Source organism: Brassica napus, chromosome A7 (genome assembly GCF_020379485.1).
Source record: "Brassica napus cultivar Da-Ae chromosome A7, Da-Ae, whole genome shotgun sequence".
Lineage (NCBI taxonomy): Eukaryota > Viridiplantae > Streptophyta > Magnoliopsida > Brassicales > Brassicaceae > Brassica > Brassica napus.
Genome location: NC_063440.1, coordinates 150,839 through 204,020, shown reverse-complemented (window position 1 = coordinate 204,020; position 53,182 = coordinate 150,839). Strand labels below are relative to the sequence as shown.

General features: G+C 38.0%; 13 protein-coding genes across 24 annotated transcripts in view; 5 read left to right on the top strand and 8 right to left on the bottom strand.

Moving 5' to 3' along the window:
* Positions 1-6,371: 6,371 nt before the first annotated feature.
* LOC106356097 (CRIB domain-containing protein RIC6) lies at positions 6,372-8,775 on the bottom strand. Its single transcript, XM_013795931.3, has 3 exons — positions 7,947-8,775; positions 7,647-7,756; positions 6,372-7,547 (listed from the first exon to the last, which is right to left on the bottom strand). Exons 1-3 carry the CDS (start codon positions 8,017-8,019, stop codon positions 7,113-7,115), a joined length of 618 nt encoding a protein of 205 aa, XP_013651385.1. The 5' UTR covers positions 8,020-8,775; the 3' UTR covers positions 6,372-7,112.
* A 4,345-nt stretch (positions 8,776-13,120) lies between these two features.
* Positions 13,121-15,954, bottom strand: LOC106357562 (rab GTPase-activating protein 22). Of its 3 annotated transcripts, none has more exons than XM_013797244.3 (12): positions 15,766-15,954; positions 15,373-15,511; positions 15,206-15,301; positions 15,010-15,113; positions 14,747-14,946; positions 14,545-14,667; positions 14,362-14,450; positions 14,166-14,271; positions 13,996-14,093; positions 13,652-13,906; positions 13,492-13,575; positions 13,121-13,403 (listed from the first exon to the last, which is right to left on the bottom strand). In XM_013797244.3, the coding sequence occupies exons 2-12, from the start codon at positions 15,484-15,486 to the stop codon at positions 13,389-13,391; spliced, it is 1,284 nt and encodes a 427-aa protein (XP_013652698.1). In that variant the 5' UTR covers positions 15,487-15,511; positions 15,766-15,954; the 3' UTR covers positions 13,121-13,388. The 3 variants fall into 3 exon arrangements, with proteins under 3 accessions (XP_013652698.1, XP_022544281.1, XP_022544280.1); XM_022688560.2 differs by having other exon boundaries at positions 15,373-15,570; positions 15,766-15,901; XM_022688559.2 differs by having other exon boundaries at positions 15,373-15,863.
* Positions 15,955-16,730: 776 nt separating this feature from the next.
* LOC106357558 (serine/threonine-protein kinase tricornered) lies at positions 16,731-19,887 on the bottom strand. Of its 2 annotated transcripts, XM_013797239.3 has the most exons (12): positions 19,636-19,887; positions 19,359-19,533; positions 19,178-19,261; positions 18,626-19,087; positions 18,440-18,519; positions 18,179-18,263; positions 17,951-18,082; positions 17,697-17,810; positions 17,531-17,578; positions 17,355-17,439; positions 17,220-17,276; positions 16,731-17,134 (listed from the first exon to the last, which is right to left on the bottom strand). In XM_013797239.3, the coding sequence occupies exons 1-12, from the start codon at positions 19,869-19,871 to the stop codon at positions 16,974-16,976; spliced, it is 1,719 nt and encodes a 572-aa protein (XP_013652693.2). In that variant the 5' UTR covers positions 19,872-19,887; the 3' UTR covers positions 16,731-16,973. The 2 variants fall into 2 exon arrangements, with proteins under 2 accessions (XP_013652693.2, XP_022544279.2); XM_022688558.2 differs by lacking the exon at positions 17,531-17,578.
* A 336-nt stretch (positions 19,888-20,223) lies between these two features.
* Positions 20,224-21,441, bottom strand: BNAA07G00330D. The gene is made up of 2 exons (XM_013797243.3): positions 21,284-21,441; positions 20,224-20,693 (listed from the first exon to the last, which is right to left on the bottom strand). Exons 1-2 carry the CDS (start codon positions 21,392-21,394, stop codon positions 20,610-20,612), a joined length of 195 nt encoding a protein of 64 aa, XP_013652697.1. The 5' UTR covers positions 21,395-21,441; the 3' UTR covers positions 20,224-20,609.
* Positions 21,442-21,551: 110 nt separating this feature from the next.
* LOC106357560 (H/ACA ribonucleoprotein complex subunit 3-like protein) lies at positions 21,552-22,484 on the top strand. 2 transcript variants are annotated; one of them, XM_013797241.3, is made up of 4 exons: positions 21,552-21,630; positions 21,706-21,786; positions 22,122-22,164; positions 22,236-22,484. In XM_013797241.3, the coding sequence occupies exons 2-4, from the start codon at positions 21,733-21,735 to the stop codon at positions 22,331-22,333; spliced, it is 195 nt and encodes a 64-aa protein (XP_013652695.1). In that variant the 5' UTR covers positions 21,552-21,630; positions 21,706-21,732; the 3' UTR covers positions 22,334-22,484. The 2 variants fall into 2 exon arrangements, with proteins under 2 accessions (XP_013652695.1, XP_013652696.1); XM_013797242.3 differs by having other exon boundaries at positions 21,564-21,630; positions 21,701-21,786.
* Positions 22,485-22,524: 40 nt separating this feature from the next.
* Positions 22,525-24,143, bottom strand: LOC106357559 (5' exonuclease Apollo). Its single transcript, XM_013797240.3, has 3 exons — positions 23,793-24,143; positions 23,414-23,730; positions 22,525-23,342 (listed from the first exon to the last, which is right to left on the bottom strand). Exons 1-3 carry the CDS (start codon positions 24,091-24,093, stop codon positions 22,668-22,670), a joined length of 1,293 nt encoding a protein of 430 aa, XP_013652694.1. The 5' UTR covers positions 24,094-24,143; the 3' UTR covers positions 22,525-22,667.
* Positions 24,144-24,262: 119 nt separating this feature from the next.
* LOC106357557 (serine/threonine-protein kinase 19 homolog) lies at positions 24,263-25,979 on the top strand. Of its 5 annotated transcripts, none has more exons than XM_013797238.3 (8): positions 24,263-24,436; positions 24,508-24,581; positions 24,661-24,741; positions 24,859-24,951; positions 25,060-25,179; positions 25,252-25,327; positions 25,405-25,482; positions 25,569-25,979. In XM_013797238.3, the coding sequence occupies exons 1-8, from the start codon at positions 24,295-24,297 to the stop codon at positions 25,610-25,612; spliced, it is 708 nt and encodes a 235-aa protein (XP_013652692.1). In that variant the 5' UTR covers positions 24,263-24,294; the 3' UTR covers positions 25,613-25,979. The 5 variants fall into 5 exon arrangements, with proteins under 5 accessions (XP_013652692.1, XP_013652690.1, XP_022544277.1 ...); XM_013797234.3 differs by having other exon boundaries at positions 24,264-24,436; positions 25,252-25,323; XM_013797235.3 differs by having other exon boundaries at positions 24,268-24,436; positions 24,688-24,741; positions 25,252-25,323.
* Positions 25,980-33,008: 7,029 nt separating this feature from the next.
* On the bottom strand, positions 33,009-36,216 carry LOC106357556 (mitochondrial import inner membrane translocase subunit TIM44-2-like). The gene is made up of 14 exons (XM_048737119.1): positions 35,962-36,216; positions 35,755-35,864; positions 35,587-35,670; positions 35,422-35,497; positions 35,138-35,182; positions 34,680-35,036; positions 34,532-34,600; positions 34,352-34,416; positions 34,196-34,264; positions 34,040-34,112; positions 33,861-33,965; positions 33,689-33,760; positions 33,535-33,597; positions 33,009-33,432 (listed from the first exon to the last, which is right to left on the bottom strand). The coding sequence occupies exons 1-14, from the start codon at positions 36,034-36,036 to the stop codon at positions 33,307-33,309; spliced, it is 1,389 nt and encodes a 462-aa protein (XP_048593076.1). The 5' UTR covers positions 36,037-36,216; the 3' UTR covers positions 33,009-33,306.
* Positions 36,217-37,101: 885 nt separating this feature from the next.
* Positions 37,102-38,067, top strand: LOC106357553 (protein TRACHEARY ELEMENT DIFFERENTIATION-RELATED 7). Its single transcript, XM_013797232.3, has one exon. It carries the CDS (start codon positions 37,315-37,317, stop codon positions 37,936-37,938), a length of 624 nt encoding a protein of 207 aa, XP_013652686.1. The 5' UTR covers positions 37,102-37,314; the 3' UTR covers positions 37,939-38,067.
* A 277-nt stretch (positions 38,068-38,344) lies between these two features.
* On the bottom strand, positions 38,345-40,338 carry LOC106357554 (shikimate O-hydroxycinnamoyltransferase-like). Its single transcript, XM_048737118.1, has 2 exons — positions 39,633-40,338; positions 38,345-39,479 (listed from the first exon to the last, which is right to left on the bottom strand). Exons 1-2 carry the CDS (start codon positions 40,038-40,040, stop codon positions 38,586-38,588), a joined length of 1,302 nt encoding a protein of 433 aa, XP_048593075.1. The 5' UTR covers positions 40,041-40,338; the 3' UTR covers positions 38,345-38,585.
* A 280-nt stretch (positions 40,339-40,618) lies between these two features.
* Positions 40,619-41,592, bottom strand: BNAA07G00400D (signaling peptide TAXIMIN 2). Its single transcript, XM_013795930.3, has 2 exons — positions 41,099-41,592; positions 40,619-40,894 (listed from the first exon to the last, which is right to left on the bottom strand). The coding sequence occupies exons 1-2, from the start codon at positions 41,194-41,196 to the stop codon at positions 40,771-40,773; spliced, it is 222 nt and encodes a 73-aa protein (XP_013651384.1). The 5' UTR covers positions 41,197-41,592; the 3' UTR covers positions 40,619-40,770.
* An 8,189-nt stretch (positions 41,593-49,781) lies between these two features.
* On the top strand, positions 49,782-52,521 carry LOC106357550 (transcription activator GLK1-like). 4 transcript variants are annotated; one of them, XM_013797228.3, is made up of 6 exons: positions 49,782-50,445; positions 51,036-51,176; positions 51,272-51,619; positions 51,842-51,883; positions 51,981-52,100; positions 52,199-52,521. In XM_013797228.3, the coding sequence occupies exons 1-6, from the start codon at positions 49,966-49,968 to the stop codon at positions 52,352-52,354; spliced, it is 1,287 nt and encodes a 428-aa protein (XP_013652682.1). In that variant the 5' UTR covers positions 49,782-49,965; the 3' UTR covers positions 52,355-52,521. The 4 variants fall into 4 exon arrangements, with proteins under 4 accessions (XP_013652682.1, XP_013652681.1, XP_013652680.1 ...); XM_013797227.3 differs by having other exon boundaries at positions 49,783-50,445; positions 51,033-51,176; XM_013797226.3 differs by having other exon boundaries at positions 49,784-50,451.
* A 320-nt stretch (positions 52,522-52,841) lies between these two features.
* Positions 52,842-53,182, top strand: part of LOC106357549 (protein FAR1-RELATED SEQUENCE 8-like) — a 3,759-nt gene continuing 3,418 nt past the window's right edge. The window contains exon 1 of the mRNA XM_022688554.2: positions 52,842-53,182. This exon is cut by the window's right edge and continues 2,838 nt beyond it. The gene's annotated coding sequence lies outside the window, so the exon portion shown is untranslated.

Genomic DNA, 53,182 nt, shown 5'->3' with positions numbered 1-53,182 from the left:
CAATATATATATAAAAATATGTTTAGTTCAGATTGACCCAGAGTAAATATGGGTCGTATCTAAAATGCTACATAAAATGTAAGTTAAATCATGTACAAAATTGATAATTTGACTGATCTCTGTGACTTTTCTCATTTTTATGTTTTGAATCAGTTTGTAAAATCAGTCATTTGACTGTTTCAATGATATTTTCTCGATTATTGATGTCTTGCATGTTGTATACCAAGTTTCAACAATCATTTGACTAATCTATGGTGCACCAGTGAAAAATCTCAACTCATGTTCATTTTACTGTTTTGGATTGTGAGATCGGTCAAATGATCAATCGTGACTTTTCTTTGTCATAATCTTGCATTTGTTTGGTAAGAGAGATCAAGTCTAGATTCAATGTCGGTTAGATTGCAGCTTTGGGAATGATGAATGGTTCCAATTGTTCTCCAGAGCTCACATGGAGTATCTAGAGATGCTGGCCTCAGATCATAGACATATTCTCATCAAGTTCGCGCTGAAAGAGAGAGATATGGAGTGTGGGCGTTTCATTTTTGATAAAAGACTAGCAAAGCAGAAAGGTGTGGAAGAGATAGCCAAGCTTGGCTGGGGGCTGATTCTTTACAGAGTGATACGCAGTTACTGAAGAGGATAAACATATGTCGCAGAGAGCTTTCTAAATGGAAAAGGATAACAACTATAAGTGCAAGGATCAGAATTAAGAGAATTAAAGAGGCACTAGAGAAAGAAATTTCAAAGCTCACTCCAAATTGGCAGCGGATGAAGATTCTTAAGAGAGACTTGAGTCATGCGTACCGTGATGAGGAATCTTTCTGGAGGCAGCGCAGTCGAGTTAAATGGCTTAAACTTGGAGACAGGAATACAAAATATTTTCATCTTTGCGCTAAGGGTCGTAAGACGAGAATAACATTCTACTGCTCAAGGATTCTCAGGGCAGAGAACATTTTTCTGAGGGATCGAAAGGTAGCATTTCTGTTGACTACTTTCGAGAGATCTTTACTAGCTCGAACCCGTGGGATCTAGAGAGTTTGTTTGAAGGGTTTCAGGGTCGAATATCGCCTGCTACGAATGCGATTTTGACGGTGCCGGTATTGGCAAAGGAAGTAAAGATTGCATCCTTTTCTATCAAAGAAGATAGTGCCCCGGGAGTAGATGGATTAACATGCACTTTCTACAAGAGATTCTGGGACATTGTGGGTACAAACACGATTAAGGAAGTATAGAGTTTCTTCTTGACTGCAACTCTACCTGCTGGATGGAATTATACACAAATCTGTCTACTTCCTAAAGTCAATAACCCACCGATGATGACTGAATTGAGGCCCATCAGTCTCTGCTTGGTGCACTACAAGATCATATCGAAGATTCTTTGCAACAGACTGAAAAGAATTCTACCGGATATTGTCTCGAACACTCAGGGTGATTTCGTCAGTGGACGTCTCATTACTGATAATATTTTAGTGGCACATGAGATTGTGCATGCTCTAAGGACAAAGGAGGGGATTGGCAATGAGTACATGGCCATCAAGACAGATATGTCCAAGGCGTTCGATCGTGTCGAATGGTGTTTTGTGGAGTTCTTGCTGGAAAGGATGGGTTTCAACAGAAAATGGGTAACATGGATCATCTCCTGAATCAGTTCTGTTACATATTCTGTACTATTGAATGGCAGTCAACATGGTTTCATAAAACCAGAGAGAAAAATCCGTCAAGGAGACCCCTCTTTCCCCCATTCCTTTTTATTTTATGTGCTGAGGCATTAGTGAGTACTCTAAACCAAGCAGAATCGTCGGGGAAGTTGAATGGTATACATCTATCAAGGGAAGGGCCGGCGGTGCATCACCTACTTTTTGCAGATGATAGCTTGATTTTATGTAAAGCAACGGCTGAAGAAGGTGCTGAGATAGTAAAGAGGTTGAAGCTCTACGGTGATGCATCTGGGAAGTTGATCAAAACCTCCAAACACTCGTTTATTTTTGGCTCTAAAGTTCCTCAACCTGTACGTGATATGATGAAAGAGGTTGTGGGTATAACTACGGAGGGGGGTGAAGGCTCTTATTTAGGATAACCTGAATGCTTTAGCGGATCCAAAAGCAAGCTTCTAAGGTTTATTCGTGATTTGGTCCAGAAGAGACTTCAAGGTGGGGGTTCAAAGATTCTTTCACAAGGAGGAAAAGAGATCATTATGAAGTATGTGGTGATGGCCTTACCTGTTTTTGCGATGAGTTGCTTTCAGATGCCTAAAAATCTTTGTGCTAAAGTTACAAGCATCATGACCGAATTTTGGTGAGGAGGTACTGTGGAGAAAAAGAAAATCTCATGGGTAGCTTGGAAAAAACTTTGTAAACCCAAAGAGCTTGGTGAAATGGGTTTTAAGGATATAGCTTGGTTCAACCAAGCACTGTTGTGTAAGCAAGCTTGGAGAATTTGGTCTAGCCCTCAATCTCTATTAGCCAGGGTCATGAAAAGTAGATATTTTAGGCATGGATATTTTCTAGACTGTCCTATTGGGAGTAGGCCATCTTACGCTTGGAGAAGCATCATTCATGGACGTGAAATGTTAACTCAAGGGCTCCTGAAGCGTGTCGGCAACAGAAGAGATACTCATGTATGGTATGATAACTGGATCCTTATGTCTACACCTAAACCTCCGAGATATAGAACAGATGGAGTGGATCTGACTCTCAAAGTCTGCGACCTTATTCATGCTAGATATGGTACTTGGGATGCGGAGAGGATCCATCATCTATTTGTGGAGGAAGATGCCAACCACATCTTGGGAATGAAAACAAACTTGCAACATCCTGATGCAGTGGTTTGGGGTTTCAGCAGGAGTGGGCCTTATGATTCTCAAAGCGGTTATAAGCTTTTGAACCTCCTTCACACGATAGAGAACCCGATGATTGTTCTGACCTTACCTCCTATTGAGAAAAAGCTTTGGTCCAACTTGTGGAAGCTAAAGACATTACCTAAGATCTGACATTTTATGTGGCGAGCACTAGTGGGAGCTTTAGCAGTATCAGAGAGGCTTGGGACTAGGGGGTATAAATGTTGACACCACTTTTAAGATGTGTCTTGCACAGCCTGAGACCATTAGCCATGTTCTGTTTCACTGCTCTATTGCGCAAGAAGTATGGAGAGTATCAGGGTTTCCTATTTCACCAGCAGGTTTTGCACGCAACTCTGTTTTTCTTAATTTACATCACCTGCTTGAGACTAGCAGAAAGAGTCGTCTAGATGAGAAAACTCTCTTGGTGTTTCCATGAATTCTATGGCATTTATGGAAAGCGAGAAATAAATGTGTCTTTGAACAAGTTATCTCAGGGGCAGAGGAGATATGGGAGAAGATTCAACTAGATGCTGAAGCTTGGCGGGCTGCTAACGTGCCTGACAAGGAGGACATAAACCAGAGTTCGAGATTAGCTTCTCTATCGGGCTGGCAGAAGCCATGTCCAAGTTTCATCAAGTGTAATATTGGATCGTCCTGGATTGATGCAAGCCGTAACTGTGGAGTAGCTTGGTTGACAATGAACCACTATGGAATGTCGTTAGCTTACAGTCACCACTCCTACTCCGTCGTAGAATCACCACTGGAGGCTGAGTTATTATGCTTCTACTGGGCTGTCGAAAGTCTCTCAACTATTAGGTATGAAAATGTAGTTTTCGAATCTACGTCTTACATGGCGGAGAAGTAGTTTTAAATCCTGAGAATTTTGCTTAATGGACTGGTCTTATTGGAGCTATAGAGAGAATCTTTCGTTGCTCAGGCTGTGGTCTATAGTTTATGTCCACAAAGATGCAAACCAGTGCGCTGATGCTATCGCTCTTAGTGTTACAAGAGATCATTGCTATACTTCTTATATTGCCAAGGATGGACCTGGATGGTTGTTACCGGTGATTCTTGAAGATGAGGTTGGAGCGTATAATGATTACTAATTGGTTGTTGGAACACATCGTGCTTGTCAGACCTACATCACGTCACTCTCATCTGAGATGGTTTTGAAGTAGGGAGCTGTGGTTTGTTCTTTTGTTTTGTTTTTTATGTTTTTTGTTTTTGGGTTTGGAGTCCTACTGGTACTCACCATGCTCTTTTAATTTTGCTTGAGATACAATTTATTATGGAATAGACACAAAGCTTAAAAAAAGAAGATATGCCCTCATTTCATTCATGTATATTCTCCTCTAATCTTCATGATATTTTAAAAATCTTTAAAACATGCAAATTAATAAATTACAACATTAGACTATAAATGTCAAATAAAAACAAAAAAAAATAAAACTCATGCTTTAAAAATAAAAATGACAACTACCTCGTTGTAATTTATAGTCTTTTTAAAACTAACAAAAATAAGTGTTAAAACATGCAAAATCCACAATTACTAATATCTTAGCTAATAAATTATACAAATCTTCTAAAAACTAAATAATGGATGTTTTAAAAGTATAAGTAATTGGTGTTCTAAAATCTAAGACGATTTCGCTGTTATCTTCCAATACAAAAAAGTTGAAAATTCTCAACATAGAAGTATTTCTCCAAGAAGACATTCCATCACCAAATCTTGCGAGAAATTCTAATTTTTTTACAGCAGCCCAAAATAAAGGATGATTACACACTTGACCGGCACTCTTTTTGATTAGAATCACTAACTAAGTTACTTAGTTTGGTAAAAATCTAATCAATTACCTTAGTTGAGGATCTCTTATCTTCAGTTTCCTGATTAAGTGAGAAGCTTCAGGGGATATTGCAGAAGCTGGAGGGAGAAGAGCATTATTATCAGCCATAGTATTAGGAACCACAAGAGTTTTACCAGCCAGAAGAATCTGATGAATGATCGTTTTGTGTTGTTCAATAAGATATATAGCATTAGGATTTAAATACCTATGTATGAATCCCTCCGAGTGGATATGCATCACTTCTTCCATGATATCTTTGACCATACCTAAACGAGGACTTAATAGATAAAGTCTTGGGTTCAGTGGGTTCAACAAAGAGGTAGGAAATGATCAGTACAATTTCCATTCATTAAAATTTAGCATATGCATATAAAAATCAGTCGAAATTTATAAATGTTTAGCAATGACATGAAAATCATTAAAAAAATTGGTGCCTAAATAACAATTTGGATTAAAAATATTTATATTATTTTCTACTTTTAGTTAGTAGTTCAAATTACAGTCCAAAAAATATTCATGTTGATTTTTTAAAATCAAATTTTATATTATTGTTTTTTGTCAATAAAGTTTTGTGTATTCAACTTTCGAAGCTGCCATGTAATTTTGTGTATTCTCTTTCGAATTCAGCAGAAAAAAAAGAAAGAAAATAACAAAAGAGAATTAGAAATTTCAATTAAAGAGGGAAAATTACATTGAAGACTTTAATATAATTTGAAAGAATAGAGAATTCTATACAATTCCACTATTATTATACACTAGATTTTATAAATGCTATTAAATTTTAGTGTTACTCAATTTACAGATTTCAAAATCTTATTAAATTGCAATGTTATTCAATATTACAATGGTTTTTATAGTATTGTCATTTGGATGAAATAATAGAATTCAAATGCAAAATATGGATGCCAAATTTAAAGATTTTAGTTGTCATTTTGATGGAATTCATTGAAGGAAAATTGAATGGGTAAATCTCTATGGATTTAAACAAAAATTAAAGGAAAATTGAATGGGTAAACACTTTTTCTAGATTTTATTTTTTGTTTTCCAAGAAATTTTTCGTAGTTAGGAAATCCGATTTAGGGAGCGATTGGTTTTCCCGCTACCACCCGCAAACGCAGCTTTTGCGGTTGGTAGCGGTTGTCGGCGGTTTGCAACAATCACTCAAATCGCTCTAAACCGTTTCAAACCGCTCTGAATCTCATAAATTCAAAAGCTGGCTCCAGCTAGCGTTTGCGGTTGCGGGCGGTTGCGGGAGGGTAAATTTTTTTTTTTTTAAAACAATATATATACAAAACTAAAAATATTTAATAAAAAATTTAAAATTGAAATTATTAAAATATTAAAATATATCTATTAAATTTTAATTAATATTATAAAATTTTATAATAAAAACAATTTCAATAAATTTTCAAAAATTAAAATTATAACTTTTTAAATATATATTTTATATTTATTATAATTTTATGATTTTTGATATTTTTATAATTATATTAAATGTAAATATTGTTAATTTATTATTTGACTGTTATCGCATTTGGTAGTTAACCAGTCATAAGTCACCCGCAAACGCACCAATTTTTAACCGCAGTACCAGTCGTATAAATCTCTTAAAACCGCTAGAAACCGCAACCGCCCGCATCCACAAACTCCCGCAACCGCAACCGCAACCGCTGCGTTTGAACCAGTCAGGCCCTTAGTACCAGAATTTTGCGGAATCTCAGCGATTTGTTACCATAAAAATGTTCATTTTTCTGTAAAAACATTTTCTAGATTTTTTTTTTTTTTTGCTAATGAATTCTTCACTTTGGGTAAATCTTGCAACATAACTTCCGGTCCACAGCTTAAACCGGATGTCTTCTCTAGAGTGTTCCTAACAATTTTTGATTCGTCATTTTTCCAATGCTCCGGAAAATGCAGAAGTTCTTCATTAGCAATATCAACATATTCAGGAGAATAGGGGGAAAGTTATTGGAAGATGAATTTATGTTGAGTTATGGATTTTTTAAATTGATAGATTTTAAACTTTTATTCTTTTTTCCAAGGAATCACCATTGTAGGCTATTGTATATCCTAAGCTTTTCATATCTATTATATTCACATTTTAGCCCAAAAAAAATGCATCACTCTAAGATGCAAAATTCAAGATTAATTGTTATGTACATATACATCCAATGATTGATAAATAGTGGAAATGGATGATGCCTTGGAGAGAAAGCCGCTGGTAAAAGATAGTCTCGAATTATGTTCAAAATCTCCGATTATATTTAAAGAAACAAAAATGTATTCTTGTAATTAAGGTGAATAATAATCACAGTACAAGAATGAAGACTAAAAAATCTAATATAAAATGGTATGTTCTGAAAATTAATTAGCCATGCATGTCTCCAAGCAGGAAGGAAAGACTCTCTTCTTCTGTCTGGCTCTCCTTTTCAAAAGTCATCTCTGTTGTCGAATTGAGGCATAGATCTTATAGAACCAGTTTCAGACATATAATCCGACATGTTATCCACATCAGATCTTCGTATCGATCTAGTTGATCCTCCAATTTCTTTCGTCTTCTTCTTCTTCCTCCTCGATTTCTTCGGAGCTTCCTGTAACGAAGAACGCTCATTTAGTTCAGACACTTCCTTTGGTCTTCTTGACGATGATGTTGTTCCTTTCTTCGAAGACCTTCGCTTAGTTTTGTCAGATGATATTTCCCTTGTCGGAGAACCTTTCTCGGAAGCCGCTTTCCTTGAAGATTTTGGTAGGTTAGGTAAATCTCTGGTCCGACCGCCACATTCCGACATACATTTCACGGATGAATCATCTTCTCCGCCTCCTTGTCCAGATTCGAATCCTCCACCATTTTTGAACTCGTTCATCTTTCAAAAATGCAAATATAGACCACATTAAAAACAAACAAATGAATTACTCCGATCCTAGCTAGCTAGGCATGCATGAATTATAGGTAAAGTACGTACCCAGCTTGGTGCGGAGGCAGGAGTAGCGGATGGACCATCCCAACCAATATGGGCAACATGCTTTACGTCCGTTGGATTCCCTATCTTTATCTCTTCTTCTTTTCCACTTTCTTCCATTCATTTTTATAACCAACACTCCCAAAAATAAGTATTTGTTGAATGTATATTGATTACCATGCCATATATTCATTCCCATTCAACATGTACGGATAATATTAACCATCACAATGCATGCAAACTAATCATAGTTTCTGCTTCATCAACATATATAAACTTTAAGAGAGGAGGAAGTTTAATTACCAAAAACTTGAGAAATGTATCTTAGACCTTTCAAGAGGCTTTTCATCTTGGAGCTTGACATTGTCAGTTGCATAGGTCTCTAATTCAGGTGTTTTCTTTTTGTTTACATAAGAAAAAGAAGATGAAAATTTTAAAAGAAAAATATGAAAATTGTTGCATGCAACAACACGAAATTCACGATCGCAAAATGCTATTTATTACTCGTCACGGTTCCAGAAACAAGAAGTTGGCGGCTATCAAAACTGAGGAAAACAATTCTATAAAAGATAAACGAAGTGAAGAAAGATCATTGCTCAAGACTCCAAAATAATTCTTGGAGACAAATTAAGAATACATCTTAGAAAGTTGTAGGTTTGTCTTAATTAGCGGATTCTCCTATCAAAAATAAGAAAATAATTAAAAACAAAACAAAAAAATGGTTTGGTAAAAGAAAAATATAGTAAATTCACCTAAAAATCCTCGACTTCAGGAGGGGAAAAACAAGGAACAAAGATTCATCAAAGAAATGAAAAAGATTGTTTGAAGAATGGTGGAGACAGTATAATAAAGGAGATAAAGCAAAAACAAGTGGAAAATGTGTGTGTTTTAATCCTAGATTTCCGTTAATGTGATGGTTAATACTTATTACTTTCAGAAATAATCAAATTTAGAATTCGTATTATAGAGTTACGTTTTCTTCCTTCAAATGGATAGAAACATTACGTTTTATTCAATCTTATATTAGTACATCATGTAAAACTTTAGAATAAGAATGTTGGGGTTTTTGCCAAAACTAACCCACAACTTGATTTTAATCACAAACCTATACCCAAACTTGAATCAAATGCAAAACTAACCTAAAAGCCTAGTGAAATTACAGCTCAGCCCTTTGTGACCAAACAAAAAAACAGAAGCCATTTTTACGAATATAGCCCCAGTAAATCGTCTGAGTCGTCTGAGATGTTGGAAGTCGTCTGGACGACTGAAGTGTAAGTCGTCTGGTACCAGTTTATTTTAAAAATAATTTATAAATCTTGTAAAAAAATATTTTGATGCGTAAAAAATAAAAATCAAGTAATTATAAACAGTTTTAACTAATATAAATTAAGATATGATAAAATTGATTTGTTTTGAAGATAGATGAGTGAAAGTAGTGAATCATGAAATACTTTGGTTTAGGAGTTTGGCAAACATATGTTGTAGTATTGTATGTATTGTTAGGGTTAGATTTTGGAAAACTAAAATATTTTTTTCAAAAATTAGTTTTCACCTATATGTGTTTATTTTTGTGTATAGTAAACACTTTTCAAGTTTGATTTGGTTTTATGAAGTGTTTAATTAGATAATTAAGTTTAGGGGTTATGTTTAGGGTGTGGACGACTTATATTTCAGTCGTCTGTTGAATAATTTACCCGGACGACGTATATTTCAGTCGTCCAGACGACTTACTTGTAAGTCGTCTGGGAAGTCTTCTATTTTAGTTTCCCGCTAAAAATATTTAATTTCCCGCTAAAAATATTAAACTCTTCTGGATGACTTACATGTAAGTCGTCTGTTTTAATTTCTTCACCAGACGACTGAAATGTAAGTCGTCCAGGAAGTCGTCTGAGTCAAAAATATTTAATCTAATTGGATTTTTTGTCTCCCTATAAAAAGAAAAATTTACACATTCTCTCTCCTCCTCTCAAATGGCTGCAACAAAAATGTAATGTTCATCATTCTAAAACTCTCCAACCTCTCTCTAATCTCTTTGACTTGAAAACACCAAACTTTATATGAATTTTTCAGTTTTGTCTCATGTATTTCTTACTAATCTATCTCTTTTGCAGGTTTTTAATCAAATGGTACTCATCTTCCACTAATTTAGAGGTAGATCTATTAATTTTAGATATGTATTTTTGTGTGTTCTATAAATGTAGATTTATCTAATCTTCCACTCATTTTCTCTATTTTTAAGTCATTTGAACGTTTTTGGATATGCAGGTTTTTCAGATCTGGATTTGATGTGCAGGTTTTTCAGATCTGGAAGACTTCTGGGACGACTTACCTGTTAGTCGTCTGGAAGTCGTCTGGACTTCTTGGAAGTCTTATGACAAAGTCGTCTGGACTTCCAGGAAGTCGTCTGGACTTCCAGGAAGTCGTCTGGACTTCTAGGAAGTCGTCTGGACTTCTAGGAAGTCGTCTGGACTTCTAGGAAGTCGTCTGGATTTTTCTGAGCGTTTTGGTAAGTTCTTATGTCTGATTTTTCTTCATTTGGTAACTTCTTGTTGTATAAAGTTCTTACTTTTTTCCCAAACTAAAACTCTCCAAACCCACTCTAATCTCTTTGACTTGAAAACACCAAACTTTATATGAATTTTTCAATTTTGTCTCATGTCTTTGTTACTAATCTATTTTTTTTTGGCAGGTTTTTAATTAGATGGTACTCATCTTCCACTAATTTAAAGGTAGATCTTTTATTTTTAGATATGTATTTTTGTGTGTTCTGTAAAGGTAGATTTATCTAATCTTCCATTCATTTTTTCTGTTTTTAAGCCATTTGAACGTTTTTGAATATGCAGGTTTTCCAGATCTGGATTTAATATGCAGGTTTTTCAGATCTGGAAGACTTCTGGGACGACTTACTTGTTAGTCGTCTGGAAGTCGTCTGGAAGTCGTCTGGACTTCCTAAAAGTCGTCTGGACTTCCTGTAAAGTCGTCTGGAAGTCGTCTGAACTTCCTAAAAGTCTTCTGGCAAAGTCGTCTGAACTTCCTGGAAGTCGTCTGGACTTCTTAGAAGTCGTCTGGACTTCTTAAAAGTTGTCTGGTCTTGTCTACTCAAGTGGAATCCAAGCTTGTCTTTGTAGATGAATGATCTATAATAGTTTTGTTTGTGGTCTGTTTTGTGAATTGCATGTATACTCTTTTAGTTGTGAATTTTTTGTAAAATCAGTAATAATGTTTTCCAAGATGTATTAAATGTGCTAACAATGTGTTTACACATTTACAAATCAATGAAATAATAGACTTCAGTAGCCTTTTTCTTATCTTTGGATCTCTCATATGCAATAATAAACTCCAATGGCCTTTTTCTCATCTTAATAAACAAGAATGTTGGTAAGAGATGGAAATAAATAATAGTAACTAGTCAAAGCATATCATATTTTTTATAAGTTTGCATTGAAAAACTTAGTCAAATTTAGTAAAACTAAGGGAGAGAACATATTTTGTAAATATGAGTTTTACATATCTTGAAGTTACTTATCACTCTTAAAAATACAAGTTATTCAAAAACTAACGTAGAAGACTTAAAAACTAGTGGAGAAGACGCGGACGACTTCAATCTAAGTTGTCTAGACGACTAAACTATATGTCGTCTGGTCAACGCAGAGGTTATTTTTGCAATTGACTTTGAAATCGGTTATTTCGGACGACTGAAAGTTAAGTCGTCTACTATTGTTTGGTTAAAAAAAAAACTCCAAAAAAGCTAGACGACTTACATTTCAGTCGTCAGAGGTTAGTTTTGCATTTGACTGGATTATTTCAGAAGTTTGACTTTTTGGACGACTTACATTTCAGTCGTCTAGTGAAAATTAAAATAATAATATTTTTTTAAAAGTAGACGACTTACAGTTAAGTCGTCATAGGTTAGTTTTGCAATTGAAAAAAAAAACTTCAAGATTTAATTATATACAGACGACTTATAATTCAGTCGTCCACGAGACGACTGAAATGTAAGTCGTCCAGGATTTACGAGGTTTGACCAGAATCTCGGAAAAAAGTCCTGGACGACTTACAATTAAGTCGTCTGGTGGACGACTGAATTATAAGTCCTCTGTGTATAATTAAATCTTGAAGTTTTTTTTTTCAATTGCAAAACTAACCTATGACTACTTAATTGTAAGTCGTTTACTTTAAAAAAATATTATTATTTTAATTTTCGCCAGACGACTGAAATGTAAGTCGTCTGGGGAAGTCAAACTTTTGAAATTATCCAGTCAAATGCAAAGCTAACCTATGACGACTGAAATGTAAGTCGTCTAGATTCTTTGGAATTTTTTTTGAAACCAAACAATAGTAGACGACTTAACTTTCAGTCGTCTCAGGTTACAGATTTCAAAGTCAATTGCAAAAATAACCTCTGCGTTGACCAGACGACTTCCAGGTAAGTCGTCTACTGCCAGACGACTGAAAGGTAAGTCGTCTACAGCGAGACGACTTCCCAAGTAAGTCGTCTGACGAACAGATCTGGAAAAAAACTCGATGTCATACCTTAAATTGGTGAGATAAGTTCCTTAGCATACATAAGGCTTCTCCAAGCACACAGAATCACAAACGAAAGTCACCCACCCATAATCGTTAGCTTCTATGACTTTATGAACCATAAAAATTTTAGAATCAAAATCTTGGGTTTTTTTAGCTCATTGTGGAGAGAAAGTGAGAGATATGTTGTGTTTAGTTCACAAGAATGGAAAAAGAAGAAGGGTAAATCGATTTTGGGAGCATTAAGAGCTTCAAATTGGTTGTTCATGGTGGTTGTGGTATTGATGACAATGGCAATCTTGTAATTACTTGAAGATGATGAGGGTGAGAGAGTAAAAATGTCATTTTCGAAAAAATAAAAATAAAAAAAATTGATGGCATTTTCGTAAATTATATGAACTTGTGGGGTGAATAGGGCAAAACCAATTTTCAAAAAAAAAGGGAGGTTAGTTTTGTGTTTGACTTTAAGTTGTAGGTCAATTTTGCAAAAATCCCAAGAATGTTTGTGTTTCAAAAAAAGAAAACAGTATAAGAAATGTTAATATTTTTGCCATGTACTTAAGTTTCTTAAAAATATACTCCCTCCGTTCCTAAAAGATCCATGTTATAATTTTTTCACATTTATTAAAAAAACATTTAAAATTGTATTTTCTAATACATTGTTTTCCTTAATTAACTATTTTCAATAATTTTTAATCAATGAAATTTTGTTAAACACAATTATATTTTTTTTAAAGTACAAATTTTCATTAATTAATGTCTTGAAAATGTAAAAAATATATCTTTTTAAAACAAATTTTTTTCTAAAAAATAGATCTATAAGGAACAGAGGGAATATGTCCGAAATCTGTAAATCGAACAAGATTTTTTAATGCAAGAGAAGCATAATCCAAAACATTACAAGTTTTAAACAGTTTTGACGATCTGCCCACAATTGTTCAAGCTCTAAAAAATTTGGTAAGAAAATAAAAATTAATGTAAGAAAATAAAGAGTTTACAACGTTCATTCTTAGAACTCAAAAACGGCACTGTTTATCACCAATTCATAAATTATGTAACAAAAACATAAGAAGAATGAACAAATACAAGAAGAAAAAAACAGAAAGAATCATCATAGCTTTTTCACCAATCTCCATCCAGAATCTTTCATGAGATTCCTAGCGGGCGATGAACAACTTTCCGACAACTGTGTTAATATATATATAAAGTGGAAGCAAATCTTCATGGCCTATTAGCCTGCCCAGAAACACACACACAACATAACCTTCCTTTAGTATGTAAAGGATATATCTTCAACAAGTTTAAAAGAATGATAGAAAGAAACCTTTTTGAGGAACTTTTCATGGATCTTCAACGCTTCTTTACACGCTTTTTTGGCGTCAAGATTACCGGCGATGTCTCCTAGTATCTGCAAAACCCCAACAATGACTTTGGAGTTTGGTTCGAACGCTTTGGGAGGGTAAAAGGAGAGGGAGGATAGAGACCTGAACAACGTCGTCTAGGCCTTTAGCTTCCTTTAAGAGACGTTTGTTCTTTGTCTGCAGAACGCTAGCGACCACGAAAACAGCAATCGTATTGCTATGTCGCTCGTTCTTTCCGCTGTTCACGTATTTCCTCTCAAACTTGCCATAACGTTTTAGTAACTTGGGATCGTCTGCTGCGTTGTTGTTGTTGTTCCGGTCTTCTAGTTCCTCGTATGTTGCAAACATGTTTGGATTATACTCCATTGCCCACATCAGCTGTTACCAAATAAAAATGCACTTTCATTCTCATTATCCGAATAACACCGGAAAAGAAAACATCAGAGTAAGAAAAGCAGTGTTGTTACCTCCCAAAGGTACAAAGCGTCGAGGAAGGAGAACTCTCTCCTGAAAAGTACCATCAACATCCTTATAGCAAACAGATACTCCCCACCATCCAGATCCTCTGTTACGTGCACAAAGTTTAAGCTTACCAACCAACACGAAGAGTGTATGTAACACAGCACAAGACACTTACCTAGATGTTGATGGAGGCGAGGATCAACCGTTTTAATGACCTGTGAGAGCACACCCAGCTGAGTCTGCACACCCATTGATGTTGCTGTTGCCCTGAAATTTTCTCTCTGGAATTCAAAAAGAAACAAGAAACCGTGAGGACAATCAACGGTCTGGTAAGGACAGAACAGAACATGAAAAGTCAAAGGGGTTCTTACCAGTCTTCGCATTGCACGCTCAAAGCACCAGAAAGCATCGGCTTCATCCTCAAAGAGGATTATCATAGGGGAACATATATCATTCATACCTACATAGAGTAACAAAGTGGATCAGTTCTTTTTCCTTTTTTAGTTACAAAATGTTAAATCGTGTAAACAGCAGCAAGTAGACTAATAAGTAACCTTGAACGTAACCGATATCAAGATTCAACCAAGTATATATGGCAAGAACATCCCATAGTTTGGACTGATTAGCACCATCCTCATAAAAGGAAAGATAGCGATCTGTTCTAGCAACGTCAAGGCCTGCAAAGCAAAGCAAAGCAACCATTAGAATAGAAGACGGTTGTAAAAGAAGTAGTGGTTTCGTTATAAGAAGAGATACCGATCTGATGCAAGGAGAGCATCCATTGGAGGACTCTCTCGTCTCTAACAGTCTCTTTGACGACCCAGCCTTGATTTTCAACAGAAGATTCATCAATTGGTTCGCCATTTTGTTGAACAACAGCCATAGTGATGTAGGTGCCGGTGCCAAGGACAGGAACCATAGTCTTACATTCTTGTTTCCAAGCAGCGTACTGCTCCCTAAATGCCCATTTCAAAAGTTAGGTTATGAATGGAGCAGTCGACAGGAGGGAAATATAATACCTTCTTAGAGTCCGGAGCTTGGTCCTTTCATCAAAAGTGCTGTCAGGATCGTAACAACCTAACAAAAACTCCCAAACAGCGCCTTTGATGGAGGGATGAATTCCCTATTTGATAAGAGAAAAGAAAGAACCAAGAGTGAGCGAAGAACAAGAACAAGGGGGAATATTATTAAGAGAGATAGGAGAAGAAGACAGACTCCACGCTGAATACGTCGGAGGACTTTTTCCATATCCAAATGGCCATCTTCAGTAAAGGCAGCGTGCCATCTTCTTGCACTTAGAGTCTTTCCAGCCTGAGAGAAGAAAGGATGGATGGATTATTTAAATTGCTCAAGATATTTTAAAAAGAAAAAGACCAACTCACCCTGGATTTAAAGCGGGTCCTGGGAACATCAGCTAGACATTCAGGTCTAACTGGGTAGAAACCTTGCAAATCTTCTCCTCCTGATCTCCACATTATGTATGGGCAGCAAAACATCCAATCCAATCCTCTTCAATCCAAACTTATTATTCCCAACCACAGAGATCATTCATTCATCAGACCCCCCAATATCAGATCTTGCTTTATTAGATAAGTGCCCCCAATTAAATTAAATTAAATAAAACACTTTTTTCCACAATATGAAACCACACAAAAAGGTACATAAGCGCCCATGAATCGAACAGCAATATGCTCAAATCATCATAGCCACAAGAGCATGAATTACAAAATCATCATAATAATATCATGAATATATCTACAGACAGACAGACATACTCAGATTATGCAGATTGGGATCCTAAAGAGCCGGACTCTCCTCCACACATATCTATTATGATGGACTCTCCTCTTCCCTCTTCCCTCTTCTTCCATCGTTCGTTCTATTTCTAGGAGGAGGACTCCGCATTATAACCGGACCACAAATCACACTTTTTGACTCCCGGTTCCCTTCCTATTTCCCTTTTCCCTCGGTTCTCTACCCACCCCCACAATGGGCCTTATGGGCCTCTTTTTCAATTTAATCTTTTTAATTAAGAAAAAGCTAACATTTGTTTGTTAACATGTATTTTATTTACGATTTATTCCACTAAAGATATTTTAGTCCTTAAATATTTATTAAACTTTACAATTTAAAATTAAATTATAATTATGAAAAATTATTATGAATATTTTTAAATTAATAGTAAAATTATACAAATATAATTATATATTTCATAAATAAAATTATATTAATTTAAATAAATACGCACAGGAAACAACCCAATTTTTATTTTGGAAAACTTAATATTCAGAAATAAATATTATAAAACATTTAGTTAAATTAGTATTAATTAAATTAAATTTTGTAAATGAAGTGTGTAGAGTCAAAATATTTTAAAAATTAAATGGATATCTATTTTATTTGACAGTTAAAAAAATTATCATAAATGCAACGTATTTAGATCAATATAAAACAGTTAAAAGAAAAAAATATATTTTATTTTGCTTACAAGAAAATATTAAAAAAACAAACTTTGACCACCATATTTTTCATTGTTGATGCTCCAAATGCATTTTCTTGTGGAATATCTAATGAATTTCATTGACTATATACTAAACTCATAAAAGTCAATAGCAGAAAATAGAAGAAACATGATTTTCATCCTTTAATTAAGTAGGAGATGCAACATGGTTAAATTGATAAAATATGTAATCTCTTTTTTACTAATTTAAGATTTTTCCAAGTCATAGTTGGAACACTATTGAGAATAATATCCAATATATATACAAAATATAAGCATCCATAGTTTTATACACACATTCAAAACCAGCTTGGTTTTTCTTTGAAGAAAACTACAATCATGTAAAAATGAAACAAATAAAAAAAGAAGAAGTATATTTGCGTGTCAACAAAGACGAGACTTTGTTGGTCTTGAAAGCAGGAGTGGTCGGACACAACTCAACTCCAAACAAGACAAGTTAATTAAACCTTGTTGGTTACTGTTTTAGCAAGCTTCAGATTCTTCCTGCTTAGGCCTCACTTCAAGTTCTGGTGGCAGAAGTTTCAGAAAGCTTCCCTGAACCACCGGAGGAACAGGCGGAGGTCGATCACCAGCCGATTTCGTCGTTGTTTCCGGCGGATCCGATGTCTCTGATGATCCACCATCTACGTAACGGTTTAAATACATAACATTAGTGAAAACATAATCAAAATTGATCTTCCAATATGCCAAAACAAAAAAGATATGTACCGAAGAGTGATTTGACCATTGGTGGTCGCTTCGACTTATTCTTCTTCTTTAACTCCGCTACAAAACATCATCCATTAGTAACAACATTCGAATAACTCAAGAGAGAAAGAGACCAGTGATCAAGTGTACTCTCACCCATTCCAGGAACTTGGTAATCATTAACGATCTCAAAGTTCTTGTAAGTGTACCCTACAAAGTTTATGTCCTTTGACGACAGCATCTGCAGAAATAAAACCGGAATTGAGTAAAACATAAATGAATCTTTAACAAGAAAGCAATCTTGAGTCTTTGCAGGGAGGGAGTAGCTTTGCCTTCCTCCATGGGCCAGACTTGGATGATGTCTCAGTTTGCGATTCTGACTGCATATATATATTACCAAAAGATTAATGATCATACAAAACTAATGAGTAACCAGAGAACTTATGCTTATTTATCAAAATAAATAATGATGAAAAAGAAGAAGAAGATTAGTTGTACCTCGTCAAACTTTTCAAAATTCTGAGTGTCTAAATCGTCATTGACCTCGGGAACAAACGCTGCATCCATATCGAATATGGTATCCCAATCAACAGTTTCAAACCATGGATGAGCCTGCAGCAAATGGACAAAACAACTCATGCATCAAACAATCTCACCGGTAGAGATTGAAATCTTATATCCATACTCAAACTCTCCGTGCTTTTAAACGAAAAACATTTTTTAAAAGAAGACCAGTGTAAGAAGGGGCACACCTTGAGTTCATCAGCACCTTTGGAACCAAGCCTGCGTCTGACACTGCACAAAAGACTGTTGATCAGATCTTTTGCTTCCCTTGACAAGACTGCTTCCTCTGGAAACTTCAAATGACTTTTCCAGTTTACTATCTGCAAACCAAACAAAAGAGTTTGTTGTCAAGGTCACATTCCCATTCTTGTCTTTATTTTTCTATACATAATGATTACGAGAGCGTGCTATATTACCTTTCTACAGGTTGACATAGGATCATCTGCATAGAAAGGAGGATACCCTACTAGCATTTCATACATGATAGCTCCAAGAGACCACCTACGTACATATCATTTTATTGAGTAAACTGAGATTAGCGTCCTACGCAAGGTGCAAATATGTAGACAGTGTCGCCATATTCTTTTTAAAACAGAATAGAAAATATCAAAATCTGATGGAGTATGTAAGCTCATAATCTGTGATAATTCACTGACGAAAAGAATATATATTCTTACCAGTCACACTCCATTCCATAGCCTTTCTTCAACAGAACTTCTGGAGCTATGTAATCTGGTGTTCCAACTGTCGAATAAGCCTGTCATTGTTTCGTGTATTTATCAAACACATAAAGAGAGACAAACTCCATTACGTAAAGGGAGAAGCAATAGTTAAGAGTCAAAAGGTGAATTTTGAAGCCTTACTAGCTTTCTCCTGTTCTTCTGCCAATGTTCAAGCTGTTCCTGCTGTGTTCTTTTTGGAGCACCTGATCCGCCCTCTTGCTCCGTAGTAGATCCGTTATTCGGATTGTTTGAAAATTCGTTTTCTCCAATGGCACTGCAGTCCAACGGTTTACACAATCCGAAATCCGACAGTCTGAGATGCCCATATCTGTCAAGCAACAAGTTGTCCGGCTTGATATCCCTGTGAATGTAATTGTGCCTGTGGATGGACTCGATAGCAAGAACTGTCTCAGCGACATAGAACTTGGCTTCCTCTTCTGTCAGAGTATCTTTGCGCATCAGCAGAGTCATCATGTCACCACCAGGAAGATACTCCATCACAAGGTAAAGGTGGTCATCATCTTGAAATGAACAATAAAGCTTAACAATGTAGTTACTGTCCACTTCCGCAAGTAGGTTCCTCTCTGCTCTCACATGTTCAACCTTGATTTGAAAATATATAAGTTAAGAGTCAGGAATGAGTGATTGGTTCACATACAAGACACCAGCATTAGATAAGGGAAGTCTCATCACCTGGCCTCTACGAAGCATCTCGGCCTTCTTGAGCTTTTTCATTGCATAAACTTGACCTGTCGTCTTTTCTTTACAAATTCTAACCTACAGAAACAGTACCAACAAGCAAGAACAAGATATCGTTTGATAACCACCCGAAGAAAATAAATTGTATTCCCCAGTGAAAGATGCAATGCATTACCTCCCCAAAAGCACCTTTGCCAATCATGGTAAGCAAATCAAAATCAGCAACGCCTAGCTTATGGCGCTGAAGGCGCATGTACTCTGTCTCCTTCTTCTCCAGAAACTTGAGAAGATTGTTTTGATCTTCTTCACAAACATCAGCATCTGCCAGCTTCTGCTCTAGCAGGCTTCGCCTGTTTAATATCAACAACCAAAAACAAAACAATCACCCAATGGCATAAAAAGAAGAAGAAAAAATTGTACATTCTTGGTTTAGAATATAAGGTATATAATACCTTTCTTTCCTCTCTTGAAGAATCTTCATCTGCTCTTTGTAATGATTCTCAATGTACTGTTTAGCAGCTGCAACTTTCTGCTTGGTAGTGTTAGAGACAGCTTCTTCATCAGTTTCCACGTTTGGTTGCTCATCGGCAGAGCCATTACTACCTCCACCACCACCACCGGAACCACCTTTATATCTGGATCCTCCACGCATCTGCCGCTTCTGAAACCAACCCTTTGCAGAATCCATATTGACACTCTCCCTTTTTACCACACACCACACCACAATATTTCAAATCATTATCATCATCTACTACGGATTGAAAGCGTGAAAATCAGCACAAATATCAGTAGAATTCAGATGTGCCAAACAAATAAACATGAGAAGCTAAAAAGCTGAATGATCGTGACAGATACAAAACAAAGTAGGAAGAAGAAACAAATCTCCAATAGAGAAAGAGAAAGAGAAAGAGAGGAATGGAATGAGCGTGAATGTCTCTGGAGCCCATGATTTATAATTGTAAATAATGCATTTAAAATCCAATGTCTGCCTTTGTTCTCAGCGTCATTTTCTCTCATTCTTTCATGCACACTTCTCTTTCTTTATTCACTTAAAATAGCGATGGACTTATTATTACTATCTGCCTCCACTAAAAAGCTTTGACTAGGTTTGGTAGTCGATAGCCAGATCAGTTCAAGATTCAAGTGTCACACTCAAGTTGCAGGAAAACCTTTTATAAACTCTTTCAAATCACTCAACGTCTGAATTTAAAAAAAAAAAAAACCTCAACAAACCCCATGAATGGTTGAGAGAGTGTTGTAATGAAAACACACTCTGGTCTGCAGCTGCTGATACAAATACTGAAACACTTTTGGGCTAGCTATCGTCTCCATCATCAATCAATAACACGGACTCTAAGCTAAGCTTATCAAGCAGAGATAAAATCATCGTCTCGGCACTCACAATACAAGTCAGATGGAAACTTGTTTATGATTTAGATGGTCTGATCATCGGGAAAGAGGGCAGCCTCAGGACTGCTTCTTCTGTCTCCATTGGGTCCGATCTCAGAATCTAAGCCAAAACAAAAAAAAAACAAAAAGTGTTATGACATGTTCATTAATTCAAAAATAACGTGTACTCAGAAACCTACAGGAACCATGGGAATACAGAATCAGACTACAAACTGATGTTACATGGAATGGATACATTGTAAGCAAAAATCAGACTACAAACTGATGTCAATCCATCCTCTTCCTAACAAGAATGTGTTCAAATTGTTAATGGCTTCTTACTATATGAATTGAAGAGTGAGCTTTAGAATTCTTCACTGTGCACCAAAAAAAAAAGAGTGAAAAAACAACCTGCCGTTTTTAATCTGAAGCTCTTATAGTTCAATGGGTCCGTTTACTAGACAGAGAAATGCTCTGATGGCGTCTTTGTGTTATTTCAAGCTAACATAACTTTACACTCTTCAATGAATCAAATCAGACATTAGAAGATTGTTAAATTCAACACTTTTGATTCAAAAAAATATAAAAATAATTCAACACTTTTGTGATCCATCACTATATTTCAGTTGGGTTTCAAATTCGAAATCCAAAACAGAGCAACAGTAATCAGGGTAACAATTTACGGTGGCCAGAGAGATCATTAGTTTTTACCGGGTCCTGAAGAACAGGTTTGGTGTCATCGACGGCAAGTCTGAAAGGAGGTTTCACAGTTTTCTCTTCCGCTTTAACAAAACCCGAGGCCTTCTCTGTAGATTTCCTCATCGTTTTCTTCGCCGGAGATGGCAGTTTCGGAACAATTATCACCTTTAGAGAAGACCTTCAGAGATTGAGATCGTCGGTGAATGAAATTTACTGGCGCTCTTCGTAGTCGGACCTTATTGGGCTTACCAATATTTATTGAAAGCCCATTAGTTTTTTTTTAACTTATATACGTTGACGGTAAACCGCGGAGTTCGTGCTGCTGCTCCTCTTGAAAAACCCTAATCGACATCTTTGAGGTGCCATCTTGTTTCTTACTTTCTTTTCGTTATCGTCGTCTTTGCTGATGTTTGTTCGTTTTCTTGTTAGCACAGTGATTCGTTGAAAGCAAAGGACCAACCATGTATCTTCAGTGCTATATCAACGAAAATGGCGACAAGGTTTACACCACTAAGGTACCACCCCCTTTCACTTTTCTCATCTAGTAAATGCTTTCTTGTTCTTGTCACAAAAATCTATGTTTTATGTTAGAGATTGTAATTTTAAATATATATATTTATTACTTTCCGAGCTTGTTTTTGAATTTGCTTGTTTAAGCTCAGCCTTGAGCAGATAGATTTTATTTCCGACACATTGAGAGCTTGGTATTGATTGCTTTACCTTTTTTTTTTGTATGCACACGTTCAATTAACCTTTAGCATTTGGTTTTCCTCTGCTCGCTATTGTTCACTTTACAAACTCTGTTGTTGCTTGATTACTTAAAACATGAATCAAATTTAATATTGTGCAGAAGGAATCACCGCTCGGGTTAGCCACTGAATCTGCCCATCCAGGTGAGTCTAGCTCTTTACATACATACAATTTTCTGAGTTTAAAGCAATCTATCTTTGTGCTGTTGTTGCAGCCCGATTCTCCCCTGACGATAAATATTCAAAGGAGAGAGTTACATTGAAGAAGCGTTTTGGTCTCTTACCCATCCAGGGCGCACCTGTCAAGTACTGAAAGGCCCTAAACACTCGGGGCTTCCTTTGGCTTTTGATGTTCTTCTATTGCTGTCTCTTAATTTTAGCTTTGACTTTGTACTGTCTTGTCTCCAATTAGTGTGTTAAGAGCAATTTTCGTCAACCTTTAAAAATGAGTGATTTATTTTCAAGAGTGCGAAGATTGAATTTTGATTAATCAAACAAAACCCATTTAATGTAATACTTATACCATTTAATCAAACAGAGAAAACGTCTTCTGTCATCATTGAAGTAGACCATTCACATTGTAATTAAGCTTTGGTAAAATTAAGAAGCCGTTCCATGTTATACACACTACCCAGAGACAAGTAATGCTAATCAACCTCTGCAATTTTGGCGCACTTAACTTGTATACGTGCTCTCCTCTTCTTGTTTCTCCTCAAACTCGAACGGCCATCTCCCTTTCTCCATTTTTCCTTTTTCGAATTTATTGTCTCGTCCTTGGTAGAATATGACTTGATCCTAACAGCTCGAAATTGCTCTCTGGAGTCAGGCCTCAAAAGAAGCAACTCTGGAGGCTGGCTAACACCGCAGACACGCCCAAAATAGTAGAGAGGGTCAACATAGCATGAGGATGAAACCACAATGCCTTTCATGCTCTTGGGCTTGACAAGATTAATGAACTCTCCAATCTCCTCGTAGCAAGAGTGATCAGAGTAGTTGACCGAATACATATTCTCATGGAACATATGCACTGCCCCTTGTAGTAGTAGTAATTCTCTCTGTTGAGCTGCAGGCTTCCTACCGTTATTAGCGGTAAGAAGAGAAGCAGAGAGATTGGCATCTCCTTTGAAAGGTGTTTTGAGCCATGGGAGACCCGAAGGCATGATGCCGATGGTTGGGCACATCAGATTGAGCCCCTCGAGCGTCTGAATGCTGAAACTATAGCGAGGGACAGCACGGACTCTTGTAAGAGACGTGTCAGTGGTGAAAACGTCTTGGAAGCCAAGGAGGTGCATGGTGCGGAGTCGCTCTGGCCAAACCCAAATCTGGATAATGACTATGTAAGGCACAACCTCCTATCAACACAAACTACACAAAGAGGTGAAAGGAAGAGAACCTTGATGTTGAGAGTACGGGAGAGATGAAGGAGAAGATCTTCCTTGCCGAGAGAGTCAACTCCAATGACGATATCGTGGGAAGGATGAGAGAGGATAAGGTGGGCAATCAGATTGGCAGCGAGAAGACGGGAAGGGAAGGAGTAGATGGGATTGCAGTAGGTGTTATCCAAGTAGAGAATGTCGACGGGGAAGTCGTTGACAGCAGCGAGGAGAGTGGTCCTTGCTTCCTCTACTGCTGCATCATCACATTCCCAGCGGAAGTCACCTGTGTAGAGAAAACATCCGAAGTCTCCACGGAAGATGAACATCACCGATCCTAAAACCAAATCCAAATCATCAATCGAGAAAAAGCAAAGCAAAGCAGAGATGAGATGATACCGGGGCAGTGGTGGGCGTGGATGGCGATGAAATGGAGGAGAAGGGGGGAGCCGGAGGAAGGAGAGCGGAGGGAGAGAGATTGCCAGGAAGAAGAGAGGGGGAGGACGCGGAGCAAGGAGAGGTCGAAGCCGGGGAATCGGGAGGGGAAGAGGGAGGCGGTGGTGCGGGAGCAGAAGAGAGGACCGTGGGACCAGCCGGCGGAGAGGCCGCGAGTGTGATCGGAGTGCATATGAGTCAAGAAGTAGGCTTGACTCCCACTCTTCCACCGGTCCACCGATATCAAACCGCTCTCCATCTCCATCTCCGATTTTGATTTCTTTCTTTCTCTCTTTCGCCCCTTTCAGTTTCAACGACAACATCATTATTTGGGTCGTTTTTTTGTTGGGCCTATTGTAATTGGTGCTTTTTAATGGGCTTACTTTATTGTATTAAGGCCCATTATAATTGTTTCACCTACCTACCTACTCATAATATTCAGACAAAACTATAATCCCTTCCGGTTATGCTTAATGAAATGAAGAATAATTGCACAAATCAGGAAACCTCCGCCGCCGCTGCCGGAGGAAAGAAGAAGCGTCGGCGAGAGGAGGAGGAGGAAGTCGGTTGCAGTCATGCTGCGAATGAAGATGAATGTTTTTCTCTCCGTGAGTCCTCGAATCCTTCCCCTCGATTTTGATTTTGTATGTAGCCTGACTTTGGGATTATATGTACGAAGAGGATGAACTTACCTTTAGCGATACTTCTGTGGCGCTTCGGATGATGCGGTCTCAGTTTCCTCGCATTGACCAGGTTCCATTCCATCTCTTATTAAAATCAATTCGACATTCTCTCTGAGTCCCGTTCGTTCTCGTTTAATTCACCTGCTTAGGCTTCGGTGCCGCCATTCATATTACAGTCGCAATTGTACAGTAGCGTCAACGATAGAACCCAAGTCGATAGAGAACTTGAGGTATTGCGTATTGCTTTCCCTCTCTCTACTCTAACCAACCACATAGTTTCTCATATTTTCCTTTTTGAAAAGTTCCTACTTTTGGATTCTATCTTTAATCATCTCAATTTGGTGCAGCGGTTACGAAGGGATAAAGTTGTTCGTGTTTTCAAACTCAACACTGGACAAGATGATCATGCCATCATCTTTCTGGATGACTATCTAAACCAGGTTGGCTCTGCTACTGCTCTCCTTCCTTCTCGTCTATTTTAAATTTTCGATATTGAAAAGTGATAATCTTCTCTCTTTGTAATCAATCCACTCCAATATGTTTTTAAGGTTGATCGAATAGCCAAGAGGATGGAAGAGAAGAAACAGAGTGATACTGATATTTTCAAGTGGTTCAAAGAGCATGTCCTTGATTCTAAACTTGAACCCAGTATTGCACATCATGAGCTTGTGAGACTCCTCTCTCTATACTGATCTTGTGTTTTTCTCTTGTATAGAGTTTTCAACTAAAATACAATGCAGTGTTCGCTCTTATCATTGGGTGGAAATGTGAAGGATGCTCACATCACTCTCTTAATTAACGCTGGCCTTCTCGTATGTAAATATTAATAATCATATCCTCCTCCTCCATTTTTTTTTTTTTTTTAACACTTCAAACACCATTTTCTCTCTCAGACACGCCAACTTATCGATCCAGACATGTACTGGTTCGCCATTCCCGGTATTGGCAAACTGTGGAAGGCTTTACTGCAGGCAACCTCCTCAAATAAAACAAAACTTTTCTTCCTAAGTGATCGTCAACCTTTTTCTCTAACTCTCTCAATCTGATATATGATCAGGGAAGGAAGGAGCTACTCTCCTTGCTAAAGCGAAAGCGACATAAAGAGATGTTCTTGGCCGAGCTTGAAAAGAAACGACTCCGCTACTCTCCTCTTGATATGAGATTTCACATTCGAGATCTCATTGGCTCCGGTCACCTCAAAACTTTTCAAACCACTTCTGGTTTGGTTGTTCGGGTTTCAACCGACTAACCCCTATTTTGACATTATATACAATGTTGTCAATTCATCCGATTTAGCTCATCATCTTTCTTGTTAAGTGAAATCTCTTTATTGTTCATTGATAAGAATTTATAAAGAGTGAAGTTAATAAATCCATAGACGATTGTTTTTTTCTTCTTCTTACAGAATAGTTGAAATTGTACCCTTTCTTATACACACATAAATTAACTACTAGTATCTCTGCTTTGATTCTGTTGATGAACACTTGGGCTCTCTCGTCTATTCCCTTCTCTAGAACCAATTCTGGCTTATGGACGTATACAACCCCTTTTTAGAAAAACACTGGAGTCTGTCTCAAAGAGACTTCTCTGGTCGGTGGATTGAACGGTTGTCGGAAGCTTATGTACTGTACAGGGTTAGGTGTTTGGTTTTGGATCTCCGAGTCTGGAATTTGGCGGCTAAGCTCTTCCATGCTATTTTGGAAGCTTATAATTCTCAGGCAAGTGATGACCCAAGAATGATGGCAAAGATTCAGAGGAGAGAAGAAGCTCAAAACTCAAGAGCGAGATAAGAAAAGATTGATTATATACAAGTTGGTGTTGAGCTTAGTTCGGAAGACGCAATAAATATTCCACTTACTGCTGCTACTTAAAATACTCACTCATTAGTAATAATAAAAAATCTGGTAATCAGTCAATGGATAAATTCATATAGAGATTAAAATATTCTCCCAGGCACAGTTACCAAGGGTTTCGCTACCTTTTGTCAAACACCTTTCACCACCGTATCAACCTCCCCGCTCAGCCGCATCTCAACCATGAACCACCGCATCTACTTTCTGATATCGTAGATCTGCGACGGATCTGATTCCCCTGGAGCACCACCCTTTCCCCCAGAGTATTATGTCGTCTTGTGAAGCATTTATTACAGATCTGGTTGGGAAGATGATGTTAGTGAAAAATCAAATTTACTGCTCACTCACGGATGGTCAGCAAGAAGATTTGGTTTAACTCCAGCTGGCCCTCGTTTTACTGTCTAGTACAGTCAACAACATACCTTGTCACTAAGGTCCTACTCAAGCGGTAGTTTCGGAAGTTACTGCGTCTCACTGCAGTTGTGGAAAAGTTTCTACCTTTACAGTTGAATACTGTTGTGTTATAGAATGGCATATCGAAGCTCAAGAAAAGACAAAGGGAAGTGGATCCCAGACCCACCTAGAGAAGCCCGTCGCCCCCCCATTAAAATTCCTCAGGGTGATACTGCATCTCTCATCGAAGAGCACAAACTCACGCTCATTGGGCGTGTAACAAACCCCAAAATCCAGAAAACTCGTGCGTTGGTGGATTTCTTCCTCAGCCAGTGGAGAGTGTCTGGTAATATCACTGGGAGAGACCTGGGGCCTCTAATGTTCCAATTCAAGTTTGAGTCGGAAGAAGATCTACAAATGATACTAGCAAAGGCTCCATTCCATTTTAAAAGGTGGATGATGATTCTTCAGAGGTGGGAGCCTGTGGTCTCCGACTTCTTCCCGGCTCTCATCCCGTTCTGGATCACAGTGCATGGTTTACCGCTTCACTGCTGGACAAAGCCGGCTCTAGATACTATTGGTAATGAGTTGGGCCCAGTAGAAGGCTATGAAGTGGAAAAGGGAAGGATAAGAGTACTCATCAATGGGTTAAAACCTTTAGAGATGAAGCTAGACATCAGTGTTGCAGGTGAGATCAAACAAGTAGAACTGGAATATGATAACCTGGGGAAGCACTGTTTCCTCTGCTTCTCACTGTCACATGAGAAAGAGGACTGCCCCTCGCAGAGGGCACTCGCAAATAACAGAGGCCATGAGAATTATAGGATGGGTATCTCCCAAACGCGAACTCTGGATCGTTTGGATGCAGATAAAAGGAAAGCGTTTGAGAGAAAACAGATTCGGTCTGAAGCTCCCCAATGGCAAAGTTCCCGTAGCAGAGACATAGAGTGGAAGGAAGACAAGAACTTTCGCTATAACTATGGAGCTAGAAGGGACCCAAATTTCAGCACAGGCTCCAAGCGTACTTACAAAGCAGAGGAAGAAAACCGTAGACCTGCGAGAGAGAGACTCTCTTTCACAAAGGAGGATACCTCCTCGGGACGCAACGAACCCCTTTCCAGAGCGGCATCTCTTAACCCAAGAACAGAATGGAGGCCAGTTGCCAGCGGGTCCCAAAGAGGAATCTCCAAATCTGTGCAGTCTCTAGTATCGCATACTCCCTCTCCCAGACCCCAAAGGGAAGGAGGATCTAGCATACAAGAGTTTTCACAAACAAGAAGGCAGATCTCAGGGGACGGAAGCCAACTTTCAAATGAGCGCCGATCTGCCCTGGAACGACTATCTCTCCCAGCGGAAAGAGTCCCACTCCTCCATGGAGGGGTTGCAAACGCTGAATCAGGAAGACTTCAGGAAGTCGACATACAGTACCTGGAAGAGTTAGTTCCCATTGAAAGGGGGAATAGTGTGCCGTCTTCCTCACGAAATCCTGGGAGAAATAGCTTGAACCTTGTGGGGGGTACTAATGTATCGTCTACCTCACGGAACCTGGGGATGAGCAATGAGAACCTGTATGATGCCACTCAAGAGCGCTCTCCAATTAGGACTCTAAGCGAGGACAGGGTCCACGTATCTCTTAGATTGGGACCTCTCTTCGACTCAGAGGAGGAGGTCAGCCTAAACCTTCCGATAGAAGCATCGAAATCAAAAAAAGGCAAGGCTCCAGCGACCACTAAGGGACAAGCTGTGAGAAGCAGTGGACCAAGCTCGCCTGCCTCAAGAAAGAGAGGTCCTAAGAGCCTGGTGCTAGGACCGGTAATAAAAAGGAGGAGAGTTGTTAAAGTTCAGAACTCACCTAAAAGGAGGATCACTAAGGATGCAGGCACTAGTGGTGCGGGGAATAAAAAACCTGCTACAGCTGCAAATGTGATCCAACCTCGAGCTACAATTATTCCAGCAACTAAGAAGAAGGGAACGGATTTTCGGTCCGGTCCAAAACCTCTTCCTTAGTCAATATGAGTTGGAACTGTCAAGGTATCGGGAGCGACCTTACAGTTCGTCGTCTGAAAGAGTTCTGTGCCAAGAAGAACTCACCAGACATAATGTTCCTGATGGAAACAAAAAGACAAGATGAAGATGTTCTCAAGATGTATCGAAGCACGGAATTTAAAAATCACTTCACTGTCCCGCCTCAGGGATTAAGTGGGGGCTTGGCCTTGTCTTGGAAGGACAATGTGCATCTTGAAGTGTTGTTCTCTTCACCAAATGTAATAGATACACGGATTGAGTTCAATGATAAGAAGTTTTTTGTATCGTATATCTATGGTGCTCCAAACAAAGAGGATCGTCCAGAATTCTGGCGCCTTATCACTGAGATAGGACTAGGGAGAACAGACCCGTGGCTACTAACTGGCGACTTTAACGATCTCCTCGACAATTCTGAGAAAGTGGGAGGACCGTTGAGATGGGAAGGATCGTTTTTGTCGTTCAGGAACTTTGTGTCACAGTATGGGTTGTGGGATCTCCAATTCTCAGGAAACTCCCTCTCTTGGAGAGGTACAAGATACACCCACTTCATTCAGTCACGGTTAGATAGAGCTATGGCTAATCTGGATTGGATGGAGATGTTCCCGGCAGCAAGGAGCGAATACCTTCGTTTTGAAGGATCCGATCATCGCCCTCTTCTCACACATTTTGACCAACATCTGAAGAAGAAGAAAGGCATGTTCCGGTATGATCGCAGGCTGAGTGACAAACCGGAGATACGGGATATAGTTGAAGCGACTTGGAAAGCCTCTGCTACGGACTCAGTGCTCACAAAGCTAAACCAAGTTAGACGAAGGCTTGTAGACTGGGCAAAACAACAAGCCATCTCAGCAAAAGAACTCATCAGCCTAAACCAGGAACGCTTGGAAGCTGCCCTATCTGACAGAAGCCCGAATGCAGATCTTATTGAGAGCATAAAAAAGATTCTTGAGACGGCTTATGCGGAGGAAGAAGCTTTCTGGAGGCAAAGAAGTCGAATACAATGGTTGAACGGTGGGGACAGAAATTCGAGCTACTTTCATGCTGTCACTAGAGGACGCAGAGCCTGCAACAAATTTTCAACCATCGAGAATATGGCAGGACAATCTTTTTACGAGGAGAGCCAAATTGTAGATGCCTTTGCACGCTTCTATCAGCAGCTATTCACTGCCGGTGTTACGAACTCGGAGGCAGTAGTGGCAGAGGCGATCTCGCCTAGAGTTACCACGGAGATGAATCAAAGTCTGATAAAAATCCCGGACATGGTAGAAGTACAAGCAGCGGTTTTCTCGATAAACTCTGATAAAGCTCCGGGGCCGGACGGTTTCTCGGCGGGATTCTACCAAACCTTTTGGGAGGTGATTGGAGAGGATGTGTACAGGGATATAAAGGATTTCTTCGAGTCCAGCTTCCTACACCCGCGGCAGAACGAAACCCATCTCAGATTAATCCCGAAAGGAACAAATGCAAAGACAGTTGCGGATTACCGGCCTATTGCGCTCTGCAATACTCATTACAAGATCATTGCAAAGATCCTGTCCAAGCGGCTCCAGCCTCTTCTCCAGGGTTTGATCTCATCGTCGCAATCGGCCTTTGTCCCTGGGAGAGCGATTGCGGATAATGTCTTGATCACACACGAGGTTCTCCACTACCTCAGACAGTCCGGTGCTCGTAAGCATGTATCTTTGGCAGTTAAAACGGACATGAGTAAAGCGTACGATAGGATCGAGTGGAGTTTTCTGAAGAATGTGTTACGACAGATGGGCTTCCACGAGACATGGATCTCTTGGATTATGGAATGCGTCTCCTCAGTGTCGTATTCTTTCCTCATAAATGGAGGTCCGCAAGGAACAGTCTGCCCAACACGAGGGCTACGACAGGGGGATCCACTATCTCCGTACTTGTTCATACTCTGTACGGAGGTTTTATCGGGGCTGTGTAACAAAGCTCTCGAAAATGGATCCCTACCAGGAGTGAAAGTCGCGCGTAAATGCCCGCCGATAAATCATCTCCTCTTCGCCGACGATACCATGTTCTTTGGAAAAGCAAATGCAGCAAGCTGTGCGACTTTGCTCACCATCTTGGACAGGTATGAAAAGGCATCGGGGCAGTGTATCAACAGAGCAAAATCGGCTATAACATTCTCATCCAAAACAAGCCAGGAATGCAGAATCCGGGTAAAGAGAGAGCTGAACATAAGCAATGAAGGGGGTATAGGAAAATACCTCGGCCTCCCGGAGCATTTTGGTAGAAAGAAGAGGGATATCTTTGCCTCTATAGTGGACCGGATTAGACAAAGAGCTCAGAGCTGGACGAGTAGGTTTCTATCTGGCGCAGGAAAGATGGTCCTACTGAAAGCAGTCCTTGCCGCTATGCCGACATATGCCATGTCTTGTTTCAAACTACCGGTCTCGCTCTGCAAACAGATACAATCGGTTCTTACTCGTTTCTGGTGGGACGTTAAACCAGAGCTCAGGAAAATGAGTTGGATATCATGGGACAGACTCACCCTTCCAAAAAGCGCAGGAGGGTTGGGGTTCAGAGAAATCGAGGTGTTCAATGATGCTTTACTAGCAAAACATACTTGGAGATTACTCAAAAACCCGAACTCCCTGCTTGGCCAGATTTTACTCAACAAATACTGTAGGGATTCTGATCTCCTCTCCTGCTCGGCCCCAAACTCAGCATCTCATGGATGGAGGGGTATTTTGGCGGGACGGGAAGTTATCAGGAAAGGAGTGGGGTGGTCGTTGGGAAATGGAGCAACCATAAGGGTCTGGAGTGACAAGTGGCTGTCTCCTGAAGCCCAAATCTCACCCATGGGACCTCCTACTGAACAAAACCAGAACCTACGAGTTAGGGACTTGATGCTTCCCAACTCAGCTGACTGGAATGTGGAATTGATAAAACGCCATCTACCGCAATATCAGGCGCAAATCATGAAGCTATCGGCGTGTGCAGCACAAGAAGATGAGCTGGTCTGGCTACCGGAGAAATCAGGGAGCTACTCAACCAAAACAGGGTACGCACTGACCAAAATTCACAATGGTGACCCGGTACAAACATTCAACTGGAAACGCTATGTATGGAGTGTCGAATGCTCGCCAAAAATCAGACAGTTCTTATGGAAGCTGAAGAATAATGCTCTAGCAGTAGGGGAAGCTCTGGTTAGGCGTGGAATGCAAGTTGAAGGAAACTGTAAGAGATGTGGAGCTAGTGAATCTGTTTTCCATGTGATGTTTGAGTGCCCTATAGCGAGAAAAGTCTGGGACCTGGTACCAGCTATGGCAATTCCATCTCGAGCAGTTTGCAACTCGTTGGAGGACCTCCTTATATCGAGCTCCCGGATGACAAATCTACCACCAACAGGTCTGTCTAAACCCTTATACCCATGGTTACTTTGGGTCTTGTGGACTAGCAGAAATCAGTTCTTGTTCGAAGACAAGTCTTTCTCAGAAACAGAGATGTTAGCAAAAGCGATTAGAGCAGCGAAGGAATGGCAAGAGTCTCTGCCTCCCCGAAAACAAAGCTCTGTTTCAAATAAAGACAACGTCAGTTCGAACTCTCATCAAGTTCCGGAAGTTGCTAGCATATTATACTCGGATGCTGCCTGGAATGCTTCTTCTCTTGCAGGTGGACTTGGCTGGATTTGTACGAACTCAGCAGGGTCTTACCGCTTCCAAGGAACCGAGACTAAACGCTATATTGCCTCAGCCCTAGCAGCAGAAGCGTTAGCGTTACTTGCAGGCCTCTCAAAGGCTGCTTTCTCTGGCATCAAAGACGTGATCTGTTTATCGGATTCAAAAAGTCTTATTGATATAATCACAGGAAACAAGGCTGTGGTTGCTATTAGAGGGATACTCCATGACATTGGCGTGTTGAGTGCTTCCTTCAACTCTATCTCGTTTCGATTTATTTCTCGTGTTTGTAACGAACCGGCTGATAGGCTGGCAAAAAATGCTTTGTTTCAGCTCTCTAACAGTCTCTCTGAGATTGCTAGTACTGATGAACTTTAGGTGCTTAAATGAATGAATGAAGGTTTGAACAAAAAAAAAAAAAAAAAAAAAATCTGGTAATCAAACCAATTCTGGATTGTGTAGATATATATATATAGTTAACCGTTTTTCCTTTTATATAACTTCGAGATGAAAATTATATAAAACTGGAAAGCAGGCCATTTTTTATGTCACAACTTACTGATAAAAATGAAGACAAAAACATAATGACAATCAATAACGAATTGTAAATGTTTCTTATTTTCCGAAGAGTGTATTATCCCCTTAGGACTAACAGAAGTAAGAACCCTTCAAAAAAGAGACATGGTGGGGACTAATCAAATACATGTCAAAACTTATAACCCAAAAACATGGGAACCTCAATTCTTCCCGAGGAAGAAGAACACGAAAAAGGAGGGAAACGAGTGGGCAAGATTTTGAGTAAATAATACTCTACTCATACGTTGCAGAGAGCAAGAGTGAGAATGATATAAAAGAGGCTTAGCTTTAAGGTATAAACCAAAGAACGATTTTAAATGAGAGCTTGAGCAGCACCAAGTTTACATATATCTCTGAGCCTCCAAATGGGATACATAGATTCCTCCCCTGCCTCCACTTGTTGCATTGCCCACTTGTAGTACACCGAATGTATCGTGTCCTACATCCATCACACACCCAACATAGTTTTAGAGCAGTGTAGATTAATATAATGCTTTTCTGGTTTTGATTTATATCACTGGTACACAGTTTCTATACATACCTGGCCTCCTTCTTTGATATTGCCCTTCTTGTCACGAACACAGAAGATTTCTTGCGTTTGGAACTGTCATCAAAGATGATGATACAATCCATGAAATGCACATCTTAACAAAAGTATGACCTCTCATAATTTAAAAAAAAAAAAAATCATTTACCCTGACTATGATTGTGGGTGTAGTTCCCATCATCTTTGTCTCTTCAACTTCTACTTCCGATATATGCAGAATCTGAACAACACAAAAAAAAAAGAAAAAATTGAAGCCAACTGACTCACGGGCTTTACATGATCTCATGGTGTGAACCAAGTTTTAACAAAACAACCTTTACCTTGTGATCGAAAAAAAGATCATGGCCTTTTAAAGCTGCGAGCTCTGCAGTGCACCGTTCAATCACTTCCGGGCTACAATACTTCTTCAGTGTCTCAGCATCTCCCTGGCTCGGAGATGGGAGACTAATTAGAGGCCACAAAACAATCAAATACGGGAGTGTAGATGATCCATACTAACCTTGCTATATGCACTCAAGACTGGTTTGATGGCTTCATGTACTTCTGCAGCAAAGTCCGTCAAGGAGAACGATCTATGCAAGAAAGTGATAAAAGAGTTATAATTAACCGAGGGGGCCACATTTTTCAAACTAATTACTCAGCATGTATCACTTACGGATCTCGGCGGCGTATCTCCTTATAAGTTGATCCAGAATCTGTTTCGTTAAACACTGCCTCATTTAAGCTGCCAAACACAACACACATATATATAGGTTGTTGTAAGTAAGTTCATATTTAACGAAATAATAAGGTGGGAGCAGTTAGAGCATACTCCTGAATTTTGTGAACAATGGGATTGTCACTGGTTTCCCATCTTTCCACAACATCCTCTGCAATCTACACAGTCAAGATGCATTTGCCAATTAAAAAGTACAAAACAGTATCATCAAAGAGACTATTGTAACATAAGATCTCTGAACGAAATGAGTAGAGAGAGAAAATGGTTCGTTACCTCTTGGCTCTTGTTGACAACAGGCTCACTTATCCCGCTTAGACGTTTAAAAGCAGGATGAGCTTGCATCTAAACCAAAATTCAAAGTAAACAAGAGAAATATAAAACATGGCATAAGAGGAAAAGACGAAGAGATGGTCGCTGTTACCTTTTCTCTTAAAGATTCCCATTTCTTTTGCCACTTGGACTGTTTTGTTGGAGTAACAACCAGATCAGTTCTTGTACTTTTCACACCTGTAAATGGAGGGGGAGGCGTGTATTCCAGGTGCTTCTTTTTAGGCGTGCCTCCTCGCAACTCATCCTTCACAATGTCAATTCCCTTCCTCGCTATGTCAAGGGGCGAAGAAATGCTTGATCTAATTTTTTCAAATAATGTATGTTGACCTCCCTCAGTAGTGCCTGATTGCTGCTGCTGCTGGTGGTTTTCCTCTTTAGAGTTTCCTGTGCCTGATGAACTTGCTGACTCTGCATTCTCCTCTTTACCAAGCTTGAATGACTCCTTCACCTGATCACAAAAAAAGAAAATGCATAACCAAATTTAACACCCAAAAAATTGCAACAATTGACCACTGAAAGCACTAAAAAGAGCGGGTTTCCAGCTAAAACCTCTTCTGTGGCCGCTGAGAACGTGTCTTTCACACTTGAAGAGACCTGCGCCATCAAAGCTGTTTGGTAAGAAACAATCCTATAGTCTTCAACAGTGTACAGAGTTTGGGTCCTCATACATATAAATAACGTTCATAAGTACAGCAAACGGTTTCAGAAAGAGGTAAAAGAATAAGCACATTCTTAACACAGACAAACCAAAAACAAATGCAAAACCAGCAAAGAAGAGCTTAGGAAATAATTGCACTTGTTCTATATAAATATCGATAATGCCGCTCTAGTACCTTCTTAGCTACAGATTCAGCCTCGGTCCAGACACCATCAACTTGCTTGTAGAGCTGCTCAGTCTTTTCTTTAGTTCTGCGTTTGTTTTGTTTTTTTATTTCATTCATAAGAAGCTTCCTTTGAAATACAAAAGTCTGTCTCAAAGTAAGATGAAGAAAACTTACTTAACTTTGAGGTCCTCTTTGACACCTTTAAGCTCTTCTGCCTTTTCCTTGAGCTCCTTGACTGTTTTTTGGAATTCAGGATTGCTGCCAAAATGTAAACAAGAACTTTGAACTAACAACATCTCATCCACTATAACAATTGGCATCAAAAAAAAAAAAAGAAGATACCTTTCAGCTTCCCCTCTAATTTTCTTGGACAAGTCGCTGAAAATGCTGAACCGGCGATTAATCGAACACCCAATGGCTGGCATGAAGCCTCCTAGTCTTTCCCCCGCTCTCTACAAAAACCAAAAAAAAAAAAAAACAAATCGAATTCAGCCCGGTTCGCAATCACAAACAGTAGAAACAACAAATCGATACGATAGACGCACGGACCCGTTGATGCGCCAACCGGGGGAAGAGAGGCTGCCTTGTGATGAGTAAATCTCGAATCAGCTTTCTACTCGCCATTACAACGATCCTCCAAATTCGAAAAGATGAAAACTTTTGCCTTGAGAAACAAACCAATTTGGCCTTTAAGCCCTAAAGATGCAGCATTCGCTAAACCTTCTTCTGGGGTTTCTCTTTCCGACCTGTTCGGTAACACGGATTACTATGTTCCGGACATGTTTCCAAATTCGCTCGTCTCTGTTTTTGGGCCATTAGCCTCGTAAATAAGTTTAAGAGGGCCCATAACATTGTAAGAGCCGAATTGAACGATTGAGGCCCATAACATTGAACGATTGAAAACCCCCCCCCCCCCCCCCCCCCCAAACATGTAAATGTGTACTTCAAACCCATCACCCCCAATGTATTTTATTAATTAGCACTTGTTCTCAGGTATAAATGAGATTTAGGCATGTAACTACTATTTGTTTATTCAATACAAGAGAAATACAACAAGTAGAAGAACCAGTTTATGAGTCAGGGCAGACATATCCTTGAGCCGGCAAAAGTTTCAAGAAACCTCATCACCACCATGAGCAAATGTTTCCCCAGCACGAGGATGACTGGCGGTTTACTATGGACATTGTTGTGCATATACAATTTTTCGATTGTATTTTTTGATACTTTGCTTGAAAGGTATCTAACAGGACAAAAAAAAAAAAAAACATGTGCCTTGCATATCTGTACAAATGATACTGCCATCTACAAGCCACACCACATACATTAATTAACATATTGCACTTTGGGTAGGGATCATCAAACTTATAATAATATAGAAAACAGAATCACCTGGAATATAGGCAGTACAGTGTCAGGATCCCTAGCCGATACCACTCAACAAGTGGAAGTTCATTCATGAGAGAGGTAATAGACAAGCAAAATTCAATCAAACAAACAAAAAACCTATTAGAATATGATCCCCACCACCAGCCACAACCGAAGAGATAGAAGTTCCAAAGGTAACAATAGCTCCAAACAATGATGTCAAGGAAACTCAAAATTCTGCAGAGCAAATTCAGGGACCAGAATGCATATAAACAGTCTGAGTGTCGGAGAAAGTAGCAGGTACACAGACGATTCAGTAATTAGCCGTTTGTGAATTTAATAGCACTGGAGTGGAGTATAAACAATCAACAAAGTCTAATAGAATTTTTTAAAAAGGCTTAGCATGAGAGTCAAGCAAGTACAAGCGCACACGCCACCACCAATCATGCTTTTACACAACTACAAATAGGCTTCAAACTCATATGAAATTAACTCACATCACCTTTGCAGCAACATCATAATATACATACGTACCAAATGGCTGACTATGTTCAATTCCCCTTCTACCCACCACCCTCCGATCAACATCCCCACCCTTCTCCATTCCCAGCTCCACCGCATCACCCGCTTCAACCACCGCCTCCTTCTTCCTACATTTCCCCACCTCCTCCGCATCACCCACTTCAACCCCCGCCTCCTTCCCACTTTGTTCCTCCACCACCACCTACTCCTCATTTCCCACCGCCACCTTATCCTCGTCCCCATCATCCACCCCCTCCACCTCACGTTCTTCCACCACCACCACCACCACCACCGGGGCACCATTCAACTGTTATAGTTGTGGTTGTTGTCTCTCTTGGCGGTTTGTTTTTTCTTGCGTTCCTCGCTGCTGCTCTGTTCTGCTGTGTCAAGAAAAGAAGACGGTCTTCTCAGAAGACTGAAATCACCAAGTTTGATGAACACCTCAAAGTGGAAGAAGTCATAGTTCCAGGACCCCATGGCGAACCAACCAGAGTGGTCATGCTTGAAGAAGACATTCATTTGGAAGCGGATATTCTCAAGTCTGAAAAGCTTAGCAGAGCTCCTCACCTTCATACAACCGGAGGACATGCGATTGATATATCAGAGCCAAATCATCACCTTACTGAGCAGAAGTCCTAGCTCAGGAGACCGGAAACAAAGAAAGATATATATCATCAGGCCTAAATGTAATCAATCATCTATTCCACCATCTAATGAATAATGACAATTTATGTTAATCAAAATCTTCAAATCCAAAAGTTTATAGCACTCTGTTTTTGTGTCCTGTCAATTAAACAAACTCCATACCACTCTATAGCACACACAAATAAAAAAATATTCACTGTGTCATATGTTAGGTTATGGCTACATGGAACCACTTTACCATCTCCAAAATGTTTACAAGAACTAGGTCAAGTCTGATACTATATAACATAGAGTATAAGAAACCTAATACAGAAAGTAACAAAAACAGTTGTTATTGCAGGAAAACTAACAAGAGAGGGGATGAAGCATTGAGATAACCAAACTATTAAGGCATGTGTGATAGGACAACACTTATCATCATCAGTATAAACATAAAAGCAAAAGTTCCTACATGACCGATCCAAATGTTACAGAACCACCACAAGTACCAACTTATGTGTGACATAACTTTTATTGTACCCTCCAAAATACAGGATAACGAATCATCTGCGACAATTAAGCAACAAAAAAAAGCCCCACTTTTTAAGTGGGGGGAAAAGGAGGAATCATCGTCATCATCTTCTTCTGCTGGCTTGTCTCTGTCATATCTCGTACAAATACTTCTCAAACAGTTTCATGTGTTCAGTTTGGAGAGCAATGGCCACGGATAAGCTGCCATCATTTGTAGGACTTGGTAGCACAAACGACAAACCCTCGTATGGGATTCCACCAGGTCCCATGAATATGGGACGCCCCCAACCAAAGTCTGCATCGTAAATTGGTAACCTGACCCAGCTCGTGATTCCCAAGTTTGGACACTTGTAGGTATGTGCACCTCGGACCAGGGCTGAGAGATCAGGCTGCATCTCCAGGTAGTCGAGAGCTGACCTCAGATAGTTATCGTCCATGCGAGCCAAAACATCATGGATCAGTCCAGCAGCATACCACGTCGGCTTCGACAGCAGATCCCCCGCAACAGCCAAAGGTGTGGCAGTGAATATGACGTTGCCAAAGTAACCAGGGGGCAGCTGAGGACGCAGTCTTGACCTTCCATCGGTAGCAATGTACAGTTTGGTCTCCTGATCGTCCGGAAGCCCGCGGGCCTTACCCACAGACCTCCACACATGACCAGCCAACATCTCGTAGGAGCTGTAGCTAACCGTGTTGCCGTCCTCCTTGGCTTTAGCCTTGAGAGAAACAAGCTGGTCGCGCGATAATTTGAAGATGGAGACGGTGGTACTGTCAGGGGATGACTTGGAAGGATCGAGAGGGATCTTCATGGAGGGGGCAGGCTGGTACTCAACGTGATCGAAGGCAGGCTGAGGAGGGTCCCTGGCGCGGAGGAGGGTGCGGTCAATGAAAGGGGGGATGGTAAGGTCGAGACCGCGAGCCATATCAGACCAGGTGTTGATGAAATGGAGACCGGAGAAACCGTCGGCGGCGTGGTGTTGCATACCAACACCAAGAGAAGCTCCACCACATTTAAAATAGGTCACCTGTCAACTTTGGTATCAATATTCACTCGCAACTAATAGTATTATAACTATAAAGAAAGGCAGTTGTTTGTTCCCAAAAGATAAAAAAAAAAAAAAAAAGAAAGACACGTTTTAGATTCCAATTAATAAATTAAAAAAAAAAGGGAAGCTGACCTGGAGAACGAGGAGCGGGAAGGAATGAATGCCAGGGGAGTGATCAACGTCGGGGATAAGCTGGCGGAGGTCGAGGGTGGGAGCGAAGTCTCCGAAGTCGTCGATGAGGGAGGGAGTATCGGCGACGACGAAGAGAACACCGGCGGCGTTGCAGTCGATCTCGATACGACCATCGTCGTCCCTCTTCAAGCGGCCAGCCATGGGGTAGAAAGGGACCAGGGCCTTGGCGAGGGCCTCCTTCATCACCCCAGGGTCGAAGAAATTGGAGGCGCCGGTGGGTCTGTAGAAGTAGACGCTCGGAGTGTGGAACCTCGGGATGACCAGGTCAACGTTCGAGTTCCACAGGTAAGTGGAGGGGGTCTCGCCGGCGGGCCGGACCATGGTGGAATCGCGGATGTTTATTTTCATTGTTGGGATTGATACAATTACAATAAGTAGTGTTGAGAGATCTCGAGATTCCGATTGAATTTAGAGATCTGAGAATTAAGAGGAAGAATGTTGGATATATATAAATAAATATGGGTGGATGGCGAGACGTCGTTATCCTTCACCTACCGCGCCCGCCTACTCTCTCCTCTTTTTTTTCCTTTTTTCCATCTGTCCATCCGCGCTCCCACCAACTCTCTCCGTATTGCGATAATTCTCTTCTTTTTTTTTTCCATTTCTGAGTGTGTTGGGGTTGGTAAACCCCACACTTTGGATAACTCTCCCGTCTCCTCCACCTTCTCTCTCTCTAGCTATTAATATCTCCTAAGCCCAATTACACTTTGGGCCCAAAACATTTGACCCACATCTTCGAAATATGAGACAAGTTGGTCTTCTTCGAAACCAACGATACTCATCATTCATGTTTAGTTCTGGCGGTTCTCTGTAGATTTTTAAATGATAACCGTTAACAATTTTGGGGGTTTTATCATTTACGCAAAATCAGTTGCCACTTTCGGTTGGGTTCTTTACTTCCTGGTAGAGGAAATTTTTTGGGGGCGGGTCAAGAAATAAGCCTTATCTTAAGAACATTTAACATTCTAATATTACCCAAAAATTACATTAAAAAATAACAATTTTCGCGACAAAAATTAATTTAGTAAAGAAAAAGAAGATTAATTTTTTTTTTTTTTACAAGTAATGGAGTCTAGTCTTAACAAGGGATGGAGTGGGTGAACCAACGGAGGACTTTGACAGGAAGTTTGATGAGATCCACGGCGAAGTTAGCCAACGCAGCAAAACAGAAGCAACATGGGCACAAACAACTCAGTATCGTCCTGTCCAAACATATTATATAATTCTATCAATTTTAGTCTGAAATAACATTACCTTATTTTTTCTTTAAAAAAAAAGTAGATCTAGGGGATAATTTAGGAGAGGAACATAACCGAGAGAGAGATAGAGCGAGAGGGAATTGGATCTATGAATTTATATACACAAACATAATAATATAAAGAAAAAGAAAAAGGTAATTTAGTTACCCAATGATCCAGATGACAGCACCAACAAGAGATAGAAGGAGAGCGACAAGTGCAAATGGTAGCCCCAACAAGAAACCAAGTGGCCTACATTCTCCCATTCTTCTCTTCCCTTTTTCTCTCCCAAATTTAGAAGCAGACCACAAGTTCTGTTACGCAGAGAATGAGAAAGAGAAACAAGAGACTAGAGGTTTTAAACTAAATCAAAATCGATTAATATTATTAGTTCCACGACTCTGCTTAAGACTTTGTTTAACCCCCGTGACCACGCGGCGAGATTGAAACTACGATATTATCCCTGCGGTTTCTTTTTCTTTACTTGGATATAGTGAAAGTCAAGGGGGCTTTTTCGGTTAGTCAACCGTTTATGGTTCAGACTACTTGTCTTTCTGTCCGTCTGGGAAGTCCGAAGCTTCCTCTCTTTTTTTCCAAAGAGCAAAAGTTGAGTCAACAATGTGCCTTTATGGAAAACTTCTACGATCTCGTCAACTTTTCAAAATACCTCATTGGCTGAGTAAATACTAGTATCATATTTTTGTAGTCTTTATAATTTGCATCTCAATATCTCCAAACTTTCAATTCGATTTGATTTGCTTCAAAAATATGAGTATTTAGTTTTCTGGATATTTGCAAACTTATATTTGCGAATATTTACAGATATCATCTATTTTATTCAATACAAGTAAATTTAGAAAAAACTATACAAGTTTGTATTAAAAAATATATCTTTTACATAATATAAAATAAAAAATAAAGATTAGTGAAACTATATGTTCCATAAATTTTCAAAATTATTTTTTTAAACATAAAATTTTAGAAAATTGTGTTTATAAGGATTTTATATTCTTTTCTTAATTTAATACTTTTATAAATAAAACTAATAAAACTACATGTTAAAATAACAATTAGATAAAATTATACATTAACTTTAAGGTGATTATCCAGATATTGTTTCGTAGTAATATTTAGTTCACTGTTCCTGTCTTCTTGACATCTTGAAAGCACGTGAGGGGATGGATGCGTTTATATATTCTGTGTAACATAACTTGCAAATAGGCTTTTTGGTATTAGTCTCAGAGATTTGAGATTTCCCTATATGTACTTGTGGGTGAAAGAATATACTCAGATATTCTAGTCAATTTGTAAATACCCTGTAATCTAGGAGTATCTTACTTATATCTAACTGTCTCTTGTATATATGTACCTCGTTCTATGTTAATCAATCAAGAAAGTCTTACGACTCACTTTCAGTCCTTCTTTGCAGGTTGTTATAGCAGACGAATCACATTTTCTCGGGCAAAGGTATATCATCCCCTCATCGCTTTGTCTACCAAGCCTACTTTTATGTTATCTGCTGACTGATAAAAATCAGTTTTTTTTGGTGCAATTGTGAAACTTTTGTTACATTGTTAAATGAGTAATATTCTCATTGTGTAGTTTTGACAATAAATGAAATTTTACGATTTTAACAGAGCGATTTAATTAATTTAATTGAATTTTAAGTTTTGGAATATTTTCTAAATTAATTGGTTGATATTGAATAGTTAAGATATGCATAAATTTAGGAGTGGCATTGTCTTGTAAATAACTCTGAAAATTAAGGGAAAATTCTATTAGGTATTTTGCTTTAATAGTATAGACTAGATTTTGATCCGCGCTTTCAAAGCGCGGGTTTATTTTTTTTTTTCAATTGACAAATATTTAGTAAATGTCATATTTTCATATATTTGTGTTTTATTTTATAAAAGACTTAAACTTTTTATCTTTATTTATCGTATTTTATTTTAAATGATTATTTATATTTAAAAAATTAAATTTTATTTTTTTAATGAATTAAGTTGGTATAACTCTGATAAATTAATTTTATTATGGGGTTAATATTTTAATTAAAAAATTATATACTTTTAATAAAGATTTATACTTTTCAATAAAAAAATTCAATTATTTTTATGAATGTTTAATTATATTAAGAAAAGAAAAAATAATAATTAAGAATAGTTGAAAAAAAATTATTTGAACTTGGACTCAATGGCCCAAAGGAAAAAAAAAGTAAGAATTGAATCTGATTTTTTAATAGGCTCAAATGGCCCAAGAGAGATTTGATGTGGGCTGAATCCAAAAATAATGACCCAATATAGATTTGTTATTAATATTACTTAATTGCCCTTAAGGAAACATGCAATGTTAGTGAAGGAAAGGGCAGGTTAAGGTAATTATGACAATAGGATCCTGCTTTAATAGTATAGATTGTGAATTTATGAAAAGAAATGGGTCTTGGCCTTGTTTCTGATTAATGAAGAGTATGGAATTTTGTCCCACCTCGGTTGAGAGGGAAGAAAAGGAGCAATATATATATATATATATATGTTCCCATGACATGAGTGTGTAAAACGGCTCAGAGGAAGAGAGAGCTTCCCACGCGCGTGCCGCCGCTGGCGGTTCGGCGTAGGCGTGGGCTTGGGTCTTGGTAGAGGGCCTCCTGTCCAATAAGATTTTTTTGGACCAAGTTAAGCTCAACGTTTTACCATTTAATTTCCGAAAAAACGGTATGCATTTTATTTTAAACAACACGTAGTTCGTTTAAAAACAACACGTTGTCTTTCTTCTTGACGATAAGTTTAAACGAGAAAATATCTTGCAGAGGAAGTTTCGTAACACCTCGCCTCCGAGATCCTCGCAAGATTCCCGCCAACGTGCACACGTGCTGCATCAATTACTGAAAGTGACTCGTCTTCTCCTCTTTATATACTCGTCTCCTCCTTCATTTCTGATAACGTTTTTTACACAGTGAAAACCAGTAAATCCCTTCGCGTAAGTCCGAAAGTGTTTCGTAGATTTTTAGTTCGACAGGGCGTTCATGAGTGAAGCATGAATAGTCTACCATGGTTTTATCATGGGACTCGATATTCATACAGTCCCGTCTCACTATGTCTCTTTTGAATCGTCTTTTCCTTAACATCGCTTTTACTATTTCGTTTATGTCAAACCGGTTTTCCGGCTTCTACACCTTGATGGGTATATGTTCATTAGCCGAAGGAAGACAAAACAGAAAGAATGAGAGCAAAGGATCAGAATCTAAGATAGTTAGAGCTATATCCACATCTACGCAGCCTTCTCCTTAGCTGCACGTAAACGATAGCAAAAAGCAGGTGTTATCGAATTTATTCCATATTTTCAATATTTGTAGAACCAAAAGTCTTGGTATTGCATATTCTTAGAAGATTATTAAGATATAGTGATAATTCTATAAGTTTTAATCTAAATTTCTAAAGTCTTTTTATTACATAATTGTGATTAATAAAAACCAAAAATTAATAAACAAAAAATTATTTTATAAAAATTTTATTTTCACATTATTTTGTCTACCATTTTATTTTATTTAGAAGTAATATAGCTACAAAGTTCCCATAATTTGTTTCAAATCACATGTCACACTTTCTCACAATTTTTTTTGATTTAGTGTTTAACATAACACACACAATTGGTTAACCAAAAAAGCATCCTTAAATTATCTCCAATCATCAAACTATCTTATCAAACACTAATTCATTTAAAATTCCTATTTTAATTTATATATTTTTTAAAAATAATATTTTCATTTAAAAAAAAATTCTAAAATACATTTCTATTTTAATTAAATATTATTAACTAATTAAATACAGAAAAAATAATATCTAAAATTTTAAATAATGTGATGTCATTATTTTAGACATATATACTTAATATTAATTAATGTGAGATTCAGTAATTTTATTATATCAAAATAACATGATTCTACTTTTTATAAAATTTGTTAGAACTTTGTTATCATACATTGTAACAGTTTGTTATGCCACAAAAAATATATATCATTATTTTATAAATAAATTTCTTTTAAAATCAATTTATATTATATTTTTCATGTTTGACCTTACCAATTGTCGAACTTATCATCTATATTGATATTTTGCATCAGTACATTTGTCTTCGTGTTATAAAAACACAGGAAACTAATTAATTAGCAGTCATAGTAATATGTAAAACATATGTATTTCGACAAAAAAAAATTAAGTACATAAAAGTATAAAATAACCAAGAATACAACAAATAAGTTTTATTATTATTCACTCGTGTTTTATTTATGTATCATTTTTTTCTATTAAAAAGCATTCAAATTTTATTATAATCAAAACAATATCAACAAAATCTTAACTCTAGTCTCTTTATTAATATATTGTTTCCATTTTTCAATTTATATTGTAATAAAAAAATTCATTGATTAATATTATTTTAAATGATTTACCATATAATTTAGTTATAATCAAAGCTACCAGAATTATATTAATAGAGTATTAAATTTTATCTAGTATTAACATAATGTTCCATTTTTTATTTTTATATTATAATATTTTTTCATTTATTAATATTATTTTAAAAGACTTACTATCATAGAAAAATGGCTGATTTTTAAAAAATTGTATATTTGACTAGTTTACATTCATTGGGCAAAAGTTTTGAAGATATATACATATATATATATATATACATATATGTGTATAAGAAATATTATTAGGTTTAGGTTAATTATTTTTCCGTAATCAATGATTTATTGTATCGACTATTAATAGAAATATGTTTAAAATCATTGATAAAATTATTTCTATAACATCATATGTATTTATATGTATATTCTATATTTTGTATAATGAAATATATGATATTTAATTGTTTTTATAAAAATATGTTAATTCATCTATGTTTAAAATGTTTAATTGTTTGTTTGGTAATATAGATTAGATTAAGTAATTCTAGGATTAATTTCTTTTTAAAACTTAGATTAAATAAATGAAAATTCAAATATCAACAACCAATCAAATTAAGAGAATTTATTCTAAATTTTATCTATGAATGAAACATAAGCAAAATTCATTTAATTGACTTATCAATTAATATATTGGATGATAGTAACTTTTTGTGAAACTTTCAGAAATGATTCATTCCAAGTAATTTTATTTCAGAACTTGTGCCTACAGGCTCCAGTTGCAGCCTTTTATCTCATTTGTTAGTACATTACTATTGAATTGGACTTAATGGGCCGTTTAGTTAACCAGTTGTGATTCAGAGGCAACCATGTTTGAGCTCATAGTACATTGCCCCAAGGTATGCTTTTAAGTTTTAACATATTGCTATGAGCCATTCTATTAGTGGCCCTATATTTCTTACAAGTTTAGGTGTCTTTCTTCCAAATCGAATGCTTCCCAGTAAACAGTTCGTCATTTTTGAGTGGATGAAGCGATAAGTATTTTGAATGTTGGACTGTCAACGTATTTATATCAAACGAGAAACTCGATCGTACATTACCGTTAATAAATTAGATGAATAGATGTTTTTATGGGAGAAAGAAAACAAAATGAGTTGAAGAAAACTGTATGTAGCTTTCAAGCTCATGGTCCCAACTAGTTGAACACCCAAAGACAAAAGTTTGCTCACCACAAGCACATCTACAGCAAAATAGATTTTTCAATTTTAACACATAAGAAACAATTGAAATACCAAAATATTCGTATTTTAATTATTGGATAGAAGTTATATCATATAACAGTGACAAAAATCTCGTGGGACTATATACAAAGAAAGTATTATTAAAGTTTACTCGCGCGATTGCACTTGTTGTCTCTTCATACCGACGATATGGGCCCGTACGTCGCGCAGCATGACTTTTATGATCTTCATAAATTTTTGGCTACAACACATTTGTTCCTAAGAGCAGCATTATTGCAGTATGTAAAACGGTTTCTTAGGCAAAAAGGTGTGTGTGGGCTCCACCAATATTTTAAAAACGGTGACAGAAGACGTGAGTTGAGGATCGCTTCAGATGGGTTTTGTGCACTGTTTGCGGGTCCCACCGACACGTGGCGGCCCGCAATTGGTGCGATTTTAATTTTTTTTTTTTAAATCAGATAAAGCAAAAATAAAAAAGTTTTAGAAACCCAAAAAGGGGTTCAGTGGATAATCATGCTCTAAGAGCATCATTAACCTAAAAGGTATGTATTTCTATATTTTATTAATCTTCATGCCACTGAAACGTAAACGTGAACATATAAATCTACAAAATCAATCGGAGGAGACTTAATCGATTGAGCACTAATGATATTGTAATTTAGTTTTTTGTTTCGAGACGAATACATAATGACGCAGTCGAATTTAAAACTAGCTCATGATAATTGCAAGATTTTTTTTTCATTTTCCAGAAGTACAATTTTAGGATGTTGCGTTTTAAACTTATGTTTCAAATAAACTGAAAAAAGCATATGGCCATCTGAATAACTTTTGCATTGCGATCTGCGAACTATGGTATGCTTCTTTTAATAATATGATATGCTATTTACAGCGACAGAGATGATGATTGATTCATCATAATAAATGACACTAGAGGCCAGTCCTTTTACGAAAGTTGCACTTCATTTTTATAAATAACTAATTCCAAGCACACATGATATCACTTCCATTGTTGTTGTTATCAGTTCACATGTGGGTGTGGCCCTTTACATCCACTGATTGTCAATTCTCTAATACCAAATTCAAAATATATGTACATGTATAAATTTTCGTCTCCGATCTCTATATAGATTCAATACTCAATTTCCTTCTCAAGCTGTGTTAGTTCAATTTATATTATTATCGTAGAGTACTCGAGTTCTCTCTTTATTGATATAAGCTAGCTAGTTTTTAATACACACAATGAAACATATATGTGAAAACAGTGAAATTTCCTATCCCGTAAATATTGTCTTTGGAATATATCTACCGTATACGGGAATTGGGGAGGAGATGTGTCGAACTCCTCCTCACCAACGAGTGTAGGACCGTAAACTGAACTAGTTGACTATGTGGTCTTACATAGTTCCAAAAATGCTAAGTTCAATAATTACTGGTTTCCACTTTCTAAATCATAACAATCCAATATGTATAAGCAAGCGTTTATGACCAAACTCTTCGTGATAAACCAAATCAGTTACGTATAAAATAACTAATTTAAAAGCCATTCTATGGGCAGCAACGAAACCACCGTTTAAACTAGCAAATATTTTGAAAAAGACCTTAATCTAGCTAGCTACTCGGTAGAGGCATCCGTGTGTATAGTAAGGGTTTGATATGAGTTCAAATTATGTCTTACGATTCAAATATGTCTAGGTATGTATGAATTAGATTTACACATGTGACATGGCAACGAGCAACATCAATTATTGTAGCTATAGCGAACCCCTTTTAGGTTCCACTTATACGTAAACGAGACAAGTCTGTCCTTTTTGTAAGAGCATCTTCCACAACAACATCATCTGCGAACTTCAGAAAGGGGGTACTCCAGTAAAATTATCTAGACGTTTCCATTTCTATCTACTTGGTACATTTTTCAAAAATCATCAGTTGGCTCTAAAAACCATTCTACCTATAGAGTTGTACGTGATATATAGATATTGACAAATTATAATGTATGATTCCAAATATTAGGTCAAGTGTTACATACACATATAGTAACTTAACCGTCAAGAAGATTAATACTAACCGCTGAAATTATTTACAAAATTCAACCTGCATGTTTCTAATTTAGCTAAATTCAAAACCTTATATATTTTGGAAAAGGTTTTTTTTAGAAAGTTATGCTGACCAGTGGATCAATAATGTTGTGACAGACCAAACACGGTAAAGAGACAAATGCGACATTTAGATATTGAATTTGAACCTATAAAGTTGTGGTTCTGATCTATTCTGGCCACAACTAGCGCTCTCCACTTTCAAAACAGGCAACCCAATTAGCTTTACTAAATAAGTGAGAAAAAATAATTCTGGTAAAATGTTAAATTATTATATCAACATTTTCAGATTTTTACAGAACCAAAAACTTGAAATGAAAGAAGATCAAATCCTAAAATTGAACCAGAGACAAACAGTAGTGAAAGTCCTTAGACGAGGAATGAGTGGAATGGCTGATACAGTTTCCACGAGCTACCGGAAAAAGGCACTTTCAAACGTTGAAACAATAGCTCTTACAGCTTTCAGAACCGACCCACACAACAACACCTACGCAAAGAAACACAACTCGAACTCACAAGGTCATTCAATATCCCCTCACCGGTAGCACAATGCAGAGTCCATAACCAGCAATTCTGTCGTTCGAGGAGGAAAGCCAAATATTACTGACTCAAGCGCTCCAACCCAGAACAGTATACATTCTTATAACCCGAGATCCATATAGAGTAAAGGGTCTGGTTAGGCATATTTGTATGCATTCCTTTGACTCGATTGACTTTATTTAACTTTTAAGTTTTTCGTTCTAATTCTTGTTTAAGGTTGGGTTGGGTTTAAAATTTTTAGTAGGGATATTTTCTTTATCTCTAAATATAAAGTTGTTAACAATTCATCTATGCGACATGATTATTTAAATATAACTACTAACCGAAATTTATGTGAAAAACCAATTTTAACATGTACAAAAAATCCTAGAACTATATAAAATGGTTAATTATTTTTATGTTTTTTATAAAAGTAGAACACCAGAACCTGTTGCGTGTTGCACAGACCCATATCTAGTATATATGTATAAAGAAACATATTTTTATATTAAAGTAATGTATATATTTTTGGTATATATAAAGAAACATATTTTTTCTATTAAGTAAATGGTAGATATGTAGACAATATTGACTATGCTTAGCTTATGATTCCAAAATTGGGCATATATATCAAACATATATTTAGCATTGGGAGAGCAAAGAGGCTTATCAAACATGTCTCGCTCTCTATAATAATACCATATAGCATCTCTCTCTCTCTCAAACTATATTATCGGCTTCATTTAAGTTGGATCTGAAAGAAGTGAAGATTGATCGATGTTAGCTCTCTCTCCGGAAAGGAACTCCACAAGAGATGATGGAGAGTCAGAGTTCCTTGCAACGTCGTGTGGATTCAGCATCAACCCCGAGGAGGACTTCCCGGAGTTCGCTATCCACGGAGATCTTCTCGACATCATCGACTTCGATGATCTGTTCGGCGTCGCCGGAGATGTGCTTCCTGACTTGGAGATGGACCCTGAGATCCTAGGCGGAGATTTATCCGTTCACGTGAACGCTTCGTCGACGATTACTACTACAACGTCGTCGTCGGAGAAGACTGAGAGTCAAGGGAAGGCTAATAACAAAAAGGGTATTTCGGGAAAAGGTGAAGAAGTCGTCAGCAAAAGAGATCATAACGAGACTCCTTTGGCGGAGACGGTGGTGAACTATGACGGTGACAGTGGCCGTAAAAGGAAACACTCCTCAACTGGCTCTACCAAGAGCAATCCAATCAGTAACAACGAAGGGAAGCGAAAGGTGAAGGTATACTACCATTTTATTAATCACTTATGATTATATAAACCCTAGCTATATACTGTAGTATATATACTCACCGGTCCAAATGGATTAATTTTTATCAGAAAAGTGGATTGTTCATTCAGCTTTATGATATCATGCCAAAATCTTATGCAATTTATTATTTTCAGACATGTTTCGAAAAACTATGTTAAGACGTCACGTGAATCTTTATATTGTTTATAGTGGAATAATCCATATTGTAAACAAATAATCATGTTCATAACGCCATTTACTTGTTAAAAGTTAGCGCCATTTACCAATCAAAATCATACTATATGTTTAAATTAATATACTTGTGAAAAATTAACGGCATTTATTATTTCGGACATGTTTCGAAAAACTATGTTAGGACGTCACGTGAATCTTTATATTATTTAGAGTGGTAGAATCATATTGAAAACAAAATAATCATGTTCATAACACCATTTTACTTGTTAGCAAAATACTTAACCAATTAAAATCATTTATGTTAAACTTAATAGTATTATTTGAACATATAATAATCAATAGTGGTTGTATATTTGATTGTGGGGATGTCTGTGAAGAAGGTGGATTGGACACCAGAGCTACACAGGAGATTTGTGGAGGCAGTGGAAAAGTTGGGACTGGAGAAAGCTGTTCCTTCTCGTATTCTGGAGCTTATGGGTGTCCACTGCCTCACTCGTCACAACGTCGCTAGCCACCTCCAAGTATTATTCTAGATACAGTCTCCTTTTTCATTATTCCATTTTATAATCAACCAAATTAATTAACGTGTTATTCGTATAAATTATATGTGTACCAGAAGTATAGGTCTCATCGGAAACATTTGGTAGCTCGTGAGGCCGAAGCGGCTAATTGGACACGCAAACGCCATATCTACGGGTTAGACAGCACCGGAGCTAATGCTAATGGTCGGAATAGAAACGGATGGCTCGCACCGGCACCCACTCTCGGGTATCCGCCTCCGCCGCCCGCAGCTGTGGCGTCGCCATCTGTCCACCATCATCATTTTAGACCGTTGCATGTGTGGGGACATCCCACGGTTGACCAGTCTGTCATGCCGCACGTGTGGCCCAAACACTTGTCTCCTCCGTCCACTGCCATGGCTACTCCACCGTTTTGGGTCTCGGATACTCCCTACTGGCCTAGAGTGAGTTCTCGTTTGTCCTTTTTAAATTTTAAGTTTCCGCATAAACACTTTTTTATATATAAATACTTAAATTGTTATCACATGTTTGTTATTTTAAATTCAAATAGACTATTTATGTTTATGCCCGAACTAACTTAATTTAAACCTCATGATTTAATCCAACGCCTACCAAAAATTTACGAATAAATTAATTGCTTAAGTACTGACACCGAGTTTTTGTAGAGTCATAACGGGACGACTCCGTATTTGCCGACCGTAGCTACGGTAATGAACCAACATATTTAAGGTTTTCTTATATATGCCGTTTTGCTCTTATATATATATATATATGTTTTAAGTCATTTTTTTGCTGATTATGTAGAGGTTTACGACACCGCCTGTTGCTGGAATCCCACAGGCTCTGCCGTCACATCACATGGTATACAACTACAAACCAGATCATGGTTTTGGTGGTCCTCGTTCTCTGGTGGACTTACATCCGGTAATTAAGATTCCTATAAATAATGGATATTGATTGTTGTCGAAATTGGCTTTTCTTATTCGCTAATTTATTATAATCATGTTTATGTGTATATATAGTCAAAAGAGAGCGTAGATGCAGCCATAGGAGATGTACTGACGAGGCCATGGCTGCCACTTCCGTTGGGGTTGAAGCCACCAGCTGTTGACGGCGTTATAACGGAGCTTCACCGTCACGGTATCTCCGATGTTCCTCCAGCCGCGTCTTGTGCCTGAACCAGCCAAGCACCGGAGGCAAGCTGAACCAAAAAAATTCGACGACATGTCTTTCGATTTTGTATCTTTTTTTTTTCAAGGGTTGTTTTTGTTATAGCCCTTGTTGAGTGTAGAGATCTGTGTCTTTCTTGACCGTCCCATATAACTAATAAGGAGATATTTTGACATATCGGGTGCTTGGTACACACTTCTCTAAATAACGGGACATCACCTCATTTGTCCATCCTCCTCATCACTCAATCTCCTATACCTACTAAAATCATCTATACCCATAACTCTTTAATGAATTGTGGAAAGACTAAACTGACCTTGATTTGGGGGGGATGGGTTGAATGAAAATCGAAAATTGTAATGTGATTGGGTTGGGTTTGTGATTGAAATCGTTGGTTTGGGAAGTTTGGTTAATGGTTTTATTAAAAAAAAATTAATTGAGAAAAGCTTAATCTTCTTCCTCCCCCCCCCCCCCCGCAGCTCCCCCCGCTCCCCTCCCCGAGCAGCTCCCTCCCCCATCCCCGCTCCCCCATCCGGCTCTGTCGCCGCAGCTTCTCTCCTCCTCCTCCATTTTCAAAGTGTTTCCGGAGGTCTAGAGTTGGGTATTGCAGGTAAACTCAGGTCCCCCAACTTCTCTTGAGAAATACATGTATTTGGAATCGAGCTAGGAGCAATGCACAACGGCATTGTTTAGTTGATGGGTCAATTAGTATAGCGATTTGGTATAAAATGCATTAATGTTGTTGAATTAAACGTTGAATTAAACGGCTGCGGAGAATGAAACGGCTGCGGAGACTGATACCGTACATCCAACCGCCGATAAGTATGTTGAAGAGC

Coding starts and splice junctions, on each gene's coding strand:
- LOC106357556 (XM_048737119.1), bottom strand. CDS start 36,036: ATGGCGAGTAGAAAGCTGATTCGAGATTTACTCATCACAAGGCAGCCT. Junction 34,601..34,679: donor GGGAATCTTTAAGAGAAAAG/GTAACAGCGACC, acceptor ATTTTGGTTTAG/ATGCAAGCTCATCCTGCTTT. Junction 33,761..33,860: donor ATCTTTTTTTCGATCACAAG/GTAAAGGTTGTT, acceptor TGTGTTGTTCAG/ATTCTGCATATATCGGAAGT.
- LOC106357554 (XM_048737118.1), bottom strand. CDS start 40,040: ATGAAAATAAACATCCGCGATTCCACCATGGTCCGGCCCGCCGGCGAG. Junction 39,480..39,632: donor TCCCGCTCCTCGTTCTCCAG/GTCAGCTTCCCT, acceptor CAAAGTTGACAG/GTGACCTATTTTAAATGTGG.
- BNAA07G00330D (XM_013797243.3), bottom strand. CDS start 21,394: ATGAGGAAATCTACAGAGAAGGCCTCGGGTTTTGTTAAAGCGGAAGAG. Junction 20,694..21,283: donor AACCTGTTCTTCAGGACCCG/GTAAAAACTAAT, acceptor GTTTTGGCTTAG/ATTCTGAGATCGGACCCAAT.
- LOC106357562 (XM_013797244.3), bottom strand. CDS start 15,486: ATGTTTTGCTGCCCATACATAATGTGGAGATCAGGAGGAGAAGATTTG. Junction 15,302..15,372: donor GGACCCGCTTTAAATCCAGG/GTGAGTTGGTCT, acceptor TTCTTCTCTCAG/GCTGGAAAGACTCTAAGTGC. Junction 14,947..15,009: donor AAGCTCCGGACTCTAAGAAG/GTATTATATTTC, acceptor ATGGGCATTTAG/GGAGCAGTACGCTGCTTGGA.
- LOC106356097 (XM_013795931.3), bottom strand. CDS start 8,019: ATGCAACTGACAATGTCAAGCTCCAAGATGAAAAGCCTCTTGAAAGGT. Junction 7,757..7,946: donor ATACATTTCTCAAGTTTTTG/GTAATTAAACTT, acceptor AATGAATGGAAG/AAAGTGGAAAAGAAGAAGAG. Junction 7,548..7,646: donor CTGCCTCCGCACCAAGCTGG/GTACGTACTTTA, acceptor CATTTTTGAAAG/ATGAACGAGTTCAAAAATGG.
- LOC106357550 (XM_013797225.3), top strand. CDS start 49,966: ATGTTAGCTCTCTCTCCGGAAAGGAACTCCACAAGAGATGATGGAGAG. Junction 51,177..51,271: donor ACGTCGCTAGCCACCTCCAA/GTATTATTCTAG, acceptor TATGTGTACCAG/AAGTATAGGTCTCATCGGAA. Junction 51,620..51,841: donor ATACTCCCTACTGGCCTAGA/GTGAGTTCTCGT, acceptor GAGTTTTTGTAG/AGTCATAACGGGACGACTCC.
- LOC106357558 (XM_013797239.3), bottom strand. CDS start 19,871: ATGGATTCTGCAAAGGGTTGGTTTCAGAAGCGGCAGATGCGTGGAGGA. Junction 19,262..19,358: donor GCAAAGGTGCTTTTGGGGAG/GTAATGCATTGC, acceptor CTGTTTCTGTAG/GTTAGAATTTGTAAAGAAAA. Junction 17,811..17,950: donor AAGGTGCTGATGAACTCAAG/GTGTGCCCCTTC, acceptor CATTTGCTGCAG/GCTCATCCATGGTTTGAAAC.
- BNAA07G00400D (XM_013795930.3), bottom strand. CDS start 41,196: ATGGGAGAATGTAGGCCACTTGGTTTCTTGTTGGGGCTACCATTTGCA. Junction 40,895..41,098: donor GCTGTCATCTGGATCATTGG/GTAACTAAATTA, acceptor ATGTTTGGACAG/GACGATACTGAGTTGTTTGT.
- LOC106357553 (XM_013797232.3), top strand. CDS start 37,315: ATGGCTGACTATGTTCAATTCCCCTTCTACCCACCACCCTCCGATCAA.
- LOC106357559 (XM_013797240.3), bottom strand. CDS start 24,093: ATGGAGATGGAGAGCGGTTTGATATCGGTGGACCGGTGGAAGAGTGGG. Junction 23,731..23,792: donor CCACGCCCACCACTGCCCCG/GTATCATCTCAT, acceptor ATTTGGTTTTAG/GATCGGTGATGTTCATCTTC. Junction 23,343..23,413: donor CCCGTACTCTCAACATCAAG/GTTCTCTTCCTT, acceptor GTCATTATCCAG/ATTTGGGTTTGGCCAGAGCG.
- LOC106357557 (XM_013797234.3), top strand. CDS start 24,295: ATGCTTAATGAAATGAAGAATAATTGCACAAATCAGGAAACCTCCGCC. Junction 24,742..24,858: donor AAGTCGATAGAGAACTTGAG/GTATTGCGTATT, acceptor AATTTGGTGCAG/CGGTTACGAAGGGATAAAGT. Junction 25,324..25,404: donor TAATTAACGCTGGCCTTCTC/GTATGTAAATAT, acceptor TTTCTCTCTCAG/ACACGCCAACTTATCGATCC.
- LOC106357560 (XM_013797241.3), top strand. CDS start 21,733: ATGTATCTTCAGTGCTATATCAACGAAAATGGCGACAAGGTTTACACC. Junction 21,787..22,121: donor ACAAGGTTTACACCACTAAG/GTACCACCCCCT, acceptor AATATTGTGCAG/AAGGAATCACCGCTCGGGTT. Junction 22,165..22,235: donor CACTGAATCTGCCCATCCAG/GTGAGTCTAGCT, acceptor CTGTTGTTGCAG/CCCGATTCTCCCCTGACGAT.